This window comes from Vombatus ursinus, unplaced genomic scaffold (assembly GCF_900497805.2).
Source record: "Vombatus ursinus unplaced genomic scaffold, bare-nosed wombat genome assembly UNPS02014770.1, whole genome shotgun sequence".
Taxonomy (NCBI): Eukaryota; Metazoa; Chordata; class Mammalia; order Diprotodontia; family Vombatidae; genus Vombatus; species Vombatus ursinus.
The window spans coordinates 24848929-24921017 of record NW_020954548.1 but is presented as its reverse complement, the minus strand read 5'-3'; the positions used below and the strand labels follow the sequence as shown (position 1 = coordinate 24921017).

At 38.4% G+C, this 72089-nt stretch overlaps 2 protein-coding genes and 1 pseudogene across 2 annotated transcripts in view; 1 reads left to right on the top strand and 2 right to left on the bottom strand.

Moving 5' to 3' along the window:
* Positions 1–10110: 10110 nt before the first annotated feature.
* Positions 10111–13428, bottom strand: LOC114043846 (annotated as a pseudogene).
* A 23940-nt stretch (positions 13429–37368) lies between these two features.
* On the top strand, positions 37369–60860 carry MLANA (melan-A). The gene is made up of 5 exons (XM_027862673.1): positions 37369–37402; positions 39504–39605; positions 50021–50117; positions 53566–53682; positions 60646–60860. Exons 2-5 carry the CDS (start codon positions 39529–39531, stop codon positions 60712–60714), a joined length of 360 nt encoding a protein of 119 aa, XP_027718474.1. The 5' UTR covers positions 37369–37402; positions 39504–39528; the 3' UTR covers positions 60715–60860.
* A 9978-nt stretch (positions 60861–70838) lies between these two features.
* KIAA2026 (KIAA2026 ortholog) overlaps positions 70839–72089 on the bottom strand; it is a 75814-nt gene continuing 74563 nt past the window's right edge. The window contains exon 8 of the mRNA XM_027863059.1: positions 70839–72089. This exon is cut by the window's right edge and continues 3074 nt beyond it. Coding sequence (XP_027718860.1) covers positions 71478–72089 — 612 coding nt within the window. The 3' untranslated portion in view covers positions 70839–71477.

Sequence of the window (72089 nt, the reverse complement as noted above, 5' to 3'; positions counted from 1 at the left end):
CTCTAAGGTCCCTTCCAGCTCTAAATCTATGATCCTATGATCTTCAAGGTTCCCAATTTCAGCCCTAAATTCGATGATCCTAAATGCTGCTCCTAAATGAAGGTGAATGGTGGCATGTTACATGACTTCCCTCTAGTGGCCGTGAAAGTTGCTAGGAAACTTGGTACTCTTTTGGTCCACAAATTCATAACTGCTTTTTTTTCCCCCAATAGAAAAAAACTGTCACTTGTATTCTAAAGCTGCATCACTGGCATGTATTACTACTACTCCTGTCTTGTTATCTGAGATCAGTGGGCGTCCAAGCCTGCAGGTAACAGGCACCTGGCAGGAAGTAAGTGTTCAATTAGTCATTAGCTATTCTAGTGAAAGTAAGACAGTCTGGATTATCAGGCCTCACTTGAACTATATGAGAAAAACAACATCTGACCTGGGGAAAGAGAGTGTCTCTTAATGTGTTTTGTAGAGTCATAGATGATTAGAAATGGACGGGATCTTTATACTTCCTGAAGTTTAACTTCCTCATTTTTACTTTTAGAGAAATAATCCCAGAAAGAGAAAGTGACTTACCATGTGGCAGTAGTGGAAACAGCTCTACCCTCAGAGTCAGACAAATCTAGAATTGAATCCTGAGTCCAACACCAGTGTGAAAAAGTCACCAGTGGTCAACTGTTGGGCCTCAATTTCCTATTTTGTAATTATGCTATCTAACTCACAGCGTTGCTGAGAGAAAAGAATGGGTTAAACTTTAAAGCACTATGGAAATACTGCCTGTAGTGGGATTTTCCTCATATGGCAGTTACTTATAACAGTATGGTCAAATTCAAATAGAAATGGGGGGAGGGGGTACTAAACATAAGGATCCCTGTGAATGTTAAAATGTGATATTATCTATATTCTATTATATTTTATTTAATTTCTTAAATATTTCCCAATTACATTTTAATCTAGTTCAAGCTGTGCTCCAGTATTGTGGGCCACCTGCAGCCCTCAATCCAGGCTCTTTCTATGTAATATATGTTATTGCTACCCAGAAGTGATGTGAGTTTATTTTCATACCATTTTTTAGATCCACATGCATCCACTGATACATAAAACTCGATGTATCCAAAACAGAACTTAACATCCCCACTCCTTCTTTATTTCTGTGGAAGGCATTTATATCTTTCCATTTGCCCAGGTTTGAAACTTCAGAGTTATATTTGACTTTTTCTTCTCCTTCATCTCACACATCCCCATCAATCATCAAGTCTTATCATTGCTACATTCATAATATCTCCTGCATCTATCCTCTTCTCTTTTCTCTGGTTGCCACATTATTCAGGACCTTGTCACTTCTTGTTTGGATTATTACAATAGCCTTTTGATTGGTCTTCCCAACTCTGGTCTGTCCTTTCTAATCCATACTTCTCATAACAGACAAAATAATGTTACCATGTCATTTCTCTACTCTGAAATCTTCAATGGCTCTTCATTGCTCCAAGGAAAAAATGAAAAACTTGTAAGCCTGGTATTTAAGATTCTTTGCAATCTGGTTCCAATCTACCTTTCCAGCCGTATTTCCTGTTATTCCTATTCACACACTCTACATTTGAATTAAATGGGACTTACTGACTGTTCTCTGTCTTCAGCATTCCATTGCCTGCCTTTCTTTATGCATTTGTCCTGGCTCTTCCCTAGAGTATGCTCCTCCTGCTTACACAGCTAGTAAGTGTCTGAGGTCAGATTTGAACTCTTCCTGATTCCAGACTGGCATTCTATCCACTGCACCACCTAGCTGCATAAAAATTTCAGTCACTTTTTTAAAAATCACGATTTCCAATTTCTTTCCAGAATGGTTGGACCAATTCAAAGCAATACCAACAGTGTATCTAGTGTGCCTTTGTTTCCACAGCCTTCAAATAGTTATTATTTTTATCATCTTTGTAAATTTTTTTATGCATGGGATAAAACATCAGAGTTGTTTGGATTTGCATTTCTCTTATTAGTGATCTGGAGTCAGTCAGTCAACAAGCATTTATTAAGCACTTACTTTATATATTAAATGCCAGGCACTGTGCTGGGGATGTAAAGAAAGGCAAAAGACAGTCTCTGCTCTCCAGGAGCTTATGGTCAGACGGGAGCAGACAATATATATACAACCATGTGCAGACAAGATATCTACAGAATAGCTGAAAAATAATCTCATAGGAAGGCTCTAGGCCGGGGGAAGGGAACTTGCAGCCTCAAGGCCACATGTGGCTCTCTAGGTTCTCAAGTGTGGCCCTTTGAATCCAAACTTCACAGAACAAATCCCCCTTAATAAAAGGATTTGTTCTGTAAAACTTGGACTCAGTCAAAAGGCCGCACCCAAGGACCTAGATGTCCACATGGGGCCTCAAGGCTGCAGGTTTCCCACCCCTGCTGTAGGATAAAGGTGAACCAGTAAAGTCTTATTGCAGACTGTGGAGTTTGAGCTGAGACTTGACAGATGCCTTGGATGCCAGGAGATGGAGACGAGAAATGAGAACGTTTCAGACATGGAAGACAGCCGGTGAAAATACCCAAGAAATGGAGGGTTTTGTTTGAGAAACAACTTGGAAGAAAGTGTCTCTGGGATTGCAGAGTATGTGGATGGGAATAAAGTATGAGAAGGCTGTAAAGGTAGAAAGGGACCAGTTATGAAAGGCCAAATAGAGACTTTTGCATTTGACCTTGGGGGTGATATAGAGCTACTTAAATAGAGGGATTACATAATCGGACTTAGGCTTTAGGAAGATCATTTACTGAAAGAAGGAGTGACTGGAGTGGGGAAAGACTGTTGCAATAATCCAGGCATGAGATGATGAGGGCCTGTACCAGGGTGGTAGCAGCGTCAGAAAAGAGAGGCATGTAGCAGTGATGTTGTGAAGGTAGTACTAACAGGCCTTGGCAAAAGATCGGATATGGTGGTAAGAGAGGGAGGAGTTAAGGATCACATCTAGGCTGCAAGCCTGGGTAACTGGTAAGGAAGGATGGTGGTGCCCTCAGCAGTAGTATGGAAGCTTGGAAAGGGGAAAGGGTTTGGGCAGAACCATAATGATTCAATTCTGGGTATGTTGAGTTTAAGATATCTGTACTTAAGATGTGATCTTTCATGTTTATTAAATATTTTATAATTCTTTCTATAACTGTTCATTTCCTTTGAATATATACGTGTCACCTGCTTCCTCTGTCTAGGTGTTCTATCTATGGCATACACCTCATGACAAACTTGATTCTGTTTCTGCCCTCACTGAACTTCATGGAAATGCTCTTCGTCATGGATTTCCTTAGATGTAAAATGTCTTAACATACAATGCTATTCCATTCCCCTTTTATCTAATTTATTGTCTTTGAATAATAAATATTCCTTCTCAGAGTAACTTTCTACTCTTGGGTCTTATCCCACCAAGTCTCAGCATGAGATCATAATTAAATCCTGGAATTGGGCTCTCTAGTTCACTTTGTTTGTTTCCCATGTTTTATACTTTTGTATAAAGATACCTGAGGCTATAGGTTTTATTGATGGATTCTTTCTTGAATCTCTGTCTCCTATTCATATATATGTGTCCTTACGGCTATTCTTCATGCACTGTTCCCACTCTAGATTTTTGTTGGGGTTGAGTTATTTCAGTCATGTCTGATTCTTTGTGATTACATTGGAGTTTTCTTGGCAGAGATACTGGAGTGGTTTGCCGTTTCCTTCTCCAGCTTATTCTACAGATGAGGAACCTGAGGCAAACAGGGTGAAGCGACTTTCCCAGGGACACACAGCTAGTAAGTGTTTGAGGCTGGGTTTGAATCATGAAGATGAGTCTTCCTGACTCCAGGCCTGACACTCCTCTATCCGTGCATGGCACCATCTAGCTGTCCTATTTTCTAGATTTAACTATTATTTAATTCATATTGCTTCATCTTTTACATAAGAATAAATATGACCTTATAAAAAAAACTTTGCTAAAATCTAGGAAACCTGTATTTATGCCAGGGCCCTCATCTACTATTTTAGTAGTCAATCCTATAAAAAAAAAAGGAAATGAGGTTAGTGTGGTATGACCTGTCCTTGATGAAACCATGTTAGTTCTTTTACTACTTCCCTTCCTAGGTGATCACTTACCAGCACTTTAAAAATCTGTTTTTGAATGTTTCCAGGAAATTGAGGTCAAGCTCACTGGTCTATAGTTTGCCAACTCTATTCTCTTAAATTAAAAAAAAAAATTGGGAAAACGTTTGCCCTTCTCTAGTTATGTGGAGAATCTTCTATTTTCTATGATCTTTCCAGTATCGCTGACAATGGTTCAGCAATGCCAGCTCTTTGACTATCTAGGGAGATGGAGCTCATCTGGGCCAGGTGACTTAAATTTCACAAGAGAAGTTGGGTTACTTCTTACTGCCTCCTTACTTATCTCAGGTATCAATTCCCTGCTAGTCACTTTTGTTCTTTCAGTTCCAGGGTAAAGGTCAAACCAGAAACAAAAAAACATTGGTCCAGGAATCAAGAGCTCATATCCTGATTCTATTACTCAATATGTGATCTTGGGAGATAATATCATTTGCGCAACTTGTAATAATAGCAATAATAATAGCTGACATGGGCAGCTAGGTGGTACAATGGATAGAATGCTGGACCTGGAGTCAGGAAGACTCATCTTCCTGAGTTCATATCTGACCTCAGACACTTACTAGCTGTGTGACCCTGGGCAAGTCACTTAGCCCTGTTTGCCTCAATTCTTCATCTATAAAATGAGCTGGAGAAGTAAATGGTAAACCTCTTAAGTATATTTGCCAAGAAAACCCCAAATGGAGTCATGAAGAGTCAGATTCAACCGAAACCACTAAAGAAGAGCAACATTTACATAGCTCTTTAAGGTCTGCAAAGAGTTTTATATAATTTTCTCATTTGTTCCTCAAAACAATCCTGTGAATGAAGTGTTACTAGTGTCCCCATTTTATGGATGAGGAAACTGAGGCTGTTAGAAGTAGTGGCTTGCCCAGGATATCTGAGGCCAAATTTGGACTCAAGACTCTCTGACTCCGAATCTGACACTTTATCCATCTAGCTGCCTCATCACTTTAAAAAATGTAAAGCATTATACAAATGTAGGATAGTATCAACCCAATTTAGCTTCAGACTAGTCTAAAGCAGTATTTTCTCAGTAGAAAGGTTGTTCACCAAAACCTGACTGCAGTGATTTTTTTTAAAAATTATAATCAAGTGGGGCAGCTATGTGGCACAGTGGATAGAGCACCAGCCCTGAAGTCAGGAAGACCTGAGTTCAAATCAGACCTCGGACCAAACACTTGACACTTACTAGCTGTGTGACCCTGGGCAAGTCACTTAACCCCAATTGCCTAAAAAAACAAACAAACATACAAAAATTACAATCAAGTGCCCTGATGGAGATTATTTCTGTGGTTACAATGCATTCCAAGAAACTACATCCTGTCCCACCACTCCAATGCAAAGATATAAACCATCAGGAAACAATCCTGTAATTTTTACTTCATTTATAAAACTTGAAACCCAGTCAGACAGTGGCTGTTCTCACTCATGCTCAGGGTCTAAGGAAAAGGCTTCAAATCATAGGGTAATTCCGCAACTTGAAAGTGGGACTGAATGCTGAGGCCTTGCCAGGCTCTGGCATGCCTGAAGGAACAGAGGGAGCAGAAGCAGTGGCTGTGTTTCAGCTGTTCAGGGGAGATATAAGCAGAATGGAAAAGACAGAGAAGAAAATTAAGTAAGGCATGGTAGATTGGGCTTCTCCTAAAGCACAGGTCTAATAATGCCATTTCTCTGATCAAGAAGATTCAATGACTCCCTATTACCTCACGGATAAAAAAGTAACCTCTGTGCTTGTCATTTAAAACTTTTCACAATCTGACTCCAGATTTCTCCAGGCTGATCACAAATTAATCCTCCTTGTGCACTTTGTGTTCCAGCTAAACTGATTTACTTGCTTTTCACTGTATGCGATATTCCATTTCCTGCCTGTGTGCTTTTGCATAGGCTTTCTCCACGTCTGAAATGCTTCCTCCCTTCCCTTCTTAGATGCTATGCTCCCTTCAGGGCTCTGCTGGGGTTGAGCAACTTGCTCCGAGAAGTCTTTCCTGATTTCCCATTATCAGAGGCCCTCCCCACACATTACCCTGCATTTATTTTAAATATACTTTGTATTTACATCTGTGTGCATGTCTCATAAGCTCCTTGAGTACAAGAACAAGCCTGTATTTGTCCTCACACCCCGCCCCACCCCCGCAGCAGCTAGCGTGTAATAGGAGTTTAATAATGGTTTGTTGAAATGAATTCAAGATCACAGAAGGGGACACAAAGGGAGAGAAAGTAGGCCATGGTGGCTGGAAGAGTTTCTGTCTACACCTGGCCTGTCCTTGACTATGCTGCTTCTATTAGAGACGAGACCACCAACAAAGAAGCAGTCTGATAAAACCTAGCCAATGAGCAACTAACTCCAAGAAACAATCAAAAAGCAGGATTCCAGGTTGCTGCCAGCGATAGAGCTGTGAATGAAACACAGCTTTGGCCGCCCTCTAGTTCCCCAAATGACTTGACTGAGATCTTCTGGGAGGACATTTAGGCTGTGACGTGAAAGTTTAGGGGACATTCACTAAACCCGCATTGGAGAGACTTGTACCTATGGGTGGGAGCAGTCGACTCCATACTCCCGGACTTTTGGGTTGTGTCTATAAAATGGTTAGGCGTGGCCTAGGCTGAGAGAAGCTTTTGGGAGTAGTCTGGGGAGTAGTTGTTTTAATATATTTTCACCATATTCCTTTTTTTACTTTTTAGTGCTGGAGTTGGAGGGTCTGGGTCAAACCCTGGCTGTTTCTTACTACCTATGTCACTTTGGGCAAGTAACTTGACCTCTCTGGTCCTCAGTTCCTTATGTGTAAAATGAGGTGACTGTTCTAGCTGACCTCTCCAGTGCCTTCCAGCTCCCAATCTATGGGGAGCTGGCCTTGAAGCCAGGAAGACCTGGGTTCAAATGCCACCTGATATGTACTGGCTTTGTGACCTTGGGCAGTGTTTGAACCTCCCAGTATGATCTAGACAATTTTCTAAGACAATAATTTGTGGAGAAGCTGCCAACCTTCATTGGCAGAGGGAATTTCCTCACCTGAGATTTTCCTATGCCAATGAAATCACATGCCCAGCCCATTGCAAAAGAAAATTAGGGAGAGATCATCATGGACAGATGGGAGAAAAACAAACCAAGAAGTAGATAGGGGAAAATGTTGAGAATTAATTTACTGTCAATCAGCCCCTCCCCCCTCAGAGACCAGATAAATACCTCATGTTTCTATAGCTTTCATCAGTTGATAAAGTGTAGTTTTATCCCTGTTTTAACGGTGAAAAACCTGAGGTTGAGAGAATTTACATGATTTGTACTGAGTTCATGATAGAGATAAGGCCATAAACCAAGGCTCCTCGTGTGCTCTTTTTGTCAAACCACACATTTAGAAATGGGTCATGGGGCTGGTGTAGGCAGCTAGTGGTTCCTGTTTATTTTTGAGGTCACAGTCAAAAGGGTGTGCAGTTTTTCTACTTGAGAGGCAGGCAGAGGGAAGAGCTGCCTCAGGCTCACCTCGTGATATGTCTGGGGAATGCAAGGCCATGGGTTTAGTTGGAGGGTAGTCCTGACCAAGGCAAGGCTGGTTGCTAATGGTTGGTAGCAAAAACAAAACAAAACAAAACCCACAGAGGGGGAAAAAAAAACCAACAACAATATTACACCACCATTCAGAATTCTATCAACTCCTTCCTTTCAGTTTAGACAGGCAGGCCTGATCTTTCAAAGGTGCAATTGGCCTGTTAATTGTCTCTTTTTAGGGAAAGTAGCATGAGCAGAAGCTGAAGAGGATGGTTGAGAAAATAATAAGAAGATGTGGATTCTAACCTGGACTCTTCTAGTTCAAGGCCAGGATTAGAAAATTCTGGTTTTGGATTATCATGGACCCCTTTGGCAGTCTGGGTGAAATCTATGGATCTCTTCTCAGAATGTTTTCAAATGCACAAAATCAAACATAAGATGACAAAGAAAATCGGTTAGAGTGAAATAGTTATCAATTTTAAAAAATTAAAAAATTAAAATTAAAATTAAAAAATTTAAAATTAAAAAATTAAGATTAAAATTAAAAAAATTCTGATGGGAATTTTTTTATTTCCTTCATATTTGGGACTTAAGGTCATTCCTTCTGCAAATTTTGATTAGTTAAAAGTCTGTTATTAACATAACTAGTTAATTAATATTAACTTTACCTGACCAAAACCTATCACATAGAAAGTGAAAATTTAACTTAAGGCCTGATAAGAAGTCACAGGAAGAATCTCAGCTGTCCCTGACTCCTTGGTGACATGTAAATCCTCCTTCTCAATCAGCCTATTTGTGACTTCTCTAAATGTAATTTAATCTATAACCTGAAATTAGTTTACATATCGAGTGTGATGAGGTTTGTGTCCTTAGGAGATAAATGAAATTATGACTGTTTAACTAAGTTCATTTTTTTTTGACATTGAAGGAAGTATGGGATTCTGCATCTATCTTCTCTTTAACATTTATGGTCAAAGAGGAATGTGCAAGATTGCAGTATGTAAAAGAATTATTTCTCTGTCACTCTTATGTAATTTTGCCTATAAGAGGATTTGGGAGACTCCTAATATGAGTTCAGGTTTTCACTGAGGCCTGATGCTTGGGCATAATAATAAAATCCAGTTTTCACTCTATAATTTCTGTGTTGTGATAAATATCTATTTGGCAGCGGTTACCCATCACATGAATCAGAGAGGAAATATTTTTCTAATAACAAAACCTTGGCCTAGATCTCTCTAAAACCTAGCTGTATGATCTTGGGCAAATTACCTAAACCTATCTGAGCCTGAGTTTTCCCTTGATAATAAACACAGTAGTTAACATTTATATAAATCAAAGACAGGGATTCTTAACCTAGTCTGGCAAACTTTTTTTTTTGTGAATGTATTTAAAATTGTATTATTTTTGACAAAAGCTCAAGATAATGATTTTAAATAATAAAACATGGTAAAGTCTATTCTAGACATTTGTTGGTATCTTTAAAGATAGCTTATTAAATTAAGTTTGGACTCCTGCAGTTCTGTTGTGATGTTCTCTACTCGGCACTTGTATTAATTCTTTCCCTATTAATATTAAATAAGATTTAAAAAAAAAAAAACACTGAGCCTCACAGGTAATAGGGGATTCTTAAATTTATGTGAAATTGAATTGACCATACTGCTTATTCAAGGGAAAAATAATTTTCAAGTACTTTTCAATCATTCATTTACTTTTAAACTATGTGATTTTTACCTAGAATCTGAAAGAGCACAATACAAAGCCTTTCCACAGTTTAAGTGCCCTCATGTCAAATTTTCCAGTAAGTAAATAAAGGAATTCTTGAAAGAAAAAAAAAAACAAACCCAAACTCAGTCCACTTGGGTTCATTGCGATGAGACAAAAAAAAAATCTCTCATATACACATATAAATACAAGACTCCAATTCTTTTTTTTAGAAGTTTTTTTTCTTGTTTGTTTTTGCAATGCCTGGTTACCTAATACAATTTAATTTGCTCTGCAGCAAATACAAGAAGTAGTCTTAAAGCATGAAAAAATTTCTCCACTAGTCCCTCACTGTGAACTATTGTACAATTATATTAGACACTCTATGTAGGCATAAAATTACTATCTACTCCTTTGCTAACCAGTGGGACAAAAATTATGTCATCCCATAAATTTATCAGACTATTCTATTGCCAAATCTAAAACTTTTTCTACTGAAGGATACTGTCATAGTATTTGCTGCAGAGCAATTGCATGTTCTTTTCTTTTTTTTTCAGGGTCCTGGAACCAATGCTCTTGATTCTCTATTTGTACAAAACAAGGTACCAGTTGGCCAAGATGACACATGTTTTTTTTTTCCTCTTTCACAGATGTAAATGCCATGCAAAATAAAGAACAGATACCAAAACACACAAGAAATAAAACTATTGTTAGTGGATTTTAAAGCATTTATATAAACATGATTTATAATACTTCTCTCTCTTTTTTTCTTTTTCTTTTCTTAAATACAGTCACAAAGCTGTGGTTATACGTCAAAGATTTCCTCCCCAGTGACTCCACAACATTATCTGTAGCATCCTGTTCACCATCTCACAGTAGGATCTCACAACACCAATTGGAAAACATGTTTTGTCATGGATTCTCAGACCAACCAAGATACTACACAAACATAGAGCTCCACCCTGGACACTCCTGAGTTGGATATAGTCAAATGTAAACGAGGCTAGGCAATGACACATGAAAATACCATGATATCCCATTTAAATATATGGTGAGCAGCCCAACCAATAATTAAACTGGCAACAAAGCATTCAGAAGTTGGTTCACAAATTATTGTTGCAGGCAGCATATTGATGTGTAACTTGGTCCACCTGATCATTCTGGATTGAAACTGAGAAACTGAGTAGGACCCAGAATTTTGCATTGCAACTTGAGTGGGTTTTGCAAACCTCCCAGCTATTGCTTTAACAATAAAGCAATCTTCAGCAATGCATTAGGCAAAAGCTACAAGCCCTCCAGCTTGCTCTGTAATACATCCTTCCTCATCAAACATGACACTCCTGTCGCACAACCGAACCCTGTAATATTAGCTGAGATGTGGGACCTTGGATGTGAAGTTCCAAACTATACCTGCTCTAATGTAGCAGCAAAACTCTATCTGTCTGCAACACGGGGTAGACCATGATTCTAGCCAATTTCTGTCATTTGATTAACCATGTCAATAAGTGTGTCTGGAATTACTTTGATTTTACTATCACAAATCCATCTAAGGTTATATTTCACATCTTCCTATTCTGGTATGACATTATTAATTTTAGCATTAATCCCAACCTTCTTGTCACCTATAAACAGTCTAGCATCTGATGGAGTGCTTGGGTGCTTGTACTAAGACCTCAATTCCATGTTTCCCTTTAGCTTCAAAACACTATCCCTGACAGTTTTCTCCCCAGCTCAAAGACCCTATCTCTGGCAATAGCTCATAAGTGGACCCAGTGAGGCAAACTATCTCTCCCTGTTACAAGAACAAGCTGACCTCTGTAGAATTGCCCGTGTATGAACAAGACTATCTTGTATCAACAAAACTATTATGTGCTGATTCCCACAGTTATTGTGTACGATCCAGAGGTCAAGTTATAGACATCAACTCCTAAAGCTATCCTGTTACAGACATAACAAACCAAAAATATACCCCTTAGGACCTACCCTCCACCCCCCAGGTTTCCAATATTAAATAATACCTGTGACTAAGGTTGCATGTTACCCACCTAATTAGCATTACTTGGCACACAATCCACTACTTTTCCTATATAAGTTTTAGCACTATTCCTGTTAGGTTACAAGTTCCCTAAGGAGCTCTGCCCATCAATGCAGAATTCCTTAAGAAGCTTTGCCCACCATATTATAATTGACCTCCTTTTGTAACCCTATGCATTTTATTTTCTTTTTGAAGGTCAGTTAGCCTTTATTAAGCACTTATAATGTGTCATGAATTCTATAAAGCATGAAAGCTACAAAGAAAGGTACAAACATGGTCTTTGCTCTCAAGGGGCACATATTCTAAAGGAAAGTGGTGGGTTACACTTGGAAAACTGTCTATATGTATTTTATTTTAAGTATTTGAGAGCATTATTCTGAGGCGTCTATAAGCTTCACCAGACTGCCAAGGGGTCATGACACAAGAAGGGTTACAAACTCCTGCTTTAAATTTTGCAATTTATTTTATGTGCAATATCTCAATTGATCATAATTAATAATGCTTACTCTATCTCACAACGTTATTGTGAGAATCACGTTAATGTATGTGAAAGTTTCTGGTAAACTATAAATTGCTACACAAACCAAAGGTATTTTTAAACATCCATAATAGTCAGGTCTTCATTTACGTCATGGTTAAATACCTAACGTCAGCAAAGAAGATTGGCTAATTTTGTGGAAGCCTAAATGCAAAGTCAAGAGGCATGGGTTCAAATTGTAACTCCAACTCCAATTTATCCTATGTTTGCATCTCGTTTGCACATAGTTGTTTTCATGTTGTCTCCCCCATTAGACTGTGAGTTCCTTGAGAGCAAGGACTGTCTTTTGCCTTTCTTTGTATCTCCAGTGTCTGGTACAGAGTGGGAGCTTAATAATTGTTTCTGACTGACTATGCACCTTGGAGAAGTTCCTTGACTTCTCCAGACCCTAGTTTCTTCATCAGTAAAATGTCAGGGTGGGATAGAGTAGATAACCTCTAAATTCCTTCCCAGTTCTAATACTCTGTCATTCTAGCAGGAAAGATAATTGGTAGTTGAAGTAGGAACCTGTGCTTTGATGAAAATGAATGGTCATTGTGTCCAATATTCAAAGATGTGTTAAAAATATTCAAACTTCGTTGTTCTCAAGGACAAGCACACACACGTTTGAGAAGTATGTTATCTCTTGGTAACAAGCAGTTCACGGCAGAGCAGGCCTAACTTCAAACAAATGATAACAGCTAACAATTGAAGAGTAAACATGAAAGTGAGGAAGGGTTTTGTTGATAGTTGTTCTTTGTTTATGAACCTTGGTTGCTCAAAAGTTACATTTTTCTTACTTAAGCCGTTTGAGCTCTTTGGAAGACCAATATATAGAGAGCCTATAAATATCACTTTGAAGTTGGGTTGAGTTAAAACCTGGGCCTTGTCACTTGCTAGTAAGAAATAGGGAGCATATCATTTAACCTCTATTTCTTCATTTGGAAAAAAAAAGTAGGGGAGAGTCTCTCAGATCCCTTCCAGCTCTAAATCTGTGACCATATGATTTCTAATTTGCCCAAAAAAAAAAAACCAGAGGCAGACTTTGGAAGAGACATGTGCCCCAGTTAGTAACAAGTAAAGGGTTTATCATCCTATTTCTTATGGGGGGATAATCCTATGGAAAGCATTAGCTAGTTGCATGTGTAGTTGTGGCTGATCTGTAACTCAGGGTGTACTGGAGACAGCTCTAACTGGCTTTCATTATTAATTTTCCACCGTGAGCATTTGTTGTTATTGTTCTGCTGTTCATCCTTCATTTCCAAAGAAGATTAATGACATCAAACGGTGATGTCTTGACTAGTGAATGAGTTGGATTTAAATGAGGTAGAGTTGCACAAAGTTGTCAGACTCATTCTATCTTCCAGAATTAGCAAACTCCAGTGGCAAGACAAAAGTCAGGACAACTGGTGATGGCCCAGAATGCAGTGGATACCTTGGCATTTTCAATGTCTGACCAAGCTCTAAGCACTCCACAGGGCCTGCTTCAGTCATCTTCATGGCCATTGGAATAAATTGTTCTCATTCACCCATTCCACCGGGGGAAGTCTTGACATGCTTGGGGTAGACATCCCCCTAACTCACCAAAAGGTTTGAGGTCTATCAGTTACCCTCAACCTGGGTTAGCCTATCTGCTGAGATAGTTTTACAGGGTTGTGGAGCATTTACATTCCCAGAAAATAATAATTGCTATACATTAAGGCTTGATTTATTGTTTTATGGATTGTCTAGACTTTAAAAAGTATTAATAATGCAGATTAAACCTAAAAACATGTATATATTCTCCATGCCTCCCCCAAACCAGTTGTTATTTACAAACACACCCCTGAATTGTTCTATAAATATTTCTTGAGCTCAGCAGGAGTGAAGTAGAAAGCTCAGGGAATAAATCATCACCAGGCTGGAAGGGCATGAAAGGCCGATTACAGTGAAGAGAAAGATGGAGGGTGGTGGGCATTCCTTGAACCTTATTCTCATCAGAATTGGTTTGAAGAGAAAATAATAAACACTCAGTTGAGTACAGAAATTTATGTTATCCTATAGGGAAGTAGGAGAGGAAAGCGATGGGGGGGAAGACTGATAGAAGGGAGAGTGGATTTGGGGGGGTCAGTGGTCAGAAGCAAAACACTGGTGAGGAGGGACAGGAGGAAAGGAGAGAGAGAGAAAGAGAGGATAAACAGAGGAAAAATAGGATAGAGGGAAGTACACAGTTATTAGTAGTCATACCTGTGAATGTGAACGGGATGAACTCACTCATGAAATGGAAACAGATAGCAGAGTGGATTAAAAACCAGAATCCAACAATATGTTGCGTACAAGAAACACATTTGAGGCAGAGACACACACATAAAGGTAAGGGGCTGGAGCAGAATCTATTACGCTTCAGCTGAAGTAAAAAACAAAAAAGGAGGAGTAGCTTCAAGGAAACTACTTCTTGCTTAAAGATACCATAGACAGTGAAGTAATATCAATACTAAATACATATGCAGCAAATGGTATAGCATCCAAATATTTAAAGAAATTAAATCAGTTATAGGAAGAAATAGACAGTAAAACTATACTAGTGGGGGGAACCTCAACTTTCCCTCTCAGAACTAAATAAATCAAACAAAAAAAAACAACAAAAAAGACTTTAAAGAGATGAATAGAATTTTAGAAAAGTTAGATATGATAGACCTCTGGAAAAAACTGAATGTGAACAAAAAGGAATATATCTTTTACTCAGCAGTACATGGCACCTACACAAAAACTGACCATGCATTTGAGCATGAAAACCTCACAATCAAATTCAGAAAAGCAGAGATATTAAATTTATCCTTTTCAGATCATAATGCAATTACATTCAATAAAGGGCCATGGAAAGACTGAATAAAAGTTAATTGGAGACTAAATAATCTAATCCTAAAGAATGAGTAGGTCAAAGAACAAATCATAGAAATAATAATTTCACTAAAGAGAATGACACTAATGAGACAACATACTAAAATTTATGGGATGCAGCCAAAGCAGTACTTAGGGGAAATTGATATCTTTAAATGCTTATATCAATAAAATAGAGAAAGAGAAGATTAATGAATTGAGCATGCAACTAAAAAAGAATAGAAAAAAAATTTAAATCTCCAATTAAACACTAAATTGGAAATCCTGAAAATCACAGGAGAGATTAGTAAAATTGAAAGTAAGAAAACCATGAACTAATAACTAAAACTAGGAGCTGGTTTTATGAAAAAATAGATAAACCATTGGTTAATTTTATAAAAGAAAAAAGAAGAAAATCAAATTAATGGTATCAAAAATGAAAAGGGTGAATTCACCACTAATGAAGAGGAAATTAAAACAATTATTACGAGTTATTTTGCCCAATTAGATGCCAATAAATCTGACAATCTAAATGAAATGGATGAATATTTACAAAAATATAAATTGTGCAGATTAATAGAAGAGGAAATAGAATACTTAACCCCATCTTAGAAAAACAAATTGAACAAGTCATCAATGAACTCCCTAAGAAAAAATCCCCAGGGCCAGATGGATTCACAAGTGAGTTCTACCAAACATTTAAATAATAATTAATTCCAATACTATATAAACTATTTGGAAAAATAGGTGAAGAAGGAGTTCTACCAAATTCCTTTTATGACACAAATATGGTGCTGAAACCTAAACCAGGAAGAGCCAAAACAAAGAAAGAAAACTATAGACAAATTTCCCTAATAAATATTGATGCAAAAATTTTAAATAAAATTGAAATTAGCAAGGAGATTACAGCAATATATCACAAGGATCATACACTATGACTGGTTGGGATTTATAGCAGGAATGCTGGGCTGGTTCAATATTAGGAAAACTATTAGCATAATTGACCATATCAATAATAAAAGCAACAGAAATCATACGATTAAATAAATAAATGCAGAAATGGATTTTGACAAAATACATACCCATTCCTTTTAAAACACCAGAAAACATAGGAATAAATGGATTATTCCTTAAAATGGTGAGTAGTATCTATCTAAAACCATCAGGAAGCATTATCTGTAATGGGAATAAGCCCTCCCAATAAGATTGGGGTGAAGCAAGGATGCCCATTATCACCACTATCATTCAGTATTGCACTAGAAATGTTAGCTATAGTAATAAGAGGAGAAAAAGAAATTGAAAGAATTAGAACACGCAATGAGAAAACAAAACTATCATTCTTTGCAGATAATTTAATGGCATACATGGAGAATCTTAGAGAATCAACTAAAAAACTAATTGAAATAATTAACTACTTTAGCAAAGTTGCAGGATATAAAATAAGCCTACATAAATTATCAGCATTTCCATATATTACTAACAAAGCTCAGGAGCAAGTGAAAGAAATAAAAATTCCACTTAAAATAGCTGAAGACGATATAAAATATTTTAGAGTCTACCTGCCAAGACAAACTTAGGAATTCTAGGAACACAACTACAAAACACTTTTCACACAAATAAAGTTAGATCCAGACAATTGGAAAAATATCAATTGCTCATGGGTAAGTCAAACCAATATAATAAAAATGAAAATTCTACATAATTTATTTATCCAGTGCCATGACAACTAAACTACCAAAAATTATCTTACAGAGGTAAAAAAAGTAATAACAAAATTCATTTGGAAGAACAAAAAGTCAAGAATATAAATTAATGAAAAAAGTGAGGGAAGATGGTCTAGTTATACCAGATCTCAAACTATATTATAAAGTGGTAACCATCGAAACAATCTGGTTACCGGCTAATAAAAAAGTGATGGATCACAGAATAGAATACACAATTCACAATAGTAAATGACCATACTAATCTAGTGTTTGATAAACCCAAAGATCCAAGCTTTTGGGACAAGAACTCACTATTTGACAAAAACTGCTGAAAAAACTGGAAAGCAGTTTGGCAATAACTAATTATAGACCAACATCCCATACCATATAGTGAGATAAGGTCAAAATGAGTACATGATTTAAACATAAAGGGTTATACCATAAACAAATTAGGAAAGTATGGAAGAGTTTACCTGTCAAATCTATGGATAAAGGAAGAATATAGGACCAAATAAGAGACAGAATGCATCACGAGATGTAAAAGGGATGATTTTAATTATATTAAATATAAAAGGTTTTCGCACAAACAGAACCAATGCAGCCAAGATCAGAAGGAAAGCAGAAAGCTGGGAAACAATTTTGCAGCAAGTATCTCTGATAAAGGCCTCATTTATCAAATATATAGAGAAACTGAATAAAATTTATAAGAATACAAGTCATTCCCCAATTGATAAATGGTCAAAGTTTGTGGGGAGGTACATGTAAGGTTTGGGGGACACCTTAGACTAATTTGACTGGGTTTAGAGGGTATGCTGGGGAACTATATCAGATCAGGCATCAAAAGTAGGAAAGCATCAGATTATGGAAGGCATTGAATGACAAGCAGAGGAGTATAAACTTTACTTAGGAGGCAATAAGAAGACTAAAGATTTTTAAACAGAAGTATAACATCAAAAAAATTATTCTGGCTTGGAGGAAGAATGGATTGGGAGGGGAGTGGGGAAATAGTGGAGGGGAAAATGCAGCCCTGTGCCCACTGGTGAATTTTGGTGATTATTCTTAGGGGCTATGTCCTAATTGGGAAACAGGATAATTAATGCTTTATGATCACCATTCATAGGATATTTTTGGTTTCTATTTCTATTCCCTTCGAAAGACCTAAACACCAAAGGCATCCTCTTCAGAATATCCTGAAGGCTGGACCAGGCAGTTATTAAGCCATCCTTTTATTCTTGATTCCAACACTGACTTAGAATATAATAATCTTGGGCAAGTCATTTCACCTATTTATAATTTGGGTTTATTTGCCTTATAAAATACAAAGTGTGTAATTATTTTTCCCTGCTACCTCTTTCCTAGGAATCTGGAGCAACTTAAGGAAATAATAATGGTACAAAATATGCCAGATGCCCCAGATACTAGGCCTTGTGGGGCATATATGCTGCAAACAACAATTCTTTACTGTGTATGTTTTTAAATTTATTATAGGCTTCTCCTTGATAATGAATGTAAGCCGCTTGGATACATTAAAAGGAGGCACGCTCTTAAACACAAGATATTATGTGAGTCCATTTCTCATTAAATTCAAACAAAACAAATGACTCTGCACATGATATGCTGCCTTTGAGGCCTTTTGTATGAAAGAATGCAGTTCTTCAAGGACATTCATGCAGGCCCAAACTGTAGGTCCACATGTAGCCACATTCCATTTTTCATTAGAGTGTGGCAGCCCTTGACCTTGGATAAACAAAATCTTTTGAAGTCTCTCCAGTCATTAAAAAATAGACTCCCACCTTTTCATGCGTCTTCAATGTTTCCAAAATAAAAAGAATTAGATTCTGTCTTGTACTGGGCAGGAGGGAATTGTGAGGAGGGAGGCTATTTCCTAGACCTTCTTCCTACTCTAACCCCTGCCCGTGTAAAAGAATATGTCCCAGATCTGCTGATTCTGTAATATTACCAAGGTTTCAATAGTCAATACTTCAAGGATTCATGATTTCTTCACTGTAGCTATTCCCTCCACCATTTCCAATTGCAGCCCTTCCCATGTCGCAGGAGATGGATGTGATTGAGTCCTTGCAGCCAAAGTATTCATCATTTCACGCCCTACCATCTCTCTGGTGCTGAGCCTGGCCACACTTGACAAGGCTGGCACTCCCTTGCCTGAATCTGAAATCTTTCCAGCTTGGTAAACCTATCAGTTTGTACTCCAATGGGCCTAGCCTTCGGAAACCCAGGTGCATCTGTACCTCCAAACCACAGAGAACAGCTTTCAGGGATGAAGGTTTAAGGACTGTTTTTTGAAAAGACTAAATCGTGTTATCATTTTTTCCCTTGCTTTTTGTAGCAGTCTCAATCTATTAGACCTTAATAGCCTCGAGCCTGAAGCTCTCATCTCTACTTCAAACAGCTCAGTTTCATGAGTGAGTTGATGGGTTCCTTCAAAACGAGAGAGCAGACTGCATTGGGTGGGCAGGTTCAGACTTCGAAGTGTAAACATAAATAAATAGATGTGTTCTAGCTGGGGGACGGGTTTAAGTAAATGAATACATTTAAGCACTTACTATATGCCAAACGTGTTATTCTCTGGAGATACTGATACAAAAATGAAGACAGTCCCTGTCCTTAAGAACTTAGGTCTTAATGGGAAAGATGACAATTATAAGGAAGAGGTAGCCAGGGAAAGGGGTTTTGGTTTGGAAACATAGGAATGGTGAGCTGATCAAAGTCAAAGGGGAGTAAATTGACATACCCTTCCCAATAACGATTCATATTCTGAGTTCTAATCATGTCTTAGACACACATTTCGTGAGCCTAGGCAAGTCACCTTAACCTTACTCAGCCTCAATTTCCTCAGCTGTAAAATGGGCATAATAATAACACCTACCTCTCTGGGGCTGTTGTAAGGATGAAATGGGATATTGTATGTCAAGCATTTTGTAGCCTTTAAAGTACTATACAAACAGCAGCTATTTTTTTTTTTAAGGCAGTTGGGGTTAAGTGATTTGCCCAGGGTCACACAGCCAGTAAGTGTCAAGTGTTTAGTCTGAGGCCGGATTTGAACTCAGGTCTTCCTGACTTCAGGGCCGGTGCTCTATCCACTGAGCCACCTAGCTGCCCCAAACAGTAGCTATTCTTGTTGTTGTTATTATCATTAGTATTAACAATGACAATATTGATGTTACTATGATTCAAGAACAAGAAAGGGGAGAGGGTCGTGGTTAGCAGGAAGACGCCTAGGGGTAAAGTGAGGCATGGCTAGAAGCTACCTAGAGACAATAGGCCATATGAACAATTCACTAATCAGGGCATTCAACAATCACTAATTATTGATTGTTATTGTCTTACTCTCATCTTTGTTCAATGGAGTTCAGATAAAAATGATCCCAGAACAAATTACCATCTTGCTACCATTTAGGACATTTGAATACTTAAGTACAAGATAAAATGTGGTCCAGATGAAGGAAAAATCTATTTAGATGAGAGGTTCTTAAATTTGGGGCCCATGAACTTGATCTTTTTAAATAGATTTTTATTTCAATATAATTGGTTTGCTTTTTGATACTATGCACTTTATTTTATGCACTTAAAAAATCATTCTTAGAAGGGGTCTATGAACTTCACCAAAATGCCAAAGGGATCCATGACACGTGAAATGTTTAGAACCCCTGACCTAAACAAAGTGCTAAAAAAAAAATCTGAGAATAGAGCACCGGCTCTGAAGTCAGGAGGACCTGAGTTCAAATCTGACCTCAGACAATTGACACTTACTAGCTGTGTGACCCTGGGCACTTAACCCCATTGCCTAGCCAAAAAAAAAAAAATCTGAGGGATGTGATCCTGGGCAAATCACTTGACTGCTCTCAGCCTCAATGATCTCATTTGAAAATGGGGATAATAATAGCACCTGCCTCTCAGGGTTGTTGTGACACTCTAATATGATAAAGTATATAAAGCACTTTGCAAAACTTAAAGCACTATCTAAATGTTGGCAATTGTTGTTGTTATTAAATACTTTAAGGTTTGCAAAATGCTTCCCTTCAATAACCTTGTGAATTAGCTATCGCAAGTATTATTATCCCTATTTTACAGATGAGTGAACTAAAACCAAGAGATAAAGTGATTTGCCCAAGGTCAAAAACTAGCAAATAATGGAGTGGAGATTTGAACCCAGGTCTCTTTGGTTCCACTATATAATGTTGCCTTTTCTGGTATGTTAGCCTATGAAATGATATCCCCAAAGCTAATATGACCTCTCTTCCCCCTCTTAACTTAAACCAGTTATCACCTCAAACAAATAAGACTTTAAAAAGCAGAAGCCTAATCAATGCATTTCTTAGGTCAGCTGAATTTCTACAGTATAGGCACAGGCATATTAGATTTCCACAGCAAAGGCAGTAATTCTCAGGATGTGCTGCATTGGCAGGAAGGATTTGTACATATGCTCCATCTTCCCCTCAAACCCAACTGTCCTCCCAACTTCCTTATTCCTGTTGATGACTCAATTATCCTCCCAGCCAACAGACTCAAAACCTCCAAGTCATCTTCTCTAATGCTTCCCTGTCCCACATCTTCCAGATCTAACGAATTGTCAACAACCTAGGAATGCTTGACAATAGTCCCCAAATCCATTTCCTATCATTAATAGAACCCTATGTGTCAAAATTGCAGATGATTCTTCTGGCTATAGAAAGACCCATGAAAGGATAAGTAGGCTGTCACATTTAACAATGGTGAGTTGTCCAAGGCAAGTGGCAAAAATATCATTAAAGACTTTTATGATCTAAAAAGTGAGTTAGGCTGGTAAGATATTGAGAATAAGAGTAAATACACTGACAGATCTCTGAGCTAATAATATAACTAAAGGCGGACCTCTAGGATGTGATAGATATATATATATATATGTATGTATGTATTTGCAGAAGATTTTACAGGAAGGCTTGGATGAGAGTATATGGAAGGGATGTGATGTGCACCAATAGAGAGAGCACTCACACTATCAATCAGTCCACAAGCTAAGTGGTATACCACGTGGCAGGTACTGTGCTAAGCACTGAGGATATGAAGAAAGGCAAAACCAGTTTGGCAGAGATTGCGGGGGAACGACACTAATGAGTTCACAGCTCAGTCAAAGAATTTGAGCGTCAGTATAGTTCTATAGTATGTAATATGTTACTGGAATATCCATGCTAGAGTACATGTAAGATATATTCTAAAGATTGCAAACTGGGGCAGCAAGGTGGCTCGGTGGATAGAGAATTGGCCCTGAAGTCAGGAGAACCTGAGTTCAAATCCGACCTCAGACCAAACACTTAATGCTTACCAGCTGTCTGACTCTCGGCAAGTCACTTAACCCCAGTTGCCAAAAAAAAAAAAGAAGAAGATTGCAAACAAAATCAAAGTTGTATACTAGTTTCTTTCAAAAAAAAGTTGGAAATTTAGCTCTTCACTATAAAGTAAGTCTGAATTCAGGCATCAAATCTAATTTGTTTGCACCGTTAGCTGGTGTGGATTCCCTAGTACCACACAAATACTGAGAAAGAATATTACTTAGTTTGACTATTTTTTCCTTGGGCACTTCTAACTGCAACCGGGCCTTCCTTTTCTCCAATTTCACCCTTCAAATCACAAGATATCACTCCAGATAGATGAAGCAACCTATGTATCAAACAATGAGTTTTCTGTTAAAAGGTCAGTCATGTTCTTTCCAAACACATAGAAACCATTCATTCTCTGTCTAGAGAGAGTTGGCATTTTATCTGTTAGACTCCAAAGAGCCAATTAGTTACCAGGGACTACAGGGTACCAGCAAAATTTTTGAATGTTCCTTTGTGTTTTTATTGAACCATGGTCAAAAGCCAAGTATATAAATGGCCATTCCTTTCCACCCTAAAGACAGAAGCTGTTAAGATATGATTCCTTCAGAAGAAGGCTTACAATAGTTCTTATGAGAGCTCAGATTTGATAGGCACAAGTTGAGCTGGGCTGGTAAAGGATTCTACACTGACAGAGAGCTGGCAGAGGAAGAGAAATTGAAGAAACGACCTTTCACTTCTATTTGATTTTATTTTATCTTTACTTATTTACACACTCTCCTATAGCCTTTAGTATTTTATTGTTTAAAGAGCTGGGCGATGCTAGAAGCCTATAGACAAATTACTACCAGTTGGTGCTATGGGAAGAGAGGTAAATCTTAAGGCTTGCAATAAATCAACAAGCATTTATTGAGTGCCTCCTATGTGCCAGGCATTCTTTTAGGTTCAAAGTATATGAAGATAAGATGAAGGAGTTCTTGCCTTCAAGGAGCTTGCAACTATATAAAAGTATGCTCTAAATCACTAACAATAAGAGAAATGCAGATCAAAGCAATCCTGAGGTTTTACTTTGTATCCTGCAAACTGGCAAAGATGGCAAAAAAATGGGAATAGTCAATTTTGGAGGCATTGTGGAAAGGTAGGCACATTAGTGCATTGTTGGTGGAGCTGTGAATCAGTAATACCATTTTGGAAAGCAATTTGGAATTGTGCAAATGCTGAAATGTCCATACCCTGTGACCCAGAGATTCTACTACTTATTCTACTAAGCTCATATGTCAAGGAGGTCACTGATAAAAGCAAAGTCTCCATATATAACAACATATTTTCTTTCTTTTTAAATATTTTATTTTTTCCAATTATGTGCAAAACAATTTTTAACATTCATTTTTGAAAATTCTGAGTTCCAATTCTCTCCCTTCTTCCCCTCTTCCCTCATTGAGAAAGCAAGAAATTTAACATAGGTTATACATGTGCAGTCATGCAAGCCATATTTGCATATTAGTCATGTTGTGAAAGAAAACACAGACCAGGAAAAACAAAAACAAAAAAAAAAGAAAGTAAAAAAAATTATACTCCTAACTGACTCCATTAGTTTTTTTCTTTGGAGGTGGGTAGCATTTTTCACCATAAGTCCTTCTGAATTGTCTTAAATCATTGTATTGCTGAAAAAAGCTAAGTCATTTAGAGTTGATCATCATATAATATTGCTGTTACTGTGTATGATGTTGTCCTGGTTCTGCTCACTTCACTTTGCTTCAGTTCATGTAAGTTTCTCCAGGTGTTTTTTTAAAAGCATCCTGCTTGTCATTTCTTATATCACAATAGTATTCCATTACAATCATAAACTACAACTTGCTCAGCCATTCTTCAATTGATGGACATCCTCTCAATTGCTAATTCTTTGCCACCACAAAAAAAGAGCTGCTATAAATATTTTTGTATATATAGGTCCTTTTCCTTTTTTTCCCAATATCTCTGGGATACAGATCTAGTAGTGGTATTGCTGGGTCAAAGTGTATACACAGTTTTATAGCCCTTTGGGCAAGGTTCCAAATTACTCTCCAGAATGTATACCGACATATTTAAGGCAGTACTTTTTGTGGTAATAAAGAATAAAGCAGATACCCATCAAGTGAGGAATGGTAAACATTATCCATGAATGTTACAGACTATTACTGTGCTATAAGAAACTATGAATATGATAAATATAGATTTATATAGTCTGATGCAGAATGAAGTAAGCAGACCCAGAAAGCAAAATAAAACAATAGACACCATGACTACAACAATATAAACGGAAAGAACAACCATGAAAAAGTCAAAAGGGAATGTTGTAAAATGGATAGAACTAGTATGACACCAAAGAAGAGATATGAGAAGACAGCTCTACCCTACTCCTTTGCAAAGGTGGGAGGTCCACAAATGTGGAACATTCAGATTTTTTTCAGTGTATTAACTGATTTTTTGGTTGATATTTTGGCTCTTCTTTCTCTTTTTTTCCTTTAAAAATATTCTTTGTTATATGGTATGGCTTTCTAAGAGGGGAAGGGAGAGAGGAAAGGATAATAGGAGATATTTTGATGATATAAAAAACAAAAAATATAAAAAATGTATTTTTTTAAATGTCAAACAGGAATTTCTGTTTGATTCTAGAGATGATAATTGTGTGACCAGATAAGCACCACTCTGGCAGCTCAGTTGAGAAAGGATTGTAGAAGGGAGACTAATTAAGAGGATGTCACAATCGGTAAGAGGTGATCAAAGACTCTGGTGGTAGTTATGTGAATAGAGATAAGGAGAAGGATGCAAACGATACTGCTCAAGTAAAAACACCACAATTTGGCAATTTGCATTTCATTTAATATGGGGTAAAGGAAAGTAATGAGCAAAGGATCATTTTGAGGTTGTGAAATTGGGTGATTTGGATAGATGGAAATACTCTTGATTGAAATAGGAAAGTTTGTGAGATATGAAGAATGGTGTGGGTTTGGAGGGGAGGAGAAGGAGATCAGTTTTGGAAATGCTGAATTTGAGATACCTACAGGACATGCTGTTTGAAATATCCAATATGCGGCTCCCAGTGCAGAGTTGGAGCTCAGGAGAGAGACTAGGGCTGAATACATAGATCTAGCAGATATTCTTAGTGACGGTCATTAAACTCATGGAAGCTATGGTGGAAGAAATAACGTAAACGATCTGCTCCTATGCAAGTTAATTTAATTTTTCCTTAAAAGGTATTGAAAGCATCTTCAAGACTTATTGGCTAAGAGGGCTACAGATTCAGGCTATTGACATCCCTTCCTGGTTGCCAGAGCACAAATCGTGGTAAGGAGATCAGGTGAACACTGATACCTGGCTGACACACCTTGGTCATCTCAGGCTAGGGAGCTTTGTTTAACTGAATAGACTTGGAGCGTCCTTGATGCATATTCTCGTGGAATATCTTTTGCCTATGGTTTTTGTTGACTGTTGAATGACTTATGAGTATCTCATTTCATTCCAATTTGGAACATACAGTACCAAGGGCTAGGCCTAAGTCAGGGCTAGTCCAGAACCTTTTGATGATGTTACCAAGTGAGAGAGTATACAAAAGAGAGCCCAGTATAGAGCACACAATTAAGATGCATCATATATAATGATGAACCAGCAAAAAAGGCTGAGAAAAATTAGTCAGACGGGCAGCCAAATGGCATAGTCATAGAGCACTGGACTTTGAATTAGGAAGACCTCTGGTAGAATTCTGCCTCAGACACTTATTATCTGTGAGACCCTGGGTAAAATACTTTACCTCTTAGAGTTTCCTCATCTGTAAAATGGGACCAATGTTATAGAAATGTTAGCCATTAGTTATTATTATCATCTGTGTGCCTTGGGACAAATCACATCATCCCTCTAAGACTGAGTTTCCTAATCTGTGAAATGAGGCCAATAACACTTGCACAAGGACCAAATGAGATAATGTACAGAAGGTGCTTTGTTAAGGTTTCTATAAAACATGAACTATCATTTAGTTATTTTATTGGAGAACCTAGCATCCTAATCAATAAGAGGGATAACTAAATCATTTCCCCCACAACCCTGCTGATGAAAGATCAGACAAATCAACAAGCATTTATTAAACACCTATAGTATATGAAGTACCAATAAGCTACTAAACAATTTTTTTTTGTTTTGTTATAGGCAATGGGGTCAAGTGACATGCCCAGGGTCACACAGCTAGTAAGTGTCAAATGTCTGAGGTTGGATTTGAACTCAGGTCCTCCTGACTCCAGGGCTGGTGCTCCACCAGCCACCTAGCTGTCCCATCTGAACACTTTTAATGGAGGTATTTAGAAATGGAGCCTAATCAAGTGACAGCATAGAAGACAAGGAGTTGCCCAGAGAGGTGTTCAAATCCTTCTCTAGACACTCAGTTGTGTGATCCTGGGTAAGCCAACTCCCTTCTCTCAGATTCAGTTTCCTTATCTATAAAATGGAGATAATAATAGTACCTGCCTGACAAGGTTGTGATGAGGATCAAATGAGATAACATGTGAACATGTTGTGATATGTGTAGATATATGTGAAGTACTTAAAATGCTAGCTACAATAACTACATTGACTACAAAGTCAATATTTGTATAACATTTTAAGGTTTGCAGAGCACTTTACATCTGTTATCTCAGAACCTGACAGCAACCTATGAGGCGGGTGCTATTATTGACTCCACTTTAGAAATGAGGAAACTGAATTGGAAAGAGGTTAAGTGACATGTCCAGGGCCACTCTGCTAATGAGCAGCTGAGGCAGGACTCGAATTCAGATCTTCCTGTCTTTTAAGTCCAGCACTCCCTCAACTGGACCTCAGAGGTTTGTTCTTTTTTCTTTTTTCTTCTTTTTTTTTTGTTTTGTTTTGTTTTGTTTCATTTGTTACATTAGACTATCGAAATTTGTTATCATTTGTTTATGGGAGCTAATAATGACTTTCGCTGGATGGTTTCCTGTTATTTTATAAAATGTTTCACTTAAATGCTTTACTTTTGGATTTGTGGTTCCTCTCTGGACTTTGAGAAAAGTCAGCATTGGATCAGGACTGGAGTTTTTTCCCTGATGGTAAACCTAAGTAACATGGCAGCCCAGAGTAGGAAATGAACTGCATCTCCAACTCTATATCCAACTCCAATGGATCTGTGATGTTGATGTAGGCATTCTCTTCAACATGACTGCCTACACATATGACTCTTTTCCCATGTTCTCCCATAGGACAGGTCCGCTCAATATTCTAGGAGGGCCTTCCTTTTCTCAACATGGCATCAATATCGTTGGGGGAGCACATGGACTGTCCATGAGTTATACATTGCTGTTGATATATGACTGGCCCATCTTTTTAGGGTCATACATTTCCCTGGTAACTTAAGACAATCTTTGACAAAATGAGGATTGGCCCATTCTTTTCACCAAGAATACCAACTTCTGATGCCTCCTTATTCTGGTTTCCATCTGTTATTTGTTCATAGATAGAGATTTTCCAAGAGCTTATGGATACACATTATTAGCAGTATAGTGTGGTAAAAAAGAACACTAGATTTGGAGTTGGAGGAACTTGGTTTAAGTTTTCCCTCTGCTCCTTAAGACCTGTATGACATTGGGCAAGGCACTTCCCATCTCTGAATCCCAGTTTCCTCATCTCATGAAAGGGTTAGACTGGATCTCTCAAGTACTGACAAGTTCTAAATCCCATGATCTGGTTCTTCTCTTTCACAATCCTTTCTTTGTCATCCTTGTCCCTGTAACTCGAGAGGCTCTTTTTTTTCCCCACACATCACTCCTCCTCCACACCCCACCCCCACTTACTATTGCTTCTCTTTTCTTGTTTTTTATCACTCTTACCCAATACAAAGTTATATTTACAAAGCAACCAAATTCACATGAATAGTTCTTGCGGACAGTCAGAATTATTAGACTGCCTGATCATGACATTCCCCTGCTCGAAAAGCTTCAGTGGCTTCCCATTGCCCCTAGGAGAGATTAGAAATTCCCCAACCTAACCTTTAAGGCCCTCCACAATTAGTCTCTCTCTCACCTCCCTTTCCAAGTTTATATCACATTATTCCCCTTCACAGACTCTGCATTCTAGCCAGACAGTACTAACTGTTCCCAAAACTTGGCATTTGACCTCCTGTCTACATGCTTCGTAGGCAGAGACCATTCTCTATGCCTGGAATGCACTTCCTTATTGCCTTTCATTTTTTAATGTTTTATGTTTTAATCTTTATGTTTTATGTTTCATGTTTTAATCTTTAGTTTTCCCTTTGAGGTTTAGGTCTGGTGTTACCTCCTATTAAGCCTTTGCTGATCTCTCCCATCCTCAGTTGTTAATGTTTTCACTCTCTTTCTACCTCCACCCTCTTCCTCTTTCTCCCTCTCTCCTTCTCTGTCTCTGTCTTTCCTCCCATTTCTAAATTACCTTGTATTTATTTTTTGCATACTTTATCTCTCCTATAAAATTAAGCTCCTTAAGGGCTGAGATTGTTTCATTTTTGTCTTTGAATCTCCTGTGCCCAGCATGTCTTCCATATAAATTGTTGTTGAGTTGAGTTGGAAAGGAAGAGGGAGATTGTAGGTAGAGAGACTAGTAGGGACAAAGGCTCACAGGTAATAATGAATATAGTCTAGTCAATTAACATTTATTAAGCAGCTATTATGTGCCAAGGGACTGTGCTAATTCCTGGGGATACAAAGAAAGGCAAAAGATAGCCCTGTCCTTAAGGGTTTCACATTGCACTGTGAAGGAGGAGACAACATGTAGATAACAATGTACAAACAAGTTCTATACAGGTTAAATTGTAGGTAATCCACAGAGAGAAAGCGCTGGAGATAGAATACTTTGGAAACTTTAAATCACAATATCAATATCATTTATTATTATTTTTATTGATCCTATAGCCATGACTGATTGGATGGAAGGGATGAAGGATAGGGGAGAAAAATGAAAAGAGAATTCTGGTTTTTTAGTTTAAAACACTGGGAGAATAATGGTCCTTATTGTAAAGAGAGTATTGTTGCAAACCATAAAACACCATGTACATGTGAGTTATCATGTTATTGATAAAGATGGATCAGGCAGACTGGCCAATCAGGCCCCAGAGCACATACAAAATCCTTGAATCTTGCTCCATGTGAGAAGCAAGAGAAGTTCAAATGGTGCTCTCTTGTGGTGAGCAACCCCACCTGGTGGTCACATGCCCTAATTACTTTTGCTGTTCCTTTGAATGGAAAGAACCTCGAACATTGACTGCAAACCCAAGATGGCTGGAAATATCACAAGTCATAATGCTCAGCTACAAATTGACTAAAAACCCAAGATGGCGCCAGACTTTCCAACAGTGCAGATTGTGAACCACTTACATTTTCTCTTCCTATGCAACTTTTGTTCGTGTTTTTCCAGAATTTCTCCACAGGGATTCTAACCAACTTTCCCCTATATATTTTGACATTGCATTTGGTACCAACAAAGCATAAAATAATGTCCATTGATTAAATTTTCATTGATTATATTTGAGGTTGGCTTCTTCCTGATGACCTATATGAGGCACTTTAATCTAATTAGTAATAGTTTCAGTTTTCATATGGCTCTTTCCCACAACAACCCTATGAACTAGATAAGACATCTATTTTTTCCTCTGTTTTACAGATGAGATGAAATGACTTGCTCAAGGACACACAGCTACTCAATGGTAGTGTCATAACTCAAACCCAAGTTTTCTGAGTAGCAGTGGGGTAGAATGGAAAGGGTACTGGATGTGGTCTTAGAGGAGCTTAGTTCAAACCCTGCTTCTGTTAGTTATTATCTAGGTGACCTTGGGCAAGTAGTTCAACTTTCCTGGACCTCAGCTTCCTCATCTGCAAAATAAGGAGGTTGGACTAAGTGATCTCTGAGGTCCCTTTCAGTTCTACGATACTATTGATGTGGGTACAAAGGGTGCCCTAGGATTAAAAATAATATTACTAAGTCCAGTGCTCAATCTCCCACACCTAGGTGCTGGCTGCTGGTATTTTACACTTCATTCTTGAAGAGGACCATGAGGGAGGTGATGCCATGACGTTCAAGTGAATTAGATTTAAGTGAGGGAGGGATGTGCAAAGTCACCAGCCTCGCTTTCTCCTCCGCAGCCATCTAGGTCCAGCGGCCAGATATGGATTAGGACAATTTGAGATGACCTAGACCTTTTCAAGCTCAGGTATTTAACAAGTCAAAGTTTGAATGAAACAGTGCCCATTCAGTGATTAAGGCTTAAGAAGAAATGAGGCAAAGAATGGCCTCTTTAAAAAAAAATAGATCTGGGAGGGAAAGATCCTCAGGGTTTCTGGGCAAAACAGAAACGATTGTTATTTCTTTTCATTCTGAGCCAATCAGGGCCCAAACAATGACCAAGTAGGGTTTGGCTTGGGACCTACTGTTGGCCAATCAATGAGAGCCAGAGTGATTTGGGGTTAAGGCTGGTCTTTAAGAGAAAAACAAAAACAAAAACAAAAACAAAAAGAGTTTCAGAGATTAAAATCTACATTCTCTTTGGGCAGAGCACCCGCAGATAAGGATATGATACCCTGCATGAAGAGAGGGAAAGAAAGGGAAAAAAATAGAAGGAAGGAAGGAAGGAAGGAAGAAAAAAAAGAAAGAGCTGTGTCACCTACACAGAAGAGAGGTATTTTTAGGAAGGTTTCTGTTGGCAGCTAATCCAAACAAAAAGCAAAACTTAATAGGATATAGACAAGGGAGCAGTTTGTGTTGTCAGCGTTTTCCTTCCCTGAGAAAGAAGAAAAATGTTAGTTTCAAATACTAAAGCTTGATCTTGTCCCTAGATTCAGCTTTCCTTCTTTACTTCGGCACCGTAGTCCTTTTCCCAGATTGCCGATGATTGAAGTGTGGAAGATGTGAAAGGCACTTCATTTAGTGCTATCAGCTCAGTTGCTTAGGGCCATGATTCTGAAAGAATTGAGACTGGGTAATGAGAGCTCTTTGTGGACCAGGAAAAATACATTATGAGTAATTGTGCTTTCGTTTCCACAGCAAGGGGTGCGGGGAGACAAGAAGGGACGTTGAAGGAGCAGGAAGGACTTTTTCTGAAGACTGGCAGACTATTAGGATGGATGCCTGCTATCTTGATATCTTTAGGCAGTTTGCATTAATTTCAGAGGTAGACCAAGGGAAGCGTATAAAACTTTGCTGCAATATCTAGGGGTTTGGGGAGTTTTCTTGATATAGAGCATGGACATGTCTCTGTATTCTTTCCACAATATGATGATGTAATAGGAAGGCCGAGTGTCTGTTCACCTTTCTCCATGTCACAATTGACATGGTTAGTTTTGTGGTCAGGGCTTAGTCTATGATAAGACCTTTCAGAGACAGACCAGGCTTTGTGTCTGATACTGCTTCATCACCCTAAGGATATACGTAAGAATCCTAAACCTAACATTTGGGCCACAAGGAATCCACAAAGGTTGCATTTCTCATAGCATCCATGTTTATGACATAGTGTTTATTTCCATCACAAATAATTGACTTATGTTATTTAATATAAAATCAAAACAGATAACATACCACTGGCATTCAATCAAAAGCAGCTTCAGTCTTTTACATTAATTTTTTCCTTCTCAGCCTAATACAGTACTTTGTCTTGTATCTAATATACTTACCATGCATTATTCTGTGTCTTCTAAATAATACCTTATTATCCATATTCATACACACACACACATATACCCTCCCTTCTAGGCTATAAGCTACATGACAGCATGGACCATGTCAGTCTATACTTTTGTATCTCACTTAGTGCCTAATATACTATTCTACATATAGTAAGTACTTAATAAATGCTCTCTCCCTCTCTCTGTCTCTTTCTCTCTGTCCCTCTCTCCAAAGATAAGTGAAAACCACTGAGAAGGGTGGTCAGTGAAGTCTTGTTGTCCCATTGTTGTGGTTTCATGGTTTGTTGTGGGGGTTGTTGCCTCAAAAAATTCAGAGTCAGACCACCTCTAATCAAAGTACAGGCATTTATTGGGAAGGATGCCTCCACTGGGCTGAGTTCCAAAAGGAACCAGCAACTTAGAAAGATAAGACAGGCAATTTTATAGTGCAATGATGCTGATGACACAATAAAAATTATGAATATTAAAAAGGCAGTTGGAATTTGTTAATACATTATTAGGTAATGGGGAGGGGTCCCAGTCTCAGTGGAACTGCGAATGCAATTACCCACAATGTATACAGAAAAACCCATGAGGGGGCTTATATGTATGATAATGATATTATAATAAAGCTCTCTGAGTCATAAGTTCACTTAAAGGACAGCTTTTGCTATTACTGCGAAGGTGCCTACTTAGGGAAAGTCCCTTCTATTGTTTTGGGGTCCACATCCTACTCAGACATCCTGTGGTGCTGCCTTCTGATTGGCTGAGTATTGTGGTCCTGTATGAGATTAGATGGACATGATTGTGGTAGAGTGCAAGGACACACCCGCGGTTTCTGTGAGAAATACGAGGAATGGATCTGGGGGCAGTGGCTAGCTAGGGGCAGTGGCTGGGGTCCCATCACATGGACGTGCCTGCTGTTTCTGATTGAGTCTGGGGGCCTGTGATGTGGTTAAAGCCAGATTGTGTGGTTAAATCAGTACATGGCTGCTGTTGAGTGGGGTCCATAAGGAAGTTAGAATATTGGGGGTGGAAGCAGCTTTATTAGGATTCCATCACCATTGAAGTTGTCCTTAGGCTAAAGAAGTTTGAGGACAATTGGTTTTAATCATGGTATGAGTGAGGCTGAAGTGTCTTCATGCATTTATTTTCCACGTGAGCCAGTTAACTTTTCATAGAGAAAAATCTCTTAGAGTGCTGGGCTGAACTGGGGGAGACACAAAAGACAGTCCGTCTCCTCACACCTTTCTTTGTATCACCAGCACTTAGCACAGTCTGGCACACAGTATGCACTTAATAATTGCTTAACAAAAGACTTGGTTCATGAAAACTACTAAAAAGAGCAATTTGGCCCATACACATGGGTAACTTACTCTGATGGATCTGAGATATGGCCAGTGAGGGTAATCTCTCTGACTAGACAGTTGGCAACCCAGCTGTGCGTGTCCATATTCTTGTGTCAATCAGTGCTTCACAGGAGGTCCAGAATTGCTTGTGGACTTTGAAGGTGAAAGATACGATTAGGAGAGGTACATGAAGGCTAAGGCTCATCCGTCTCCTTGCTGCTTTCTGTTGGGTTTGTGACAGTCATGCAATGACATAAACGCACTCATTTTTGAGCAAGTTGATCAGCACCTGATTTCAGGGCTGAGGTTATAAGGACAGACAAGGGCACGAGCAGACCCCAGAACAGAGACTCGAAATGAGTGATCCTACGTTCCTGGTTGTCCATATAACTATTATAATGAGAATCACTGAAGTTTCTATGGAATGGTCTCTAATCCATTTGTGATTTAACTCCTTCTATTCATCTCTGGTTTCAAGAGAGAAAGAAGTTCGACAATAAAATACTTCTGGGCTAACTGTACTTACCATTCCCATGCTGTGGCTGGGAAACTGAAGGGGACAGAGGGAGAGCTTAACCTAAAAGGGGTTTCTGCTTTTGGAGAGGCATGATTCAAGAAGTGAAAAGAATGTATAGTCTGTTGCATGCAGTTAATGCTTCTGCTTTTACTATGCAATTACCAATCTCATTAAACAACATGCTTAAATGATGACCTTAAGTGAAGGTCAATAAGTGAAGCCACATGAAGGGAAGCAAAGGAAAGGGTGTGGTCAAATAGGTAGGAACTGAGTCAGAAACTCAGTAGGTCATACGCCCTCCTAGCTAAGAACCCATTACATAATAGTGATGTAGATGCGGTGATGGAGTTGTGGTTGATAGATTTATGTCCTCCAGTCCATACTATTGCAGCTTTTAGACTGCTTTCTTAGTTACACGTGTTTACAGATGTAGATACCAATGGTGCATAGGGATGTCCATTGGTTAACTTTTACACTGACTGTATGACCAGATCATCTTTTTTTTCCCCTAGTCACACATCTCTCTGATGGCATCCTTCACAGCATTCTTCTTTCACAATTCTTTGTTTATAATGTATTGCTATCTGATTATGTCCATTATGTATATCTCCATTATCTTTTTGGGTAACCTTGTACTTTAATTTTTCAGAGACTGTGGCACACAGATGTTATATAATATGTTATATATTATATATGCATATTATCACATCATAATATGTGCTATTATTATGTTTATTATATCATAATATATTATGAAGTATGCATGAGTATATGTATGAGTATAATATGTATTATGATATATACATGAGGTCTGAAGAACAGATTTGTTGCTGACTGGAGAGACCAGGAAAAGATTTTTTTTTTGGAGATGTTATCTGGGTTGGACTTTTAAAAATGGATTAGAATTTGACAGATAAAGAGGGGGTAGGAGGACATTCTGGGCTTGGGGAATAGCTAAAGCAAAAACACAGATGTGGGAGAACACAGGGCATATTCAAAGAGAAAGAGAGTAGCTTAATTTTGTATCTCTGAGTTGTGCCAGAAAAGTGGAATTGTATCAAACTGTGCAGGGCCTTGAATGCCAGGGAATGATTTTGGATTTTTGTTGGCAAACTGTAAATGAAGATTTTTGAGCAGAAGAGTGATTTGATCAAATCTATATGATAAAGATAACTCCCATAGTGTTTGGGAAAAGATTGGACCATAGGGAGAGTGGAGATGGAAGAAAATGTTAAGAGGTCATGGCCAAAAGCTAAAACCACAAACCTGAGTTGGCTGCGTTTGAAAATGCATACTGGGTAATAGCAGGGACCAGCAGTAGAGTGTGTCCAGAGCAGCAGAAATCCACCTCTGTCTTTCTAGCCTTATTGTGTAATACTCTATTTACTATTAAGATGTCTTCTTAATAGTAAAGTGGATGGACCAGAGGGCCTTCCCCCACATCAAGACAGAGTACATAGGGTTGCATAGAACTCTCTTTGTTAGCCAGTTAAGGACATGGAGTTTCAAACTGATTTCAACTGGTTGTGTGCCCAGCATGATGCTGCTGGGGATAAAAGAGAAACATTGGGTGCTACACATTAGCCCCTCAACGAGCAGGGACTTCAAAGCCTGGTTTTGGAAATAAGATGTGCTCACGTTAAATAATTAAGAAGCAATAATAGACAGCAGAGAATTAAGGGAGGCAGACTGGGAGAGAAGAAAGAACACTGAAGGAGGAGCCTGTGTGGTAGTCCAGGCTTGGCAGCTAACCAGCTGTGAGTGACCATGAACAGCCTCAGTTTCCTTCTCTGTAAAATGGAGGGCTTGGATTAGATTATCTCTTAGGTCCTTCTCAGTCCTAAAACTCTATGATCCAGAAGTGACGGGGAAGGGAAGAGAATAAACATTTATGTAATGTTTATTATGGGCCAGGCACTGTGCTTAGCGCTTTACAAATATTGTCTTATTTGATCCTCTCAACATCTCTGGGAGGAGGGGGCAGCTAGGTGTCGCAGTGGATAGAGCACCGGCCCTAAAGTCAGGAGGACCTGAGTTCAAATCCGGCCTCAGACCAAATACTTGACACGTACTAACTCTGTGACCCTGGGCAAGTCGCTTAACCCCAATTGCCTTAAAAAAAAAATCTCTGGGAGGAAACTGAGGCAAACAGAGGTGAAGTGCCTTTCCCACAGTTGTATAACTAGTAAGTGTCAAAGGATGGATTTGAACTCAGTTCTTCCTGACTTCAGGCCCAGCATTCTACCTACTGTACCACCTAACTGCCATAAATTTTCTGAGACTCAGTTTCTTTATCTGTAAAATGAGGAGGTTGGACTAGATCGTCTTTAAGGTTCCTTCTAGCCCTAGAAATGTATGAATCTTAGTCCATTTCTAGTGGGAGATATAGTTCCCTTGTACTTCTAACATATGTCACAGATTTATAGCATAATAATGTGTGTGTTTGTGTGTGGTGGTGGTGGGGGAAGGGTCAGCCTAGACAATTACCTGATCCTATTTAAAAGGAATGATACAATACTATATCCTGATATTTGGTAAGAATGTATATTGATTGAATGAATCAATCAGAGCTTTGAGCCAGATGTGATAGAACGCCTGTTCAGATGGGTCAAGGGCTCCTGTGGGGCTTGTAAAAAAAATTTGAAGCTTGTTTGGAATTGAAATTTCAAGTGTCTGGTGGTGGAGAGGAGAAAGAGCCACTCTTGAGAAGGAATAGCAAAGAGGGGAAGAGAATATTTTGGCCTTCTTCACCTCCAATTCCCCTTGACCAGAGGAAGACCTAGCGAAATTTGGAGGACCAGAGGATTTGTTTTTTCCATTGGAGTCCTAGTAGCATCCCTAGGCCATCTGAGGCTAGTGGTGGTATCTACATCAGGAGCTAAGGACAGATTGGATTGTTATTGTTTGTCCTCCATTCTTGAAGAGGACCAACGTCATCAGGAGGGTGATATTTTGACTTGAATTAGATTTGAGAGAGGCAGGGCTATGCAAAGTCATTGGCCTCACTCTCTTCTCCAGAATCATTGGAGTCCAGCAGCAAGACAGGTCAGGACTACAGGCAGTGGCACCCTGATTGGATGTAATGACTACAGTGTCGTGTAGGACTCCAGCAGAAGCACTTCCAGGTACTGCCTCTCTGTCTCATGTGCTTTTTAGGTGTGAGCCCCCATTCCCCTGGACTCCGTACATACTTGTGAGTGAATGTGTCGAAGACTGTAGGGGAAAATGCTTTATGCCAACTGTTCTGCAATATTGTCTTAGTAAATAGCCCTTTCTAAAAACTAATTAACTCTGGTTGATTAATTGATATAAACAATAGTGGAGGGGAAGCACTGGAGGGATGGAGGGCAGGTCTTGTGAGTTAAAAATTAACCCTGGAACCCAGAGTAGTAAATATAGCAGCTACACTCAAGGGACCTCATAAGCCAGTTCAAGTGTGGGTTTATAGTTCCAGAACTTGTGCTACGATAAGATCATAGATGTCAAGCTGAAAGATGTCAAGATTAGATGTCAAGCTTAGAAATCATTGGGTCTAATGTCTCCATTTTTCTGATGGGAAAACTGAGACCCAGAAAGGTTAAGTGATTCACACACAGTTGCATGGCTGAGGCAAAATTCAAACCAAAGTCTTCCTGATTCCTTGTCCAATGTCCCGCTCTACCACCTCATTCAGACTCCATGGCTCATTCTAGAAACAGACTGGGCTAACATACTTTTAACCTCTTTTATTATGAAGATGAAGAGGCAGGGACCAGTGTTTCAATTGAGTTTTCCTGTCATTGGGAATTAGAGAACCATCCAAGTTCTCTGGAATCCGGAGGATACCTTTATTCTAAGAGTCATTGGGTAACAACAAACAGAAGAATGGGGTGGAATTAATCTGATGTAGAAATCAGGAAGCAAATACTTATATATTAAGGGGCAGTTGTCAAGACGAGGAATGAGGTTGGGAAGAGGTCCCTCTCAGTTTACTCCTTTCATGCCAATTAAATAAATTCCATAGGCTTCAGTCTCAGGAATCCTAACCCGTGACCATCATGAGAGTAAAACTCAGAAACCAAGAGATTAAGAAAAAGAGGACTAATCATCACATGTCTTAACAGCTACGGAGCAGAAGGCAGATCTACAAGGAAGGTAAGGGCTCCACTTATCCAGGATTTTCTTCCTTTAATTTTGATACTAATTTTGGGAAGCCCTACATGGGCTCTGCTGACCATTCACCTTTCTTACATAGGTTTTGACCTTCAGTGCAGTTTCTTTCCTGAATCTGTTTTGCAGAAAAACATAGACATGGAAGACAGTTCTCATTAGGTCTACAATTGTGGAAATGTTTCTTTTCCCTCTTTTCCCTCCTAGGCTTTTTCTTCCTCGTCTCTCCTTGAAAAGGAGATCAAAGAATTGAGCGAAATATTTAGGTATCTTCTTGGAAACTTCGATGCTTTGTTCAATTTGACTCTCTATTTTGCCACCCCACCCCCAACATATACTCCAGTTACTTAAATAATATAATTCAAATATAAATATTAATTAATAACGAGAATATTTAAAAGTTCTTTGAAAAACCTTAAAGTGCATTGTTACCAAGTCTCCAGGCCAAGGCACTCACCTCTCTGCTAAGTTATTCCTTCCCAGTGGTATCTCTCCTGCCCTTAAACCTTAACCACTAGTAATTATCTAGTAATTATCATTATTACAATATTATTATGGTTAATGTTACTATTATTAAGTTTTTAGTTGCTCATTGGTACAAGCTATACTGCTTACTTCCTAGGTGGTCTCAGGCAAAGATACTTGCCCCTCTGTGGGCTCTCCATCTCCTCTGTAAGGGCATAGACCAGATGATCTCTAAGGTTCTGCACAGGCAGTTTTAAGAGCTTTTCACATTGTGAGCATGCCCTCCCCAGGGGTGAGCACAAGGCTTTTTGATTTCTCATGTTGTATGATGGTTGTCTATGACCTTCCATAAAATTCCCCGTAGCACACAACTCTTAAGGTTAAAATCTTCTTAAGTTTCAGTTTTATTAGGATCTGAGCATAGGGTATGTGTTTACAAGTACAAATTAATTTAATAGTAGTTAATTTGGGATTATGCAATTTAGAACAAATTGTTCTGACACTACATTATTCAGCTGAGATATGGGAGTTTGGCTGTCATTTTGCAGGGGGGGCAGGGAGACTAAGATGTAAATTACCTTCATATACTTCATGGAATCAATCATTTTATTCAGTTAAGCCTCTTCCTTTTCTAGTCCATTTGCTTCCTATTTAATGGCCATTAATGAACCTCCCCATGGGGAGTGAATAATAGAAAATCCCTAGAACTGCCAAAAGGGAAGATAAGTAAATGCTGTAGGGCGAAAAATTTCCACCTGCTGTTCTGCTTTGATTTTGGGTTTTAAAGAAGACTACTAAAAGTATAGACCCTTAAAGTAGCAACAAAACAAAATAAAACCCATTCATGGATCTGACTTGTCTTGTCAACTAGGTAGAACAGTGGATAAGAGCATTGTACCTGTAAGACCTGAGGGTGAATTCTGTCTCAGACACCTCCTAGTTGTGTGACTCTAGACACATCATTTAACCCTTCTCAGGCTCAGTTTTCTCATCTCTAAAATGGTGATAATCAAAGCACCTACCTCCCAGGGTTGTTGTGAGGATCAAATAAGATAATATTTGTAAAGTGCTTTGCAAACCTAAAAATGCTATGTAAATGTTAGTCATCATTTTTAATAATTAAAATTCTCTCCTCCTCCATTATTATTTTTTAATAATTAAAAAATCCTCCCCTCTCTTCTGCTCTCCTCACCTCTCCTCTCCTCTCCTCTCTTTTCCTTTCCTTTTCTTCCCCTCCCTCTTTCTTTCATTTACAAAATGTTTCCTCACAATGCTCACATGAGGCCAGGTACAAAATTTCCTCCCATTTTCTTTTATTTTTAAAAGTTGACACATGTTGTTTTGCTACAGCAGAAGCTTTCCAACAACCACCCAAACAAACTGCTAAAAGTACATTTCTCAAAAACACAGTTAAGCAAAACCCCTAACAGAATATCATCCACATAATATAGACAAGGAAATGTAGACTCAGGGAGGTTAAGAGATTTGCCAAGAACGATGCAGCAACTAAATGTTGGGGCTACCACTTGAATGAAGGTTTTCTGATACTAAGACCGTAGGGATTGACTCTTGAGTTAGTTCTGGTTTCAATAAATGATCTTGGTGTCATCCTTCCTGTTAGGTAACTTTTACTCTGCCTTCACAAGATGCCAAAAGAAAATGCTCACTTCATACATGCCTACCTCAAGAAAAAGAAGTCTCCTTCTCACATTAAGGCAGAAGAGTAAGTCTAAAACTCAACTCAGATTTCCAACCTGTAGCGTGTGGATGGAAGCTTATCCATCTCAGAATGTGTCTGCCTGTCCATAATGTGATTTGTGTCTGTTCCCACAGAATGTGGGACACAAGGGGAAAAAATTTTCTGCTTAATTGAGGTAGGTAGACAGCCAGGTTCAGGATTGTTTGAGGCCAGGTGCTGTCATCTAGGGTGAAAAAAGGTGGGCTTTGCATTTTTGTCTGAATTCTATTTTACTGGAACCAAGTCCAAAGCTCCCAACCTGGATACTGTCTGGCTTTCTGACCTTGCCTACAACACATGCTCTGAAAATCATTCTGCTGGGTCTAATGTATTTAAGGTTTTGAAGGTGGTTTGGAGATGGAAGATAAGTGGTGTGGCATAGTGGAAAGAGCCTGGAATTAGCCTGGCTCCACCACTTATCACCTGTATGACCTTGGGTAAATCAGTCAACCTCTCTCTGCTTTAATTTCCTCATCTAGAAAATGAGGGAGTCTCTCCTAATGTTACATACTATAAATTGCCCAAACCCAGAAATTCCGGGAATAGACTTATTTGGTGGTGGAATGGGGCGATGGTGAGAGTAAGAAATGGTGTCCGCAAGAACAAAGGGGCAGATAGACTTTCCTTAGATGCATGTTGTTGGACAAGGGTTGGAACTGATGTATTAATTCAGGGTGAATAAAACAAGTATAATCTTCAAATGAACAGTAACCTTTCAGTAAGGGAAGATCATCTTATGATAAGGAAAAACATCGGGAGTGGGATGGGAGAGAGAGAGGAATAGGGAGGAGTAGCAGAGAGGGACAAAACAATGTAGTACAATGAAGTCAGTATTTATTCAAGGTCTGCTACATATGAACTTCCTTCTGCTGCTCTTATTGGAGGGCTGGAGGGCAAAACAAAATACTCCTGCCACACCGCCATTTAAAGAAGGCTCAGAAGCCCAGCCAACTCTTCATTTCCCACCAGATGCACTGTTTGGAGCTGATTCTACCATCTTCATGACCCTACCAGGGTACACCCCCCCACTCCAATCAGCTTTTCAGCTTCCTTTTTTTGCATTGTCTTCCCCGATTAGATTGTAAGCTCTTTGAGAGGAGGGATTATCTTTCTTTTTCTTATTTGAATCCTAGCACACGGTCAGGGCTTAAATTATTTGTTGCATTGTATTGTAAAGCGCTGCGCTAGACATTGGAGGAGTTATAGTTTGGATTAAGACACAGTCCCTGCCTTCCTAGAGTTTCTAATCTAGTAGAGGGATAAGACAAAATATTACCTTATAAGCATATTAGAGAATTAGAAGAGAAAAGGTTCTGTGAAGTCTAAAGAGGAAAGGAGCTGGCAGCCAGGCAGGATTAGGCAAGGCCTCGAGAGGAGGTGGTGTCTGAGTTGGGCCTTAAAGATTAGTAGGAATTCCATAAAGGAAAAAGTTGAATGAGGTTAATTCTAAGCATTGAGAAGAGGGAGAGCGAAAATATTCAAGGTGAGAAGACATGGGGCATGGCTGGGAGGGGTTGGTGGTGGTGCAGAGAATAATAGGGTTGGCTGCACCATAAAGTATATGGTGGAATTTGAGGTAAGGCAAGAAAGGTCAGGTGGCATCTGACTATAGAAGGCCTTGAATGCCAGTCAGAGAAGGTTGAACTCTACTAGATAAACAACAGGCAGTCACTAAAGATTGTTGAGCAGAGAAATGACATGATCTAATCCAAGTTTTTGTATAGGGTGTTCCAAAGTCTTAGAGCAGTTTTAAACAATTGAAACTTAAAACTGCCCTAAGACTTTTGGGATAATCTCAGTATTCAGCTCTCTCTGATAGATGGCCAACTTAAGCTTCCTGGTCAGGCCAGCCTCCCTTAGGAACTGAAAAGCATAGGATGTAACAGGCTGGTTTGGGGAATTGGTGAAAAATCCTTCGAATAAAACAAGTCCAGAAACAGACAGGCTGTGAAAACTGGTTAACATACAGTAACCAGATGGAATTTACTCCCTTCATCTGGTTGTTAGCAACAAGTGAGTGAGCTTTCTAAATGAAAATCCTGAAGATGAAATTTCCTCATTCATGAGATACCTTTCTGTAAACTCATGATGGAAGATATTGGTCCTTTGAAGAGGTTGGGTACAATTTTTAAAAATCCTTAAGAGGATTAAGTTATAAATGCAAATATTTGTTATAAAGGCCTAGGTCAGGAGTTTCCAATCTTTTCCTAATGAGAAGTTATTTCTGATTTTCTTCAAAGTCTGATGATCATTGAAGTGGCAGGTGGACCACTGAGCAGACAAGCAGTTAACAAGGGGAGGTTCCCCCTCCCTTTATACTGGAAATCCCAGCAAACCAGGTTTTGAAGTTAAAGAGTATAAAACCTACATGCAGGGACATATTTTTTCTACTCCTGGCCTACGAAAATGCAGTTTTTTGGCCCTGGAATTAAAGAAATTCATCTAATTCTTAGATTAACCACATAGCTTCAACTGAGATTTCACTTCATGGAAAAGTTCTTTTATCCCTTATTGTGTAGGGCTATTCTTTTGGTCTGCCTTGACAGTGGTTTGGCTCAGGGTGGGTTTTGATTGAGTAGGACATAGCAGGACCCCTCTATGTGTGCCTCACCTTTGCGGAAAGAGTTGAAAGGGTCAGTGCGTTACCCTAGAAATTACACTAGATCTGAAGTGTGCTGATCTGGGTCCAATTGCCAACTATGTACTTTAGGCCCTTAGGCAAGTAATTTAACCTTTCTTAGTACAATTTTATTTGCAAGGTGAGAGGGTGTTGCTGGGTAATCTTTTAAGGTCTCTTCAAGCTCTCACACTCTATGATCTATGAAAGAGGTTAGGTTGCTGGTAACAACCACTGAGAGAACAATTAGGAAAGGCCTCAAATCTGCTGGTAGGTCACAATTTGAGAGTCAGTGGTCTAAAAGACGGAATTGGTGTCATTTTGATGCCAGGAAATGACCCAAATCTAGAAATATGTTTTAGGGAATTTTGTGTAGGTGCTAATATTAAGGTTAGAGAATTTTAGTATAAATATTCACATCTTAGTGTATAATCCTTGTGTCAGAAATTCTCTTGTAATATGATGGGCTTGGGTCCCTTTGGGAACCTCTGCTTCTCATACTTGTTTGTATCTACTCAGGTAGTATCTAGGAATGTCACTAGCCATGACAAGTTGACAATTTCCCCCTAAAAGTCCTCAGGTTCACAAGGCATCAGACATAGAACAATTTTTATTTACAGAGTGAAGACCGCAGAAAGGACTCACCCTAGAGCCCAGAGAGGGTCCCTTTCATCAGCTGTGTGACTCACAGTACTGCCCTGATTGGTGATTCATCAGGGAGCAGGGTTAGGGACTCACCAACCCAGCTTTGTGTCCCAGTTACTCCCTATCATTGACTTTCTGTCTATAGATGCAATTGTTCTTTTTCCCAGGAGATGGTGCTAGCTGTCCAACATCTGGACCAGGAGAGACTAACAGTGTTATAATACCTTAATCCCAAGGGTCAGGGTAGCTGTAGATATTTACTCTCTGATGTTGAAGTTTTTAGGCAGTTGCTCCTTCTCAGGAAGTGGCTTAAGTTTCTTAAGGGATTCTGAACCAGGGGAGGTACTGACAATGTCCTAACTCATGCTCTGGGTCAGGATGACACTAAAGTACTTAATCTTTCTGTTCTTTGATGTGTTCCATAGAAGACCCTTTTCCCGTCCTAGAAAGGAGAAGAATCACTTCCCTTGTCAGTGATTTGCACAATCAGAACTTATATCTTTTCCTTCTTCTCCAGACTACAAAGGACTTGCTCAGATTCTGTGAGAACCATCTTCTTTTTGCCCTGCTCAAATGAGTCTCCATTTTTCACTCTTGAACACATTTGAGTGAATTTTCACGTATGTGTCCCTGTCCCTCTGCTCTTAGGTAGGGTACTTCTCAACTGCTCAGTATCTCCCACTGAGTTTTGACATTCAGAGAGGTCTTTCTTTACCCCCACTCCTTACTTGGCTTTCCATTTCCTGTCTTCCCTAGTGGTAATTGAGCCTGGACATGCAAATTACTCTGGAACAGCAATAAGCCTTGAGAAATCACTGAAAACAAAACAAGGGCAGGAGGGTCACATGGGCAGTTCATATGACACCCAATAAGGGTAGGAAGCAAAGGGTGATAAGCAGTTATTTGTTTCATATGCACAGGAACATACTGGCCCAAATCCAAGGTGATGACATTGACCAGCAACTTTCAGCCTCAAGGCCAAAGCTATCTAGGTGTTCACATCAACCTCTGGCTAATCTTTGCCCACAGTTGAGGAGCTGCTTTCCTATTACTCTGGAAGCCTCTACTTTGGATTGTGATTCTAAAGGACCCTCACTCAGACACTTTAATGCTGTAATCTTATCTCTCCCCACCCCCAATGACACTGTAAGAGATATACTTAATGTGGAATTGCTACCAATGCTTAGACAAAGTTCCATTCTTGGCATATCTATGCTGGCAAGCTAAATGGATCTGGAAAAAAAGATTTACATCTCTGGTTATCTCCAATTCTATCTTCTGACCTAGGGCTCTCCAAACAACAGATTATGATTCAGTAGATTTCAGAGCCTTCATAGAAAGGAGGGGGTATCACTTCCCTTTGTCAGTAATTTGCACTCTCAGTGCCTATATCTTTTCCCTCTTCCATATCTATGCCTAGAGATCAAGTCAAGTCAACAAGCAATTATTAAGCACCTACTTTGTGTCAGGCACTGTACTAAAGTACTGATCTTTGGGGAAGACAAAAGTAGCTCCTCATTAGGAAGAAGCTAGGGAACCCAATTATAATTGGGTCAATAATTGACCTTCATAATTAATTACAGAGAAACAGACTTCAACTCAACATCTATGAAGTTCAACTCAACAACATGTTAAGGGAAATCTTAACAAAATCTGAATGGGCAGAAAATATCACTAAGTTCTTCATCCATGGAAATCTCTCATTAGAAGTTAAATGACCAGTTAGGAATGTTGTAAGCATGGGGCAGCTAGGTAGTGCAGTGGATAAAGCACCAGCCCTGAAGTCAGGAGGACCGGGGTTCAAATCTGACCTTAGACCAAACACTTGACACATACTAGCTGTGTGACCCTGGGCAAGTCACTTAACCCCAATTGTCACAAAAAAAGAATGAAGGAATGTTGTAAACAGTGTTTACATTTTGGGTGGACCTTGGACTAGATAACCTTAGAGGTGCCTCCTATCCTCTGAATTTGTGGTTCCTAAGTACTTCACTACTACAAATGGCTAAGAAATGGGGATAAACAGAATTTTAACTGGATGTTTTTTAAGATTTAGCAACATTTCGGACAATTCAACAAACATATGCCTACTAAGGGCAAGGCACTGTGCTAGGCCCTACGGATCAAATGACAGAAATGAAAAACAATCCCTGAGATCACTGAAGTCTATTTGATGGGGGGTGGGAAGTGGGGAGAATGGGGAGGGATATAACATATACACAGAAAAATAAATTCAAGGTAATTTGAGGAGGGAGAGAACACTGACAACTTAGATCTAATGAACTTTGAAGAGAGCTAAGGATTCTAAGAAGTGGAGGTGAGGAAAAAGTAGATTCCAGACATGAAGGACAGCCTATATAAAAGCATGAAGGCCCGAGATGGAATGTTACGAGTGAAGAAGAAAAAGCCAATTTGGATGGACCAAAGAGAGTGTAAAAATGAATATTGTAGAATAAGCCTGGAAAAATAAGGAAGAAGAAAGGCACAGTATTGTGGCAGAACACTGGAAGTGGTCCCACAGGCCGCTCCGAGCTGGCAGGCCAGAGGACTATGTGGAGAAGGATACTCTCTGGGATGCTGGTCCTCAGGAGAAGGCCTCAGCCATCCCACTCTAGTTACAGATCTGATAGAATGCTGAATTCATTTGGTGAAAACCACTTGGTAGTTTCTCAAGGGCCCATTTAACAATGCCTTGTATGTCAGCGTGAATAAATTGTCCTTCTTCAGTCTTATACTTTCCCTGAGGGAGAATTCAGTGTTTAGTGTTTTGCTCTCTTGGAAGCTGGAAGAAGGAATAACTATGTTATTTATAGCAGAATTTAGAGAGAAGTCCATAAAGGCTGGTATAGAGCAACTGATCCAACCCCTTTAATTTAAAAATATTTTATCTCTTGTTTTTAATCACCATCGATGAATACAACTCTCCCTCCTCCTCTGCCAAGCAGTTACTCAGTAAGCACTCCAGGTGTGGGGAACTCATCAGTCAGTCAGTCAACAAATGTTTATTGAGCACCTGTTAGGTGCCAGGCACTGTGCTAAGTGCTGGGGATGCAACGAAAGGCAAAAGACGGTCCGTGCCTTCAAGGAGCTCCCAGTCTAATGGTGGAGACAGCATGCCAGCAACTGTGTACGAAGCTGCTGACAAATCCCAACCCTAGGTTTTACCCGCCATGCGCTTTCTCTGGTCCTCTGAAGGAGAAAGAAGTCACACCACCGGCTAAAATGGACTCACTACAAATTTGCCTCACATCAACAGGATGCTCCTTCTATTCTTCCCTTCTTGGTTTCGTCGTTGCAGTCCTCATGGTGGTTGTTTCCCATTTTCTCTTCTCTTTCCAAGTCTCCAATACCACCGTGTTGTACCATGCTATATATTCAGGTGGTGCTAAATTTTGACAGATTGTTGTGATGTGCTGCACAGTTTTGACTTTATCCTCGATCACGACGGCTAGGGTTCGTTAAAGATAATCGTCTTTTAAAATAAAAAAAAATCAATAAGCATTTTATTTATTTAATCTTATTTTTCTTTTTTGTTACATTTTGAGTTCCTAATTGGCTCCCTCCCTACCTCCCAACCCTGCATTAGAGAAGGTTAACGTTTCACGCACATGCGTGTGTGTGGCGGGGTGGGGTGGGGGGGGGGACCATACCATACATGCTTCCATAAATCAGTTCTTTCTCTGGAGGTGGATAGCATTTTCCTTTGTAAGTCCTTCATAGTTGATCTGAATGTTCATATTACTCAGAATAGCTTGGTCATTCACAGTTACTCTTCGAACAGTTTTGCTCTTTCTGTATACAACATTCTCTTGGTTCTGCTCATTTTATTCTGTAAAGATAGCCTCTTAAAATTTAGGATAATGGTGACCCGAACCCTGAATTGCCATCATAAACTCTTCCGTTCCTCTAAACAAATTTGTAGGACTTTACCATTTGCTTGATACTTCTTTGTCAACATATTATATTATCATTATTATTATATTAAGCAGAAAATCAAACGCCAGTATTTCAGGACAGTCAAAGATCACAGAACGTTGAATTGGAAGGAGCCATAGTGGTCATTTAATCTAAGGCCTTCATTTTATAGCAGAGGAACCTGAGGTCTAGAGCCATCTACCCTTGTCCCCCTCCCCCAAAACATTCTGACTTAAATAAAAATGGCCCTGTGGTTAAAAAAAGGCACTCCACAATAGCAACAACAATCTAGAGTATGTAAGTAGAGGAAGAAAGGAAAACATTTATTAAGCACTGACCATGTGCCAGGCACTGTGTTAAGTGCTTTAGAAATAAGATCTCATCTGATCCTCAAGAGACGTAAGAGCTATTATTACTCCCATTTTACAGTTGAGGAAATTTATGATGGAAGAACAGGGGATAGAAAAATAATCTAATTTGTGTAGAAAATAGAATGTGTGACGGGGAGTAGTATGGAATTTAAACTGGAGAGTGCACATTGGAGCCAGATTGTGGAAGACAGAGGTTAAGAGACTTGCCCAGGGTCACACAGCTAGTAAGTGTCTGAGACCAGATTTGAAGTTAGAAAGATGAATCTTCCTTACTTAACACCTGGCACTCTATGCACTATGGTGCCACCTAGCGGCCCATGCTTGGCATATAGTAAATGCTTTGTTGTTTGTCCTTCATTCTCAAAGAGAATGTCATCAGGAAGGTGATGTCTTGACTTGCAAGTGAATTGAATTTGAATGAGGCTTAATAATAACTTTGAATGAATGCTTAATAAGTGCTAGTTGACTTGACATATACCACAACCTCCTGATTATATCAGAACCTATCATTGGGTCTTTTAGGATTCCGAGAGTCATTGTCAGTCTTTTACCATTTTTTTTTTTTGTTTTCCTCCCATTTCCTCTAGGACAGCTGGGCTAGGTTACATAAATTATTTCTTAGAAATTTCCAGAAGGGGCAAAGGGCAAGGGAACTGGGGGCTATTCCCAGTCACAGCACTTGTGACTCAAATGGATAGGGAGCCCTCACTATAGAAGTTGTGACTATAAAGGAAAAGATTTGTTCATTCATTCGTTGAGGTTGGTAAAAAGGTGGCAGGTCTGCTATAAATTTTCATAGATTGCTTCTGTTATGTCATTATTGAAAGGAGTTATGTTAGATAGGCTGTGGCATCCTCAGTGACATGGTGTTTTGGACACCCACCAGGAAGGAGTTGTCTTTATGAACCAGAAATATAGAGTGACAGACTGACACCTCACATTCATTTCGACAGTTCTGTTGATTGCTGAAATATGGGGCATGTCTATATTTTTCAACCTATGCAAAAGTAAACCAGCATATAGTTACTTGAAACTAAATTCCAAGATCTGAGGAGGCAAATATTGGTGCAAGTAGAATGATTAATTCTTCTCCAGGGCAGTGGAAGAAGAGGTCAATTTGAAAAAGTAATTCAAAATACTACTGGTATTTCCCAAATATCAGGATCAGCATATTTTTACCAACTACCTAGCTCAGAAGAACTTACAGAATGACAAAATTCTCACTTACCTTGTCTAGAGAAAAAGAATAGGGGTATTTTTACTAGAGATTTTGTATTTCCTAACAGTGCATCTTTGAAAGTTGACTAAAAATCATTCTCTTTATGGTGTAAAGGGGGTAAATAAAATGGGCAAATAATGAAATATACATGGTAGGCATTAACTCACTTTCTTCAGAATTTCCAGAGTTGTCTCTTCACATCCTTAGATGTTATAGTATGTTTCTACATGGCCCATGAAGACCTTGATTTCCATTTTCTCTGTTCCCTGCCATAGAATGTTGATGATGCCAATGTTCCTATCCCAGAGAATTGTATATTCAGGGAAAATAGGGTTCCTAAAGATACCTTTCAGGAAAACCTTCAGTCCTGTTTCCCAGTGATCCCATATCTAATTCAGTTTATTTGTTGATTTATTTAATTAATGTTTATTTTGATACAATGATTCTCTAATAAATATTGTCCTATAACCAAAATTCTTTTCTCTAAAAAAGCCCCACTTAAACAAAACATCCTCTGGTACATATTCATTCTTTTTTCTTTGGTAGTTTATAATTTATAGTTTACTAACTCCAAGCTTTCCCTACCCTATCCCCCATCCACTGAGCCACCAACTGCTTCCTAGTCAATCCTCCTGTGCAATATTTCTGCCCCTTTCCTCCAAATGTCTGCTCTGCTTTTGATGTCTTTGCTTCTGAATCAGTAGCACAGGCATGAAGGTGAACATGATGTACGTTCTTGCTAGCAGAAGTTATGGTGCAGCTTGTAGCTTTTCTCTGGTATAGCCTCACAATGTGCAGACATGGGGTTGATGCAGGGACTGGGGTGAAGAGTGAGAGCCGATGCTGACAGGAGGATTGACTAGGAGGCAGCTGGGTGGCACAGTGGATGGGGGATAGGGTAGGGGAAGCTTGGAGTTAGGAAGACCTGAATTTTGGACAAATTAACATGCCTCAGACTCAGTTTTGTCAGCTGTGAAATGGGTATAACAACAGGACCCCTCAGGGTTGTTGTGAGGATCAAATGAAGCAACCTATGTAAAGCTGTTTGCAAACCTTAAAGTATAAATGATAAATGCTAGTTGTCATTATCATGTAGTAATAGTAGTAGTGGTGGTAGTGGTGGTGGTGGTGATGGTGGTGGTGGTAGTGGTAGTAGTAGTAGTAGTAGTAATAGTAGTAGTAGTAGTAATAGTAGTAAATGTCAAGGCTGAATTTGAACTCAAGTCTTCCTGATTCCAGGTCTAGCACACTATCTCCTGTGTCACCTAGCTGCCTCTTTATTATTTTCATAATCATCATCAGTAGTTATAGTGGTAGTATTACTAAGACTGGAATCTGTCTTCTCTTTGCACATACTAATTTGCATTGCTAATCTAAGACACACACTTGATAGACTTCTAGAAAACATCCCTGACCTCTGCAGAAGTGTAGGGTTCTGAAAAGTGCAGTTGAGGAAGGGCTGAGAATGTGAGAATGAACTCTGCTGTGGAATATGGAGTGAAAGGGGAGGATGGAAAACTGCTTGGGGACGTGTGGAGAGAAAGCCCTTGTGAATAGATGCTTGCCTTTCTTCGTAGTAAGTTAGACTAATATCCACATGTGGCAAGATGGATTGATCTGTCTTCTGGAACAGGGCTGCAGGAATTGGCATCTTGGCCGTGATCCTGGGGATTTTGCTGCTCCTTAGCTGCTGGTATTGCAAGAGACGCAGTGGCTACAAAACCCTGAAGGTTAGTACTGCTCACACGCTCCCTTTTCACCATACTGGGTAAGTCGGAAAATTTTCACCTGGTACCTTAACAGAAGGATTTTCTGAAGAATTGGAAAGCAAATTAAAATGTCTTTTTCTATAACCCTGTCCCACATCCCATGTAGTAGCTGTTAAACAGCTGAAGACATCTGCACAGAGTGTAAAAAATAAAAAAGAGAATCAAGTCAAGATTTTCTTATTTTTACATGTCATGTGATTAAATGCTTTCTGGGTCACTAAACAAAGCAGAAATTTCAAAAATTTTGGGATTGATATACATGTGTGTTGGGGGTGGGGGTGGGGCAGTGTATGACTCTAACATCAACAATCTCATTTCACGCTAGGCAGTCATTCTCTTCTCTTTACCATTTCCTCTGAATTGCTGAAGAACCTATTGGAAAAAATCACTGGATGGAAAGATTACAGTGAGGCTGCAGAGGCTATGTGATAGAAAGGCTGGGGAGATGGAGACGACTTGCAAGTGACTGAAGGATGCTCGATCTTTTCCAGTCTAGGAACTTGGGGCAGAGTCCTTTCAGACTCTTTCAGAGGGGGAAAGGCTTCTTGCAAAAAGTGGGATTTGGGTTGAGTCTTGAAGGAAACAGGAAAACCAGGAAGTAGAAACTGATCAGGCAGAAAACAGAGGTCGTTTTGCTTTGTTGTTGTTCAGTTGTATCCAACTCTGTGTGACCCCATTTGGGGTTTTCTCGGCAAAGATACTGCAATGGTTTGCCATTTCCTTCTCCAATTCATTTTACAGATGAAGAAACTGAGGCAAACAAGGTTAAGTGACTTGCTCAGGTTCACACAGTTAGTAAATGTCCAAGGCCAGATTTGAACTTAGGAAGATGAGTTTTCTTGACTCCAGGCCTGGTGGTCTTGTGCCACCCAGGTGCCTCTGCACCTTAACCTTTCACCTTATTAAAACAAAACAAAAGCAAACAACAGAACATTAGTAACTACTTATCCTATCAATTGATCAATAAGCATTTATTAAGTACTTACTATATACCAAGCATAGCCCTAAGCACTACTTTCTTATCTACAGAAAAATTTTATGAGAATCAATTACACATGCATTTAAAACATTCTCAATGAGAGTGTTAGTAGGGAACAAGCAGATGTTCACAAATGGTATTCCATAGTAACCATAATTGACTGAAAAATATAGTGAATGTGAGATCCCACTGTGATTATTATGTATTGTCTATAAAAAAGCATTCTCTTTGGTAAAGCAAAAAAGACTTTCCTCAAAAAAGGTACCTCCCATGTCTATGTTAAAATTAAAGGTATCTTCTGTGTCAATGTCAAATATAAGATTCATTGAACAACCTTGTCAGCCCAGAAAAACAACTCACTGGGACATGAAGGTGATGATCCTAGGGGCTTGAACTTGTGCCAGCAGGGCATTAGCTCTTGCAAATTCCACATCATGCTGGAAAGTATGGCACCAGTAATAGATTGCCTAGTGCCTGGGAGCCAACCTAGCTTAGTGCAGGGGTTCATCCCCAGGGGGCTGGCCACAAGACGATGAATTTTTTGATCGTGGGCAACGCATGAAACAAAGGAAAACATAAAGCTAGATAGTTCTGGGGGTGTTGTATTGACATTCTTATTACAATAAATGAAATCAGACGGTATAAGAAAATTGCAGCTAAATGGGAGGATAGCTCACAAATTTTCTTATCTCTATAAAATCTTTATGATAACAATCCATATACATACAAAAAGCATCTTGGATGAAAATATGAGAAAGGGATAAGCAGGCTTTGGCAGACAAATTTCTAGAGCATCCAATGTCTTTTCTGCCACAAATTCTTCCTTATGCAGAAAATATAAGATCCCATTTGTTTTTATTGTTTGTTGACTATTTAAAAAGCATTTATTTCACTTGGTTGAGCAAAATGTAACCTTATAGACTTCTTCCAACAAGATGTCTGCTGTGCATATGTTAAGATTATCTAAGTTTCTCTGATACAACACAACAGAGGCAACTTTGTTCAATGATATCTGGTGACTGGTATCAGACAAACATAAAACAGAGAGATTGTATTAACCAAGTCACTGTCATGGGGGGGATACTGAGCCCGTGGTCTGAATGGAAGATGGAATCCTTATAGATGTTGAGGTCCTCCAGATGTTCCTATTTGTAGAGGACACGCTGAATGCATCAAACCCCAGAACATTACTGAGCCTTCTAAATGAGATTTGCAATTGCTTAGCAGTTTATTTTAACAATTTACAAAATCAAGTGGACAGAGATCCCCAATGGTCTAACAATGATGGATGACAAACAACACAGCTGGTTTACTAGTACATATACTACAGGCAGATACTAAAGGTGAACATTAAACTAGGCCGAGGACTGAATTAGAGAAGGAAAATAAGCTGGATTTAATTTGGGAAAATTGGCCCTACTTTCAATGCCGTCAAGTTTCTCTTAGAAACAAAAACTTGTCTTTTAAATAATAGTTCTTCTGGTGATTCTATAGAGCTTAGAATACCATAATCTCTGGAGAAAATAAAAAGAGTCATCCGAAGGACAATGAAGATATGTGATAGGCACAAGTCACCTGAAGTATATTATCAACAATGAATTATGCACAAAAAAATGCTGTCAAAGACATCAGACATCAAAGAGATGTATGACCATTAAAGAAAAGGGATTATATATGGAGTCTACATGTAATATTGGTATCTGTCTAATGTTAAGAACTAGCAGAAGGTTCAGGTATGTAGGGCAGCTAGATGGTGCAGTGGAAAGAGTGGTGGGCCTGGAGTCAGGAAGACTTGAGTTCAAATGTGCCCACAGATACTTACTAGCTGTGTGACCCTGGGCAAGTCACTTAACCCTGTTTGCCTCAGTTTCCTCATCTGTAAAATCTGGAGAAGGAAATGGAAAACCGCTTTAGTATCTTTGCCAAGAAAACCCCAAATGGGGTCACAGAGAGTCAGATGTGACTGAAATGAGTAGACAACAACAAACCAAATATGTTGCTTGGACCCCATGGAGGTGAGGAGGAATGGAATAGGACGTGACCTGTACCGTTGGAGAGAATACCTATGTGGACAAAAACAGAAATCCACTGAGGTATTTTTTTTTTTATAATTGTGGACCACCATTATTCAAAACATTCATGTAATTTATATCAAACTTCAGCTAGTGGTTTATTAATATCGTACTCATTTTAGGCACAAAGAAGTTTGCCACAAAGGGATTAAATTACAAGGTCATTTGAGGAGAGAAATGGGCGAAGAGCCTCCATTCAAAGTCTGGTCAGCTATGCCATATGGTTTCTCTGGTAAAGATGTTACCATTGGGTCTAGGGCCTAGGGGTAGGGATGTGGCACATCTTTTTCATTACTTGAAATTGCTCTCCATTTTCTTCTTGCTTCTCCCACTAACCCCCAATGAATTTACATTTCAGGACAAAAACTTTTGTGCTGGCACTGGAAAAGCCCTGATGGGGAATTACTACAGGGATAAGGGTGCCCTCCCTGTCAGCAAAGGGCCCTTTCCGGAAAACAGCAACTATAACTCTGTGGTATGTTAACCCCCCAGAATCATGTTTGTTTACTTGTTTTCTTCCTGTGTAGCTATGTTCAAATTAAATAAGTGAAAACACTCACAACAAAGAACCAGTACAGTCGCCAGTTTTGTCCTGCTCACATAGATTTTCTAGCATCAATAATGACAAAGTCCCATACTTTAGATGCAGGGAAATAATTGGACCTGGATTCCATTGTAACTGGTTTTCTTTATCATCCAGTATATTTAATTTTATGCATTTTAAAACATTATTCTGAGAAGGGGGCTGTGACACAGAAAAGGATTAGGAACACTTGTTCTAAAGCATTGGGTTGATCATTGAGTTGATCATTGGGTTGATCATTGGATTGATCATGGCACTCTTTCTCAAATTGCTCCAGGGGCTTCCTGGCCTCCCCCAGGATCAAATAGAAGGAACTCTGACATTTAAAGCTCTTTTCAACCTGGCTCCTTCCTACTTTTCCAGACTTCTTACATCTTACTCCCTTCCATATACTCTACAATCCAATGATGTCAGCCTGAATTTTTTTATGTGTTATTTGTTTGTATTTGTTTATGTGGGCTGCTTATTCATCTGTGATCTTAGTACCATCTTTAAAGAATTGTGGCAATTCTTTGCATATTTTGAGTAGTAAGTTTTTACCAGTTATGTTTTCACATGTATATTTTTCCCATTCTTCCCTTTTTTTTTTTTGAAGCATGGTATTTCTAAACAAAATATATCAGAGCTGATGTCCTTAAAGCTAATTAAGTAAAGGAATACCATAAGGATCTTGAAGCAAACATTCTCTCCCCTATTTCTCATTAAATCAATCAGTTAATAAGCATTTATTCGATGTTTATTGAATACCAACACTGTGGTAAGCCCTATGGAAACAAAGGGGCAAAAACAGTCAAAGTCCTCAGAGAGCTTACATTCTAGCAGGATGGGGAGGGGAAAGACAACAAGTAAACAACTGTGTATAGATAAGATATATACGATAAAGATGGAAGATAATATAAACTTACAGACGTGAGAACAGGAACACATCGAAATTGATCAGTTGTGTTCAAATTCAGCTGCTAGACAACACTTACCTAGTATACTCTTAGTATATAATTAAAAAAATTTTGCGGAATGATTATTCTATGCAACTTAAGCTACATTAAGTCAGGTAAAATCCTGTTATTAATTGTGAAATTTATTTTATGTAGGGGATAAATTAAAGATTTTAAAATACTTTGTCAAACATTAGAGTCACCTATGCAAAAGTCATGGTGAGTTAATATACAATGAAGAAAATGCTAATTCATCAAGTATTACATCTCTAGCTCAGGATAGAGTCTTCTTTAATGAGTATTATGGTCATGAGATACAGCTGCCATAGAAGCCACAGTGTGATGGCTTGGCAATGACTAAATTGCCTTGGTTTTCCTTCAGACATGAATGTAGCCCAATTTCAATGTTAAGTATGTCACTAGTGCACACATCGTGATGAAGATTAAACTTGAGTTAGTGTCTCTAAAAGGGGGAAAATAATTCATTATTACAATTCTATAGTTCTATTATAAAGGTAATTTGTAATCTTAAGTAAGCTAAGTGATAAATAATTCTATGGAAAAAGTCATAAACATCCCTCTCTCACATATGCAATGTATGTGTACTTTTGAAATTCAATTTCTTGGAAGGGTTGTGTGGTGGAGTAAAGTGGTATAGAGAAAAGAAAATTGAGTCTGGAGATGGAGGACCTAGATTCCAGTTTTAGCAAGTCATTTACTGTAAGTCATTCAGTCAGTAAGCATTTATTAAGGGCTTATTATGTGTTAGGCACGATACTAGGTACTGGGGATACAAAGAAAGGCAAAAAACAGTCCCTGTCTTCAAGGAGTATGTTACTGTGGTTGTTGTTTACTGTTTTCAGTCATGTTTGACTCTTTGTGACTCCTTTTGGGGGTTTCCTTGGCAAAGATACTGGAGTGGTTTGCCATTTCCTTCTCCAAATCATTTTATAAATATGGAACTGAGGCAAACAGGTGCATAGGGTCATACAACTAGCAAGTATCTGAGGCTGGATTTGAACTCAGTTCCTTCTGACTCCAGACCTGGTGCTCTATCTACTGTGCCACCTAGCTAGTATATAAGTATGTTCTAATGGGGGAGACAACATGTAAACAATTAGATACATACAAGATAATAGAAGTAGATGTAAGGTACAAGCATATATACTAGTGGAGGAAACAACATGAAAATAACAAGGTACATACAAAATAGAGAGTAAATGAAAAAAATCTGAAAGATGAAGGCATTGATAGCTGGAAGTCCAGGAAAGGATTCCTATAGAAGGTGGGATTTGAATTGAGTCTTGAAGGAAGCCAAAGAAACTGAGGGAGGGGGAGTGTAAGGGGACTGACCATTCCAGCCATAGAGATTAGTCAATACAAAGGCACTGAGACAGAAGAAGAGGTGTTGCGTTTGAAGAAATACAAATAGACTTGTGTGTCTGGATTATAGAATTCATGGAGGAGAATAAGGTGTAAGAAGGCTAGAAAGGTAGGAAGGGACAAGGTTATAATGAGTTTTACATGCCAAACAGAGGGCTTTTTTATTTTATCCTAGAGGAGGTATGATTTTAAACACATAAAATAAAATACACAGGATTATAAAGGAAACCAATTACATTGAAATACACTTATTAACATTTTTTTAAAAAAGCAAGTTCATGAAAACCTAGAAAGACTTACATGAACTGATGCAAAGTGAATTGAGCAGAACAGGAGGACATTGTATATAGTAACAGCAATATTGTATGATGATCAAATGTGAATGACTTAGATATATTCAGCAATACAATGATCTAAGACAATTCCAAAGGACTCATAATGAAAAATCCTATCCACCTGCAGAGAAAGAACTGATGGAGTATAAATATAGATCAAAGCATATTTTTTTACCCTATTTTTCTTGTGCTTTTTTGGGAGGGGTTTGTGTTTTCTTTTACAACATGACTAATATGGAAATATGTTTTGCATGACTGCATATATATAACCTATATCTCTTCTCCTTTTCTTGACCAAAGGAACTTTCCTTGAAAAATCAGTATCTCCATGTCCTCCCCAACTCACTTCTAAAACATTTGCAATCTGGCTTCCAACCACATAATACATCTGAAATTGCTCTCTCCAAAGTTACTAATGATCTTTTAATTGGCAAATCTTTTTTTCCCATGCAAAACATATTTCTATATTAGCCATGTTGCATAAGAAAACACTCACAAAACACACAAGAAAAATAGTTAAAAAAAAGTATGCTTCAATTTGCACTCAGAGTTCATCAGTACTCTCACTGGAAGTGGAGAGCATGTTTTATCATGGGTCCTTTGGAGCTGTCTTGGATCATTATCCTGATCAGAATAGCAAAATCTTTCACAGTTGAGCATCGTACAATATTGCTGTTAATGTGTACAGTGTTCTTTTGGTTCTGCTCACTTCACTTTGCATGAGTGCATATAAATGTTCCCAGTCTTTCTTTTTCTGAAACTATCCCACTCATCATCTCTTATAGCACAATAGTATTCCACAACAATCATATGCCACACCTTGTTCAGCCATTCCCCAAATGGGGGAATCCTCTCCATTCCGAATTCTTTGCTACCACAAAAAGAGTTGCTATAAACTTAATTAACAAAGCCAATGGCCTTTTCTCAATCCTTCTTGAATTTTCTAAAATCTTTGATATTGTCATTTACCCTCTTCTCATGAATGTTCTCTCCTCTAGGTTTTTATGACACTGCTTTTCAGTTTTCCTCCCATTTGTCTGACTACCCCCTTTACAGCCTCTTTTGCTGCATCTACCTCCAGATCATACTCATTAGCCATCAGTGTCCTTCAAGGGTCTGTTCTGGACCCTCTTCTCTTGTCCCACTACCGTATCTCACTTGGTAATCTCATCAGCTTCCATTGGTTCAATTATCATCTCTAAGCAGATGATAGGGGCAGTTAGGTGGTACAGTGGACAGAGTGCCAGTCCTGCAGTTAAGAAGACTCATCTTCCTGAATTCAAATCTGGCCTTAGATACTTACAAGCTATGTGACCCTGGGTAAGTCACTTAACCCTGTTTGCCTCAGTTTCCTCATCTATAAAATGAGCCGGAGAAGGAAGTGACAGATCACTCCAGTATCTTTGCCACTCCCCAAATGGGGTCACAAAAGAGTCAGGCAAGACTAAAATGATTGAATGACAACAAGAGTCTCAGATCAAATTATCTAGCCCTAAGCTTTCTCCTGGCTTCCAATCTCATATTAACAACTGATTATTCGACATCTTGAAATGGGTTTCCCATAGACATCTCAAACTCAACATGTCCAAAACTGCATTCGTTATTTTTCTCCTTTAACCCTTTCCCTTTCCCAAGTTCCCTATTATTCTCAAAAGCACCACGATTCTATCGACCTTCAATGTCATTCTCAACTCCTCATTTGTGTTTATTCCACATATCTAAAATGGAGCAAGTCTTGTAATTTCACAATATCTCTTGTACATGTCTCCTTCTCTTTACTCACACAGTCACTACTCTGGTATATACCCTCATCACATCATGCCATTACTATTGCAATATCCCACTGGCTGGTCTCCCTGCCTCAAGAATATCTCTGTTACAGTCCATATTACACTCAGCTGCCAAAGTGATCTTCCTTAAAGAGCAAAAAAAGGAAGAGGACCTATAAGTACAAAAATATTTATAGCAGCTCTTTTCTTGTGGCAAAGAAATAGAAATTGAGGGGATGCTCATCAATTCGGGAGAGGCTGAACAAGCTGTGGTACGTGATTGTGATGGAATCTATTGTGCTATGGGAAATGAGTGGGATGGTATCAGAAAAGCATGGATAAAGTTGCATGAGCTGATGCAAAGTGAAATTGTGTACTGCGTACAAAGTAACAGCAACATTGTAAGATGATCAGCTATGAACGACTTAGCTATTCTCAGTAATACAGTGATCCAAGACAATTCTGAAGGACTTATGCTGAAAACTGCTATCCATCCCCAGAGAAAGAACTGATGGCGTCTGAATACAGATTGAAGCATACTTTTGAAAAACTGTCTTTATTGTTCTTGAGGGGTTTTTTTGTTTGTTTTTTGGTATATGTTTTCTTTCACAACATGACTTATTGGAAATGTTTTGCATGACTACACATGCATAACCTATATCAAAATGCTTCTCAATGCAGGGGGGAGGGAGGGAAGAAGGGAAAGAATTTGGAACTCAAAGTTTTAAAAATGAATATTAAAAATTGTTTTTATATGTAACTGGGGAAAAATAAAATACTAAATACATTTTTTTTTTTAAAAAGTGATCTTCCTAAAGCCCAGGTCAAACCATGTCTCTCCTTCTTCTCCAATAAATTCCAGTGGCTCCCTATTACTTCCAGGATCAAATATAGAATCTTCTTTGACTTTTAAAGCCTTCCATATCCTGATCTCTTCCAACCTTCCCAGTCTTCTCATACTTTGCTCCCCTCCATACATGCTATGGTCCAATGACACTGGACTTTTTGCTGTTGCTTATACATGATATTCTATCTCCCAACTCTGCCTCTTCACGGGCTGTCCCCCATGCTTGGAATGTTCTTCTTCCTCACCTCTGCCTCTTGACTTCCTTGGCTTCCTTTGAGACCTAGATCAAGTCACCATTCAGCAAGAGGCCTTTCCTGGTCCTCCCCATTCTGAGGTTACCTTTCATTTATACCGTATATATTTTATATGTACATAGTTGTTTGCATGTTCTCTCCCCACGTTAGAATGTGAGCTCCTTATGGGGAAGGACAGTGTTACCTTTCTTTGGATCCCTTCCTAGAACACTGTAAGCACTTAATAAATGCTTGTTGTCTGACTGACTGCCAGACTGCCTGAATGATAAGGTCACTGAGTAAGATAGAGTAGAAAAGGTGACTAAGGACAGAGCTTTGAGGGACACCCCCTTTTAAACACATATCTGACACGGATAATGAATCAGCAAAGTAGAATGAGGAGGAATTGAAGAGACGTAAGGAGAACCTGGAGAGAACTCGATCATGAAAACCGAGAGAGGAGAAAGTATCCAGACATCTCTCTATACCTCTCTTTCTTCATCTGTGAAACAAGATCAGAACAAATGACCTTTAAGATTCCTTCTAGCTCTAAATCTGATCATTCATTCAACTTTTCCTCTCAGGCTGTAATTATCATGGAGACCTTGGTTTTCAACAACAACAAAAAAGTTTTTTCCCAATCTCAGAATGTTATAAGTGGAAGCAGTCTTACTGGTCATCTTGTACAACAACCCCATTTTTACAGATGAGGAAATAACGATAATAATACTAACTAGCATATATACACACATACATATATATTATAGTATATACCATAGTATGTGTACTATAGTATACACACACACATATATACATATACATACACACATACATGTATATGTATATGTGTGTACACATACATATATATATATATATATATACACACACACATATATATACTTTAAGGTTTGCTAAGTACTTTACAAACACTAGTTCATCTTATCATCACAACAACCCTGGGATGTAGGTGCTATTTTTATCCTCATTTTTATAGTAGAGGAAACTGAGGCAGACAGAGGTTAAGTGTTAAGTGACTTGCCCAGGGTCACACAGCTAAGTAAGTACCTGAAACTGGATTTGAACTCAGATCTTTCTGACTCCATATCCAATACCCTATCTATTGCACCACCTTTAATGAGGTGCATAGAAGCTAATTAACTTGCTTACCATGACACAGATTATTAGTGAAAGAGCCAGGATTAGAACCCAGGTCTCTTCCCAGTTCAGTTCTGTATTCCTTAAAAACTAAGAAAAATGTGAACATGACCTAAATGGATGAATTTGTGAATATTTATTTCATTGCATCGAAGTTCATAGGTCTGATCAACACATTCTCTTTTTTCATTCCCACAGGTACCTGATGCTCCCCCAGCTTATGAGAAGTTCCCTGCAGAACAGTCCCCACCACCTTATGCCCCTTAATGCTCAGCAAGAAATGTTAGGGGCCTTGAAAAGATCCTTTTTATGCTTTTTCTTCAATTCATATGAAAGGCTAATGTTCCATAGTAGTACACTGTAGAAATAAAACTAATTGTCAAATTATTCATAGTACAGCTATTGGTACTAACTAAATGGCAAAATTAAATGCAATGTTGCAATGAATAATATTTTACATATCAATAAACCATTGATTCTGGTTGATTTCTCCTCCAACTTAATATGACTACACTACATTAGGATTGCCTGGGAGAGTATACAACAAGTGGCTTTTGGCCTTTGAGTCTTTCTATTCAGTTGCATTTTGGCTAAAAATGCTAACACTACAATGCAATTGAGAATACAGAAGTTTAGCTCCTCATCAGCATGAAGTTTGCACAGAGTTATTAGTTATAAACTTTCATTATGCAAATGTCACAAAAGATATATTTATGAGTGTGAGAAAACCAGCTAATTTATTCTATTTGCTTCCCTGCTCATTGCTGCACACCTTCCTTCCCAAAATTAAGTGACAATTAAATTGACCTAAACAGGAAGATTAAACTCTAAGGTCCTTCTCCATACTTTCTAGCACCAAAATTCTGTACCTAATCTATACTATTAATTATAGGATTATAGGTTTAGAGCTAGAAGGGACCATTAGATGTAGGGATATGCTGCATCCTCTTCGAACTGGCTCACAAGAGCTGATTGTTAATCATGTCTTGTGTACAGGGTCCACCTCACCCCACACAGATCAGGTTGTTAAATATTTACTGGTACACTTCTGCTTAGCTGCATCTAGTCCAAGCCTGTCATCTTACACATAAGAAACCTGAGGCACAAAAAGGTGAAATCATTTGTATTCTTGCTGACTCTGTGCTATCACAAGATTTCTACTTAAATAATACTTAAAACACAAGGCACACATAATCATTTGCCACATGAGAGGTCAACTTTCTAAGTTATTGTGTCAATGGAACTGGGAACAGAAAAGAGAGTAATAACTTCAAAAATACAAAATACTAAAACTAATAGAATATCAAATGGAGATATTCAATAATACAGTCTCAGAAAAGGAAACTGAATTAGCTGTAAAGGAACTACCAAAGTGGGAGGATGGGAGGAGAACTTTTTTTGAAGGATTTACAGGAGAATTCTATCAAATTTTAAAGAACAATTAATACTTATGTTATACAAATTATTCTCAAATATTGAGAAAGAAAGCACTCTATCAAACAAAACTCTTTATAAGACAAATATGATCCTAATACCTAAATCATGGAAGAATAAGGCCAAGATAGATAACTATTAATCAATATCATTTCAGAGTATTGATTCAAAAAGGTAAAAGACAGTCCCTGCTCTCAAGGAGTTAACAGTTTAATAGGCAAGACAATGTGCAAACAACTATGCACAAACAAGAAAAATACAGGATAAATTAGAGATAATCAATGGAGGGAAGGCACTAGCATTAAGGGGAATCAGGAAAGGCTTCTTGTAGAAGGTAGGACTTTTAATTGGACCTTGAAAGAAGCCAGTGAAGGCAGGAAACAGTGGATGGAGAGGGAGAAAATTCTGGGCTTGGAAGACAGTTAATGAAAATGAAGAGTCAGGAGATAAAGTGTCCTATTCCAGGAAGAGCAAAGAGGGCAGTGTCATGAGATCGTAGTGTACTGGATTTAAGTAAGGTTTAAGAAGACTAGAAAGGTAGGTGGAGGCCAGGTTATAAAAGACTTTGAATGCCAAGCACAGTATTTTATATCATATTTTCCCCTGGAGAAAATATAGGGAGCCACCACAGTTTGTAGAATAGAGGGGTGACATGGTCAGACCCGTGCTTAGGGAAGATTCATTTGAAAGCTGAGTGGAGGATGGTCTGAAGTGGGGAGAAAACTGAGGCAGGCTATTGTTCTAGTCCAGGAAAGAAATGATGAGAGCTTGTACCAGGGTGGCGGCAGGGTCAAAGGAAGGAAGGGGTAATATTTGAGAGATATTATGAAGGTAGAAATGACAGAGCTTGACCACTGATGGGATATGGGGGATGAGAGTGAGGAATTGAGGATGACAGCTAGGTTGTGAGCTTGGGTGACATGGATCCTCTATGCCATGATGTCTCATTGGATTTCAGTAGAGCATTGAACTTGGAGTCAAAAACACCTGGGTTTAAATCCTATTTCTGACAATGTGTACCTTGGGCAAGTCACAATTGTTTTGAGCCTCAGTAGATCTACTGTGACTTTATTAGAATTAATAAGAACATGTGATTCAGCCTCAACTATATCAAAACCAATCTGGTTTCTCTTTCTCGTATGGGAAAAAATATAATCTAGAATAGGGGTTTTTCTTTATTTTTCTTCTACCTAGATTCAAATGAAACTGTCTTTTAAACCTTTTTTGGAGTCTGTATCTTTCAGATTGCCCTGGTTTGGTTGCATTCATTCCTTGGTTTAAGAAGAGTAATCTGATTCAGGGTTTTTTTTCTATTTTGCTCCTCAAACTGATGTTGGAGCTGATTAACTGCATTTTCTTCTGTGTATAGTCTGAACTAAATGAATGTCCTTCTGCATTAATGCTTCTTCTCCCTCATTCAGAATGTCAGAGTAACTGGCTTGATGAGGAATGTCCTTGAACTCTTCACCATCATGTCCCTCTTCATGTCAGAGCTCTAGGGGTCTTCTGACCTTTATGAGAAATGTATCATTCAAAAAGAATTGGGATGTAATATAGTTGATATAAACAGTGTAAAATCTATTATTATACTGCTAGTAGGAGGGCTAATCCTATTAGTCTGAGTTCTGTTGCTGCAGATGCAATGTATAGGCTACTGGTTGGGTTACTTTGTGAGGAAGGCAGCTTTTTGCTGAAGTTTAGAGCATCTTTACTGCCACCAGCCCCAAGACCACCTCATAAAATGAGGATAGTCATGTATATAGTATATACCTCACAGGGTTATTGTGAAGTTCAAATGAATAAAGTGATTTGCAAACTTTTAATGGCTATATGTCATCTATTATTATCTCTAAAGAAACGTTTGCTTCTAAATCTTTTGATCCTACATAGTATAATGCATACATAATTTAATATCACAACTCCTTCAAAAATCTTACAACCTTAACTAGATCTATTTTCCCAGGCCCTGATGAAAGATGAAGCTATTATCATTGTCTACTCCATCCCCTGACCTATAAGTGACTCAGGGAAAGACTGGGACAGGTTTGGGAAAGACTTGCCATGGTCATTAGTTGTTCACTTTTTTTCTAAGACAACTTTTCAGACTAGCCTCTCTTTTCTGATTCTTTCTTCCCTGCATATCTTTGTAGTAAGTTCTTTGAGAATAGGGACTATTTCATTTTTTGATATTGACATATACATATACATACACGCACTCGTGTTTGTATGTATGTGTATACACATACACAGGGTGTCCCAAAAGTCCTAGGACAGTTTAAAGCATTAGGAGTTTATTTTATCTGTACATAGATGTATATACATACACACATATGTACATACACATATATGTGCATTTCAATACCTCAACGTTGTGTTTTCATTGATATGGGTACTTTCTCCACTGAGACAAAATAAAACCCTACTAGGACTTAATAGGTTGTCTTCAAGAGTTACTGTGGCCAAAAAATCCATCAAACTGTGGCCAACTTAGTAATGGACCTCTCTGAATTTAGATTGATCAACAAGTCAATAAGCATTTATTAAGCACGTACTTTTTACCAGGCACTGTGCTAAGTGCTAAGGATAGAAAGGAAGGTGAAAACAGCTCTCAAGGAGCTTAATCCAATGTAGGAAACAAGATATTAACAAACAAGATACATGCCAGACACATTGGAGATGATAATCTCAGAGGGAAGGCACTAGCATTAACGGGGATCAGGAAAAGGTTTCATATAGAAGGTGGGAATTTAACTTGAAGGAAGCCAGCAGATAGAGATAAGAAGGGAGAGTATTTCAGTTGGGGAGGACAGCAAGTAAAAATGCCTGGAGTTGGGAAATGGGATTGTCTCGTGGGAGGAACAGCAAGGAGGTTAGCATCACTGAATCATAGAATGTGTGGAGGTAAGTAACATATAAGAAGACTGGAAAGGTAGGAAGCCAGGACAATGGGCATACTGGACCATCCATTACTGGAGCTGCTAGAGATTTGGCCCTGCTGACAAAGCCTTCATGAACCAAGCTACCTCTGCAACAGAATTTGGCATGTATACCCTACATGCACCCATACTTTCTGTCTTCAGGGTACAACATTTCCTTTTGTTAAGGGACTGTTGGCCCGGTGACCTCAGGTCCTCTAAAGACCACTGGCCAACAATTGGGGGCTACCTTGTTAGGCTATGGTTGTCAAGCAAAAAAGAAACTGGGACCCTGGAAAGGAGAAAGGCTGTGAGAGGACAAGCATTATAGAAGTTGATAGGTAGCATGGAATGCATAAAAGGGATGTCCTCAGTCAGGAAGATCTGTTCCGGCCCTGCTTCTGACACACTTTAGATTGTGATACTTATGGGCAAGTCCATTAACATTTACATGATCAGGCAATTCACTAAAACTTTTAAGTTACAGATAAATTGCTGATCTGCATTTGTAGAAGGAGTTTGCCAAAACAAATGAAATCATAGGTCCAGGACTATACACACACACACAGACACACACAGACACACACATACACACACACACAGAGCATAAATCAATATAAACTGATTATTTAGCAATTCATCTATTACTTTGCAATTGTTCTTTATACTGGTTAAATATATGTATAGTTTCCATAACCAAAATCCAAGAACCGAAGTAAGGAGAGAGCATCTAATACTTCAAATTTTCCTATAAAGCATCTAGTAACTATTATTTACATGACAAATAATTGGAGGAATGAATCATTGATGAAGAAAGATGAGGGAGGTGGCTGCATTAGACACAATGAAGGATTTTAGTTGCAGGAGACTAATTCTAAATTGTATATGGAGAAAGCAAGTGCCATTTTTGGTTACAACTAAAGAAAATTGAATTTCCTAAGAGTTGTTTATGTACTATTACTGTTCCCATCTGTTTTCCCTGGTTTTATTTGTATGAAATTGATCTACCTGAACAAGAAAGCATTTTAATTATTTTGAGAATATACACACGTTACTATCTCTATGTAAAATGACAAAAATCTTACCTGGCAATTCCAATTATTCAATACCCAGCAAAACTGGTGTCTTGGTATGGCATAAGACCTAAACACCATTTGACAAATAAAAGTCAATGTTTTTATATCTAAATAATATAACTTTAGGTTTGCTAAAGGCAACACTCAGATTAACCCAATTATATGAAAAACATAGTAAATATCCTTCAAGAGAAAGGACATTGGGAAGAAGCACATTAATTCAATATTTAATCTAACTTTAATTTTTTATGGTCTGGCCATCAAAAATAGGTCCAATTTTATATAAATCTTAGAAGCAAAACCACTCTGATACACAGGAATCTTTCTTCTCATTTCAATGCCATATTGAGATTAATTTTTCCAGATAACTGACCTTTTAAGAATGTGTAATTATGTACCATAAAAATAGAACTAAAAAACTCAAACTGTATTCTTCCTCCAAGATATCAGAAATCTACATTGTCCTTTTAAACCTGAAATGGAAGAAAGGATTTTGTTGCTTATTTTCTCCCTCACATGATATTAACATACTGGTTATAAATCTGGTAAAGTGTGAAGAATGCCATTTGAAAAAGAAACCTCAATCTTAGGAAGCATAATAAGTCATCTACTATTTGATATGTTAACAATAACACTGATAAACATTCACTCTGAAGTCTAGGATCTTTTAATATCAGCAATGAATAGTAAGAATCTCGAGTGATTGAAAACTCATTTCACAATTGCTTTTCAGGAAGTTCTTGAATTTCTATGTCGTAGGAGGTAAGGGATCAAAGGAGGGAGAAGAAAATTCTGTGAAAAGTCTCAAAACTGCTTGGCTTTTAGAACATGTTATATTTATAACATATTTTTTCTTAATTACATTCTCTTTGCTCTAATAACTAAAACTAATTTGTATTTTTTTTCTGCCATATATTATCTGAAAAGTGAAAGACAGCCCTTGGAAGGTGTTCAGCAATTGAAGGGAAGCTAGCCTAAGATTTAAGATTGGTTACAAAACTGATAAGCTACATGTAATGACTGTTTCAAGAAAAAAAATTTGCATCATTTAAAAATTCAGGTATTTGAGTATATTAATTCATCTACAAAATACTTATTGATACATGTAGGGTGGAAGGCAGTGTGGTATAGTGGATAGAAGACTAGTCTTGGATTTAGGAAGACCTGAATTCTAATCTTAGCTCTGACACAAATTAATTGTATGACACCTCTTTTAACTTCTCAGTGACTCTAGTCACTTTCTAGGACTACACCATACATAGGATTTGCTGATCTGCATTGGTAGAAGGAATTTCCACACTCAAAAATCTCCCCACATTCATGAAATTAGGGCTAAAACCCCTTCATCCTGCTGTAACACACACTTTTAAAAAAAGGTACTATCAAATGGGGGGGGGCGGTTTACTAGAATTCCTAATGCTCATAGGCAAATTTGACCTCACAAATAATTGGTGAGACTTCATGTGATGAAACCCAGGACTGGAATATGGCCCTGGATAGGTATGCTTTATTCAAAAGAAACAAGTCAGGTTAAAAGAGGGAAAGGGTGAAGAGTGAATATTGCAAGTTAAGAAGATATATTAACAAAATGAATTCCAGGGAACATGGTAGAAATCATTTCTATAAAGAGAAATAAAGATTATTTTCATCCTTAGAGTATACCACAAAACTCTTGGACAGAGAGAGAAAACATGAGTTTGGGAAACATGCCACATAGAGGCAGATGTAGATGTAGTAGAGAGATGGAGTAAGAATGCACAGCACATTTCTATCATCCAGACATTTGCTAGATTTCTGTCAAAAGCAGAAATGACTATAATTTCTTGTGCCTTCATCATATTTTCATACTTCAAAAGGTAGAGGAATCAGCAAGAATTCTATTTTGCACCTGATTTTCACTAACAAAGAGAACTGCTGCTTGGGTGGAAGTGATAGGGGAAAAGACAAATACCTTTCAGTTTGTGATTAAGGAAATCTAGGTGTAGTCTGAAACGTACCATAGCTTTCAGGAAAGCATACTTTAATGGGTTGAGGAAAAATAGGAATAATCTTATAGGTTAACATTCTATGATTAAATCAGCCCAGGAGAAATGGAAAACTCTAAACAATAACATTCTGAAGAAATAAATGGAAGCAATTCTGATGAGAGAAAAATGGGGTGGGGGGGAAGTTGTTTGAAGAATTGTTGTGGACACAGAGAACTCACCAGCCAACTTATATTGTTTTTATAATCATGCATGAGAAAGAAAGGCAAAAGAGAATGATTACAAAATTATGGTAAAGTCCTGTAAGAATAGTCTCAGGAGTTTGTTAAAGCTCAGAATAAGCTGAAGTTGGCAAGGAAAGCTTAAAGACAACGAAAAAGTTTTGTTTTGGTTTTTTTAGATTTTTAGGCAATTGGGGTTAAGTGACTTGCCCAGGGTCACACAGCTAGTAAGTGTCAAGCATTTGGTCTGAAGCCGCATTTGAACTCGGGTCCTCCTGACTTCAGGGCCGGTGCTCTATTCACTGCACCACCTGGCTGCCCTGAAAAGGTTTTTAAACAAACAAAAAAAAAAAATACTGGGGGAAAGAAGAGGATCAAACGTACTACGTGACTGCTTTGGGTCCAATGAGATGATACTTGATAACACAGAAAGCACAACTGATTCTTACTAGATGTTATCTCTGCCAAGGAGACTTTGGACTATAAAGGACAGAACAAAAATAGCAACTTGGAGTTCACAACCATTTTAAATAAGACAAGCAGCTGTCCTTGGTGAATTCAAGTCACCTGGTTTGCACTAAGTACTTCTATAGAAAGAACTGACAAATTTGTTGCTCCACTGTCAACTGAAATGTCATGGAGAACCAGGAAAGTTCCACAAGATGGGAGGGCAAATGTCCCAGTCTTCAACAAACGATTAATAAAGTAGACAAATTATAGATCAGAGAGCTTGTCTGAGATTCCAGGGAAAATTCTAGAATAAAGTATTAAGAGATGGTTAGTAACTAGAAAAAGCAGGGATTCTAAAGAGCAGGCATAGCTTCAAGAACCCTCCATACCAGATTAACAATTCTTTGTTTTTTGACCGGGTTATTAAACTGGCATGTCAGGTAGTGTTGTAGATATGCCTTGCCTAGATCTTAGCAAAGCATTAGATCAAGAATCTTATGCTATTCTTGTGGAAAAGATGGAGAGATGTGCTCTAGATAATAGTACAATTTTATGATTCAGAACTGGTTGAATAGCCAGAATGAAAGAGTTGAATAGTTTGAGGACGACTTAAAAGGTCCTCAGTATAGTGCTACAATAATCTGAGCTTGGCCCTGTGTTTAACATTTTTAATCAACTTGGATAAAACCATAGTGTATTCTTATGAAATCTACAGATGACAAAAAACTGAGGACAGCTACCACAGTGAATATTAGGATCCAAAAAAGCCTTGACAAGCTGTTAATACTAGATGAATCTAAAAGGTGAAACTTAATAGGAAAAAAACACAAATTCTTAAACTTGAGTTTGAAAAATCAACTTCACAAACTATAGATTGAGGCGGCATGGTTGGATAGCAATTTGTCAGAAAAAATATCTAGAGGTTTTGGTGAATTTTAAGCTCAATACAAATCACCTGTGTGATGTTAGCAAAAAAAAATAGAAATAAATGTGACGTTGGACTGTATTGAGAGCCATAGCTTCTAGGAATAAGGCAGTAACAGTTTTACCGTTTTCTAGTCAGGCCACCTCTGGAGCATTGATTCAGCTCTGGGTGCTACAGTTCAGGAAGAAGACTGATAATCTGGAAGCATCTAAGGAAGGCAACAAGGAGGTAAGAATCCTTTAGTCCATGCCATATGAGACTGGGTTGAAAGACTTGGAGATGTTTAAGCTGGAGAAGCATCAGATGGGACATCAAAGCTATAATCAAATGACTGTGGGTTGTCACTTAGCTTCCCAACATCTCAGTCTCCACATCTGTAAATAAGAGGACTAAACTAGATGACTCCTAGAGTTCTTTCCAATTCTATGGTCCTGTGGTACTGTAAGCATTTGAAAGGCTGTCACATGAAAGAGATTACACTCGTTCTGCTTAGCTTCATTGGGCAGAACCAGAAAAAAATGGACGGGAGTTGCAAAGAGGCAAATCTAGACTTGATTACAAAAAAAATCCTATCAGAACTATCCAAAAATGAAATAGGTTGTCTAAGGAGGCAATAGGTCTTCTTTCTTTGGTGGTCTTCAAGCAATGCTTGGATGGCCATTTATTCAATGTTTTACGGGGATTCTTTGTGGGGTATGAGTTGGACTAATAGTAACTGAGGTCCTTTCAAATTCTAATCTGTGAATACAAAGATGTAGAAGGTATGCTACCTGATCTCAGGAAGACTGATTTTAAATAATTTTTAATAATGGCCCTCAAACTTTTTCATCCATAGTTGGGAAAGCATTTCTTTGCAATGCATTTTTTTTTACACTAACATCACAATAAAGTAAAACATAAACATCAGCAGGTATATAAAAATGTGGGTCTGAAAAGGAATTTAATGATCTTCTCTGTAATTCCAAAAGCAATAATGAAAACCTTAAAATCACCTGGTGTCTACAATACCCTCTCATTCTGTATCCAAAGCACTTTTGATGTACTTTTGAGTTTTCTAAAGGACCAACTGTCTTAAATCTAAAACATACTTTGTAATGTGCAGAAACTGGCAGAAAAGTAGCTTGCTTTTAAAAATGAACTTTTCTTTTGGCCAATGTCATGATTTTAAACCCAGGCTTGGATTTAAAAGCAACCAAAACCTGGAAAATGTTAAAATAGTATCAGAGTCCAATCTCAGGCAAACCATGGAGAAACATGAGTCAAATTTCCTATTTCAATTTTGTTAAGGAATTTTCTTAATTTATGTAGTCTGTCACACTAGATAATGTTTTTTTTCCTAAGCTGCCCCAAGCACACACTTTAGAAATATTATTCAAACAAAGAAATACAGCAACTTCTTTTTATTACATGCAGATTCTTCTGCATTGTTGCTAACAGTACACTGGTCCAAAATTACTAAAATACTTAAAAAACTATACATTATGTAAACAAAACATAAATAAGACAGCATAGTTCTTTGTACATATAGTTTAGTACAGATTGTTAGGGATTTGGGAATATGTACAATTTTACAACATGGACTGCATTTTTAATAATGCATAAATATATATATATATATTTTACAGAAACAAAAATAAGATCTCACAAATGAAAGACACAGATTACCGTATTGTAGACACGCTGTAACAGTTCAAATTCAAGAGGAAACAGGTCAATGCAAATGTGCAAAAGGCTAGATTATTCTAAACTAGTCAAACTTGACTTGTGTAATGTATGTTAACAGACAGGTCATTCCTGACCTTTATCAAACGAACAACCCTTGAAAACATACCCATATATTTGAGTGAAATTTAACATTTTTTCCCTCCCCAAGCAAATAAAACCCTGCGGTAATCTAATGAAAAGATATAGGAAAAAAAATCAACTAAGTATATAGTATGTTTTCAACAGTATAATAAAGTTAAAATTTGTTTGGGAGTCAAAACAATGCCCCAATATTTAAAACTGGCTCATTTAGTCTAAATTCAAGATGCAGCTGTGTCAGGCTTTTCTAAGCCAGATGACGGAAAAGTAGGGAAGACGGTGGCAGAATTTCGGCTAGCAGATACTACAATATGAGAAAGAGATGAAGACAGTGAAGAAACCTTAGATGCTGGAGTATTTATGGCATTCAAAATAGCTCCTTCTGGGCTAACCAACAGTTTTTTCACTGATGTGTCCAAATGGAATACTGACGCATTACTTGGCAGCTGAGGGTTCCCAGCATGTACTGCAGAAACCAAAGAAGTTTTAGCTAAAAGAGTAGATGGAGGAGGTTTTATTACTGAAGTCAATGACACTGGTGGTATGGGGGTTGGAGCAGACACCTTAGCAGTTGTGTTCACTACTTGGGGTGTTGCATGTACAACAGGTACAGTGCTTGCATTCCCAAGAGAGTTCACAATTTTTGTAGAGCTTTTTAGGGGATGTTTTGCAGGTTGCCAACCTAAGGAATTACTTGGTGCTAATGTAATCTTCTGCACAAGATTATCAGGAGTTGTAGGCTGAATACCTTGACCATTGTTAAGGGCTAAAGGAGGTCCATATTTTGGATTGGTAGAAATGAGAAGGACATGACTGCCAGCTCCAAGACCTTG

Coding starts and splice junctions, on each gene's coding strand:
- MLANA (XM_027862673.1), top strand. CDS start 39,529: ATGCCAAAAGAAAATGCTCACTTCATACATGCCTACCTCAAGAAAAAG. Junction 50,118..53,565: donor GTGGCTACAAAACCCTGAAG/GTTAGTACTGCT, acceptor TTTACATTTCAG/GACAAAAACTTTTGTGCTGG. Junction 53,683..60,645: donor ACAGCAACTATAACTCTGTG/GTATGTTAACCC, acceptor TCATTCCCACAG/GTACCTGATGCTCCCCCAGC.